Source organism: Triturus cristatus, chromosome 6 (assembly GCF_964204655.1).
Source record: "Triturus cristatus chromosome 6, aTriCri1.1, whole genome shotgun sequence".
In the NCBI taxonomy this organism is placed as follows: domain Eukaryota; kingdom Metazoa; phylum Chordata; class Amphibia; order Caudata; family Salamandridae; genus Triturus; species Triturus cristatus.
In genome coordinates this window covers 84,147,523-84,219,611 of record NC_140589.1, presented here as the reverse complement: position 1 = coordinate 84,219,611, position 72,089 = coordinate 84,147,523, and positions in this window count along the sequence as shown.

The window sequence follows — 72,089 nt, the reverse complement described above, 5'->3', positions numbered from 1 at the left end:
ACCAAATCTCCAGTCTGTATTAAACTTATAAGATATCTGTTGTCTAATAACAAAAAAAAGGTATCCCATCAAAGTGTCTGAAATATGGATGGGACATGGAGCTCCTCAAGTAGCGAGTGAATGGAACTACACAGAATAACAGGTGAGGTTGATAAAAAGTCTTGGGGCACATGTTGATAAGATGTATACTTTACTTTTGTTATATAAATATGGCTCAGTGAAGCCTCCTTTTACACATGCCATGTGGCCATCCCACTCAAACTTCCCTTCATCAACAAAAAATGTATCTGCAAAATTTGAGGAGGCAGTCATTTATGGAAAATCAATAAAAAATAATACACAACGACAACTTCACTATGGAGGACTGCACATCCTTACTAAGATGTCAACCCTCTCTTTCACTAACTCAGTCCTTCCTCTTAAAATATAGTGCACCACCCATCAAAGGAAAATGCAATGATGCCTTACTAAATGCAGTGACCAAGACTCATCTGAACCTCCCTGACCTATGCGTTCTAGGAGTCCTCAATATATGGTTTGCACACAAGAAGCTACCTGCAACCACTTTTATCACAACCAACCTTGAGTCTTTCCACATCCAACAATGTGTTTTCTGGCCCAACACACTCCTCTGGCCACACTCTTAATATCATATTTGCCTCCCTGGGACAGACTACAGTGACTGACAACTCCCCAGTAAACTGGAGCCACCACAACATCATTCCCTCCAATATCAACCCACCTAACAACAACACTACTAAGACAGAGACAGTTACCAACAACAGTCGCACATACAGACAATAGAAAAAACTAGACAGCAAAAAACCCAACTACCATTTTGCAATAAATCCAATAAATATGCATCCTCAAGACAGACACACCTTTTACAACTGGATCTCCGCTGCATTGGACAACCAGATATCGGTAAAGACCACACCCAGTATTAACCACAAAAAGAAAAACAGATTGATTAATGACAACTTAAAAAGAATGAAAATTCAACATGCTACAACACAAGTGGAGAAAATCAAAAGATGAAAAAGTAAACATCATACTGCTTCAGTATAGCAGAGCCTACGGAAGGGGTATAACTACCATAAAAAGCCACTATTCCACACATGCAATTGAAAATGACTTCCCTACTTAGAATTCCACAAGATTCTAGCTGTATTTTACAATCCAGAGTGCCAAAACACAAAACACCATGATTGCAAGCATTCTGTGACAAAATCTCCATGGAACTGGTCTAAAAAATTAAAAAGATATTAAAATTACCTTAAGGGGAACACAGATAACATCACCCGAACACATGACACAAGCACCACAGAATGAGAACAAAGAAATCTTCCACACATAATTACTTTCAATACTCGGTCAGAAGAAGATTTCCTCAACATCTTCACGAGCAAACCATCAGGATGACTTTCAGACCCAGCACATAAAAACATCTTCACACCACCTATGCAGGGGAAATAGCTAGAAGATTATTCAACAAGTCCTTGCAACCTGGTTCATTTCCACCTGAGCTGAAAACCTACATTATATATATGTAGGTTATAATTATATATAACCCAGGGGTGATCATCACTGGGTGTTATAGCTAGGTTTGCCTTTCTACAGGAAATGCCTTTTTTGATTTGCTAATAACTTGATGCTGCTTGACCAAACCTCACAAAAATTTACAAACAATTGTGCTTATTTTTACTCTGAAAGTTTCAGAGTGATCCATCATCAAAGGCTGAGAAACAGGGGGTCCCTAAACGCAAAATCCCCTTGCATTTCCATAAACTTTTTTGAACGTCGCTAACGCAGAAATTGCAGAAAGAAATGACACCAAATTTGTCAGGAAGCTAGACCTTGGTCCAGAAAGTGTACTTTTTGTGATTTGGTGCAAATCCATTCAGTAGTTTTTGATAAATTAAGGTACAAATATATTTGTAAATCCGGAAGGTTGGGTTTGAGGGACTTAAACACAGGCTTAACTTAAAAAAATAGAGCAAAGGCCCTCCCTGGCATGGGACTGGTGTTACATATGGTAACAAAAATATGTCTTTGCTTAAAAAAACAACTGTAATTTAAGTGGAAAAAAAACAAAAGTTAAAGTGACTTTATAGGTAGGTATGGAAGTAATATTTTACTTTGCATTACAAATAAGCCTCAGAAATTCACTGAAAAAGCACAAAGGTTATAGGAATGTTATACTTAGGTGAAAATGTCAGTTGAAACATACCACTTTAAAACAAACAAAACTGAAACAAAACTGAAATTCACCAGATATAGCTATCTCAATTAATTATAACTTGTGCCCTAAATTAACTTTTACTCGTAGCTCGCCATGTACTGCTAATTACCTCCATCACTTGTTACATGTTCTATTAAACCACTGATAACATCACTGCACCATCTGAAATGAGATCACTGATGACAACACTGTGCAACTCCAAAAGCAGTGCACAAATCCTTGGAGTGGTCTCCACCATATTAGACTCAGTAATTATTAACCTATCCAAAGCAACAACAGTATGCCACACGCATCAACACATTACATTCCTGAACAATGTGGGATTATCCTCACTTCTCTAAACTTGCTTCAGCATGTCTGGTATCTCATGCTGCTTGAGGTTTCTAAGAGACACTCTTTGCATGTACTTGGCATCAGTTCGGACAGTACGGCTACTGGCCCTGGGAGACGTGGCATACCTGTGCATTGATTATAAGTGATTAAAACTTAGGCTTATGCAAAACAGCAGAGGAGAAGAGAGAGTTGATTTTCCTATCACAACAGCTTGGGGGAAAAAGATCACTCTTATGTCCATAATTTGCTCAATGGATTTGTATCCCACTGCCAGTCAAACTTTGTATTTTTACTACTATTTGGCGGTTTGTGTGTGTTGACCGGAACTGCTTACTTGCTGGCAGGGTGCTTAGTATTTGTATCTTTAGTTGGTAATCTTTGATGCTTGTTTCCTGTTTGTTGTAGTGAACTTGAGCACTACTTCAATGGTCAACTCTTCTATTTATTGACGATCCAATTATGCAATATTGGTTTCTCGCTTTAATAATCTAGCATCAATTCATTAAACTCATGCAGGTAGCATCTTCTGGTCCACCAATCAATGACATAACAGGAAGTGACAACAAATGACCTTAGATCCTAATGACCACACAGGAGGTAACATTGCATAGTCAACTACCCTGATGAAGTTATGGAAAGTAGAAAATGCTATACAAAATGTAAAACTTGTGAAGTTCCTTCAATATCTCTATGAAGCAGTTAAACCGCGGACAAAGCCTGGCCTCCACCTTGGGGGTGCCCAGGAGTGGACGCCTCACAGGGAAAGCCAGGATGGGTTCCACAGCGGTATTCGTACAAGCACCTTGAGACCCTTGCGGGTGAGTAGTGCGCTATACAAGTATCAATTTACAAAGGTGTTTCAGAGAAAGTATCGTAGCTGCATCTACTGGCTCCCTGGCCATTAGTTACTGTGGCACAGTATCATTGGCTTATCGCTGTTTCCTGCAGGGTGAGGTGGTACATGAAGACACCTGGATCTTCAGTCATGTGGATGCTAGAGACTCCTTGGAAATCCCATTGGACCCAAAGTGGATGAAGGTATAAACTCTGGTGGTTTTACTGGTGTAATCTTGAATAAGCTTCAATATACTTAAAGAGTTGACATACCTACTAATTTCAGTGGGAAAATGTTAGACAAATTCTGCACTTGAAATTTTGTTTTTATATTGGATATTGATTTCTAATTTAGGGCGATTGGGCAGTCTATCAGTTCACTTTGCTGTACTTCGGAAAGATGTTAAGAGTCAATATATGATGCAATTAGTCTGAAACATGATTGGTGGCAATGTTGGGTCTTGAAACCTTTCTCTATGTATTTGTTTGCGCGCCAACTTACAATACATTTACAGCCTTGAGATATGTAAGACAGATAAAAGAGAGGAAATACAACAAAAACAAAAACAAAACAAAATAAAACACAGACTGTGAAAGTCCATCAGTAAGGGGAAGACCCCATGTCCAACATTCGTTGATCATAGGCCCTGAGGAAAGATATCTGTCAAATGATACCATGCCAAGCTAAGCTCCGAGAAGATTGCTTAACAAGATCTAGTTTGGTTCTACTCTTAAGTAAGGATTCATGGAGGTCCAAAGTTTGCGATGCTGCGCTCCGAGGAAAGGCTGTCATGTTTTCTAATAATATAAAACGGGTGGGGGAACAAGGAGAAAGCAGTGAAAACCATGGAAAAGGAAGGAGAAGGCACTCAAAGAAACAGGGGGAAAAGCAAGGAGAATGGAGTGAAAATGATGGAAAAGGAAGGAGAAGGCACTAAAACAACAGGGGGAAAAGCAAGGAGAAAGCAGTGAAAATTATGAAAAGGCAAGGAGGAGACTCTCAAAAACAGGGGAAAAAAGGAAGGAGAAAACAGTGAATAAGAGGGAAAAGCAAGGAGAGGCACTCAAAAATTAAGGAAAAAGCAAGAAGACAGGAGTGAGAGCGATGCAGCAGCACAAGGAGAGCTGGGCTTGGGCCTACAATGGTACAATGAATACAATATGTAGTAAATTAAAGTTTTGAAAAGTGAGCATCAGTCCCATTAATATTGACTATTATTTGAAAACATTTGGAAGCCTTAAACGAGAACTTCAAGTCATCAAGAATTGTGTATGAGTTAGCTAAGCCGCTCTTTTGTTCTATAAGAACAGTTGCATTCCGTAGAGCTTTTGATCTGCTTATGAACTTCTGGGTTGGGATTTTCTGCATATCTGTCTATTCAGACATACCAAAGGTTACCTACACACTTAAAATCCAAATAATCTATTATACTTCTCTATCTCCTTTAATTTGGTTCTACAGTTTAATATTGGGTATTTTTGACTTAATTTAACCGGCAAAGGAACTCAAACTGTAATGCAGTCTTGTGGTCTACCTTAAGGAAGAATAAATCCTACACCACCAGTGTCAAATTGCATCTGAAAACTTTGATCGCTGTACCCCTTCCACTTCAAATATCACCTTTCCTCCTAATATTTTAAATCTAGCAAATACCATCATGACTGAAACACTGTGCACTCTCTTTCCATGGCTTAGTCTGTAGATTGAACAAGCAATCCAGCTCCAAGACAATTTCTATAGTGACTGAAATAACATGTTGAAGTCATGAATGATGCAAAAACAACAATTGATGGACAGAATGCAGAACAGTGTGATACATTCACCCCAGTACAGAGATCTGGGCCTGAATCCATAGTTTTTTTGCTCACCATCCCAATCCAGTTTCGACACAGCCATATGCAAATCAGTCCTGACCCTGCACCCAATGGGAACAGTCCAGCATGAACTGCCAGGCCAGGTCCTCCCTGGACTGGAAACAAGGGATCCTAGGACCGGTTTCGGGCTTTCAGCCCTAATCAGCCAGGATAGCTTGACTCCAGTGGCATGGTGAGCACGGGACCCCAGCTGTACTGCACCTCTATTTAGACACGTGCTCTAACTTGAATCCCGACTGGGTGAACCACTGGATGGCACTGTGCTGACACTGCACCCTTGTACCCAGTCATGTGGAACCGACCCTACTCCTATTCCACAGATGGCAGTTTTTATATTGTAAGTTTCAGTTTTGTTTAAATGTTATAGAAAATATGTCTTATTGGTGTTTTCCAATGGTCTCCTTTTTAATTTTTGTCATTATTTGACCATTTACTTGCAGAAAAGTGATGATTATGCCCAGTTGATAATATTTAGATGCTTAGACCACACACATATTGGATACTGTTATATTAGATTTGACTGGACGCTCTATAAACGTGTTATAGATAAATATGGACACATTATATGCAACATGATGAGGCAGCACATGTGAGTAATGGCACACAGGAACCCTAACAACGCATATTTACATTTGATGTGAATATTTGTAATTGAGAATGCATACTAGTTCTGCTATTGCGCTGTTGACAAATGTACTGCTATTATTTATATATGCTCCATGATTCTGTTGTAAACATCTGAATATTCTGTATAAACATGAGATGACAGTCATGATAAAATAAGAAAATACCAATAAAGATGTTTAAAAAATAAATAAATGGAGAGCACGGGACCCACGTCTGGGCATACCCATCCAACTCGGGGTGACAAATGCAAAAACAACAATTGATGGACAGAATGCAGAAAAATGTCATACATTTACCCCAGTACAGAGATCTGGTCCTAAATCCATTGTTTTTTTGCTCACCATGCCATTCCAGTTTAGACCCAGCCATATGCAAATCAGTCTTGACCCTGCACCCAATGGGAACCGTCCAGCCCGAACTGCCAGGTCAGGTCCACCCTGGACTGGAAACAAGCATCCTAGGACCGGTTTCGGTCTTTCAGTCCTCATCAGTCAGGATAGCTTGACTCCAGTGACATGGAGAGCACGGGACCCACTTCTAGGCATACCCGTCCAACTCGGGGTGACAAATGCAAAAACAACAATTGATGGACAGAATACAAAACAATGTCATACATTCACCCCAGTACAGAGATCTGGGCCTAAATCCATCTTTGTTTTGCTCACCAAGCCATTAGAGTTTGGACCCAGTCATATGAAAATCAGTCTTGACCCTGCGTCCAATGGGAACAGTCCAGCCCGAACTGCCAGGTGCTAGGATGCTTATTTCGGTCCAGGGAGGACCTGGCTTAGCAGTTCGGGCTGGACTGTTCCCATGAGGCTTAGGGTCAAGACTGATTTGCATATGGCCAGGTTTAAACTGGGGTGGCATGGTGAGCAAAAGAATGATGGATTTACCCCAGATCTCTTGACTGGGGGTGAATGTTTTGATTTGTTCTGCATTCCGTCCATCAATTGTGTGTTTTTTGCTTCTTCGCCTGAAGTCATGAATGAGGCTCTTTCTAAACTCACTTCTCAGAAACCAAAGTGTCTGAAGTATGCATGGAACATGGAATACCTCATGTAAAGAGCGGATGGAACTACTCAGAACAAGTAAAACATGTGAGGTTGATAGAAAGTCTTGCAGTAAATATTGAGAAGATCTATATTTCATTGAAAAATTGTAGAAGAGAAGAAAATGGGGTCAGACCTACAGAGACTTTGCAAACCATAGAGACAATGTTGTGTAGCACTGAATCTGACAAGGAAAGTGTGGTACAATAGCTGACCAATAAGATGGCAAAAGGTGACAGACTATCTAACTACGTACAAGCAACTGAGACTTTACTACAATTAACATTTAGTAAAAGTAAAATAGATATTAGATCAACTGAGATTTGTTGCACTTGGATATAAAGATTACTTGATGGGTCAAAGGACAGACAATTCATGCCTAATTTAAAGGAGAGGCTAGCCAATGCCCAACTTTCTCAGAGGTGTTCAAAGAAATTCGTCATTGGGCTGGCGGCAAGTGTTTCTGTTGGTTCTTTGCCTTGAGGCTTGAGTTTCTATTGGTTCTAAGGCTTAGGGTTCCCATTGGTTGAGGTCACCTGATCACTAGGCTCCTCCTCTTATTGAAAGAAAGCCTATAGTGTGTCCAGCTCTGGTGTCCAGGTAAAAGGTACAAGGTTTAGGGAGTTGCCTGTTTACGCCGGTTAGGGCCTGGAAAAGAACTGGGGTCAGAAATTCTGCACCGTCACCTTCAAAACTAGAGCTAAGCAACCACTTATCTCCAAAGACAATGCCTCCTAAAATTGTCTCCTAAAGCTTATTTATTTAGCCACCCTCAAATGTATTCACAGAGTCAATACAAATACTATTAAAGGTACAGGTAATTAACACATCTACCCACTAAACAATTACTAGCCAATTGGCTAACATTACACATACCAAAACCAAAGGGAATGATGGACGGAGTGTTAAATATTGCAAGCACTCACCCCCAGTTAACTGATCTGGGTTTAATCCATCATCATTTTTTAGCTCACTCCGCCACCCCAGTTCAGACATGGCCATATGCAAATCAGTCTGACCCTGTACCTCATGGGAACAGTCCAGCCCGAACTGCCAAGCCATGTCTTCCCTGGACCGGAAACAAGCATCCTGGGAGCGGTTTCTGGCTTACAGCCATCATCAGCCAGGCTATCTTGAATCAAGTGGCAAAGTGAGCAAGGGACTCACATCTGAGCATACCCTGCCAACTTATGGCGAACAAAGCAAAAACCAAAGGGAATGATGGACATTGCAAGCACTCACCCCCAGTCAACTGATCTAGGTTTAATCCATCATCATTCTTTAGCTCACTCCGCCACCCCAGTTCAGACATTACACACACATCAGCTATCCATAAAGTAATTCCAGGAACAACGCACCTCCAATTCTACAGGGAATACCTCACCCACAGACAGTATGTCACCATTCTGTCAACACCAGCAATCATATCAAGTCACTGCCATCTCCACAGCACACATTTACCAACTCCAGATCTAAAAATGACATCCCACAAGGACTTATAGAACTTAAACCAACACTCACTTCAACCATAGCTTCACCCACAAGTCCAATTACACGTTAACTGAAAGACCACAACCTAAACAGCTGACACACAAAATGTACCTTGCTAGGAGAAAATAAAAATTAAAGACACACAAAAGGCGCAAACACATGATCACTCCTTTCCCCCAGAGCCCTCCTCACCCCATTCAACACAGCAGCTACAACAACCCTACCGGCCAAAAAAACATACATCCGCTCCCGATACCGAAACCTACTCTTCATCTCCACCTCAAAATACTACCAGACTACCCCTCCAACCCACCCATATCAACATCCCATATGCCATACAAAGCCACGCCCCATACAAAGCCACACCTCCAGATCAAAAGGAAAGAGATACAACAACTAAAATGCTTACATTTCAGTAGAAGGTCCATGAAAAAAACACATCAACATATTTCATCTACTCTCAGAAACCAGACCTCACCTTAATTACATAAACAAGGCTCAGTGAAGACTCCAATCATCCCATTAGGCCATTCCACCTAAATTTGGCTTCATCAATGAAAAGTGCATTGGCAAAATTGAGGAGGCCTAGCAATCACCAAGAGAAAATCAATAAAAATAATACACATCGTAATCTTCACTATGGACAGCAGTGAATCCTTGCTGGTAATATGTCACCCCACTCGTACTCTTGTGAGTTCCTTCCTCTTAATAGATAGTGCACCACCAAGTAATGCAACATTGAAAGCTGTCTTACTAGATACAGTGACTGAGACTCATCTGGACCACCCCAACACATGCATTCTAGGAGACCTCAACATATGGTTTGACTAAAAGAAACTAGCTCCAACCACATATATCACAACCAAACTTGAGGCATTCCACCTTCAACAATTATTTTCTTGCCCAACTCATTCCTGTGGACACACTGTGGATATTATTTTTTTTGTGTGGAGTTTATATAGCGCGGACTAGACCCGAAGGTATCAGAGCGCTTTACACGAGCACCAGTTACGTTACAGACGGACACATTTATTTTTGTGAGGCACGGGGAGATGAAGTGATTTGCTCAGAATTTTGAGCGTCCCTGCTGAGACTCGATATCGGTTCCTCAGCTCCAAGGTCGACCGCCCTAGCCGTTAGGCCACATTCTCTCCCCGTCAACTGTGCTTCCCTGGGACAGGCCACAGTGACAGATAACTACTCCGTAACCTGGCGCGACCACAACATAATTACCTTCAAAATCAACACACCTGGCAACAACACCTCAAAGGCAGAAACAACCACCAACAACAAACTCAAATACAGATCTAAAAAAACTCAACTACCATCTTGAAATTGCCCTAATATATATACAATCTCAAGACAGACACACCTGCTACAATTGTATCTCAGCTACATTGAACAGCTCGATACTGATAAAGACCACACCCAGTGTTAACCACAAAAATAAAACCACATGGATTAATGACAACATCAAAATGATGAATACACAACTCAACATTTAAAAACACAAGTAGCAAAAAATAAAAAAATGAAAAAGACAAAATAATACCACGTAATTAACTTCAGGAGAACACATATAAAACCACTGCAACATATGACCCAACCACCACATAAACAGACAATTTATTTATTTATTTATTTTAGTGTTTTATAGAGCGCGAACATGACCCATGAGGGTATCAGAGCGCTTTACATGGTTAACAGGAGAAAAAAACATCATAGAGAAACAGTGCAAACAGCAGACAAAAGCAATCTTCCACACTGCAATACTTTCATTACCCTCTCAGAACAAAATTTCCTCAACATCAGCACAAGCTGACTATCGGGATCACTTTCAGACCCAGCACATCCAAAGAATAAATCTTCACACAATTTTTGTAGAGTAGATAGCGACAAGGATACTTAGGAAGTCCTTGGACCTAAGATCATTCCCACTTGAACTGAAAACCTACCAGCTCAAAAACCACTGACCACTGCTCAAAAAGAAAAACCTTGACACATCTGACACAGCAAATTAGAGAACTATGTCGAGTGGCACATTACTAGGGACATATTTCAAAGAGCATTGCTTATTCAACTTTCAAAGTTTATGGAGAAAAATGTACTTATTGTCAGGCAAACAACCTGGTTTCAGAGTCAGACCAGGCAGGGGCAGAAAGTCAGCCTTCATATTCATTTCGGGTGACCTCAGACTGGCAGTGGAAAGGGATACCACCTTATTCCTTCTTGATCTATCAACAGCTTTTGTTGAAACTGCTCTTATTTATTTTGTGTACAAACATTAAACATCTGATTTATGCCATGCATTTGCCCGGTGTTACCAGTTGCATCATAATTTCACACATAGATTCTCCTAGAGCCTCTATGACCCTTTCCGTCCCGTGACTTCCACCACTCCCTCCCTCAGCATGTGGGGGGGCTTCCATTTCCATCAATACTACCCCTTCCTGAGCTGGTCAGCTCTGCAGCATGCCGTACCATTCGGTCAATGGCCCTCTCTTCCAGCTTCTTCCACTTCAAGCCATGATACTCCCTCCATCTCTCCCAACCCTCCTCAAACTTACTCTAACCAGCCCCGGCTGGTGTGGACCACTCTTTCTACTTCCATGCACATGTCCATGCCCGTAGCCCATTGTGCCCCTGTTGGGCAGAACGATGATTGCCAATCTTTGCCTATGTCCCTTTTGGCAACTATGAAACCCAAACTACTGAACAATAAGACAGCCCTGGCGAGATCCACTTCAGAGGGGATGCCCAGTAGGATTCATTGTGGTGTCATTGGGATGGTAGCGCCCATCACCATCTCCAGTTCTTTTACAATTGTGACCCAGTAAGTTGCTATGGGAGAACATTCCCAGACTGTGTGTGTAAAAAGGTGCGCTTACCCATCTTTAAACTAAGACACAAGGGGCTCTGGGCTCAGCCTATCCGAAATAATTGACAACTATTATCATATATTCTATGAAGGATTTGAGTTGCACGAGCCTCACCCTAGATGTAGTGGCCTCCTCACGAGGGTGCATCAGTGCAGCCTCCCAGTCAATATTTTCCATTGAGCCTACATACTATTTCCCTGTTGTCCGGAGCTTCTGCAGCCTCTTTGGCTTATTGTTAATGATCATGCAACATGTTTGTGAAACCACTTTAGCATGAAGTCATTTGTCTAGAATTTTGCCTTCTATGAGATTATGGTCTGGGATCTTGGTCCAGACTACGTCTTCTGCCCTAAGGGCATGCAGTAGCTGTATATATTTAAATTCTTGTGAAGGTTGTTGGTTGTATTCTCCTTGCAAGGTTTAAAATCATTTAATTCCCTCTGCATCCACTCAGTCTCCAATAGTCAATATGCCTTGGAAGCCTGTTAGCACATCCCTCCTCCACAGTGGAGTGTGTTTGGTCACCCTGTCACCCCAGGCCAGATACCGGATAACTATATCCCAGGCATCTAGGTCAGTCCTAGTCGGTCCCAGAAGGGACCCTCTTTGGCAGGTGCTGTATAGGTAATGTATGTAAGTACTGCTCTCCATGTGTATTCTCTCCATTCTGGTCAACGGGCCATCTCTCAGGCGAATACCCATTCATTGATGGTCTGTAGCTGGGCTGCCCACCGGTCGCCCTAATGTCCGGCAATGCCACCCCCGTCATAAGTGAATCTATGTAGGGATTGTAGTGCAATGAGGGGTGTCCTATACCAGAGCTCTTGTGGCTCTGTCGACCTTGTCAAAGTAGGAGGCAGGCGATATGAATGGGATGTTTTTCAAATTTATAAATCAATTTGATCAGTGTGGCCTTTTTAAAATACTGATGCTCTTTCCAAGAGGGACGAAGGGAGCCGTCTGCATCACCTCACATCTGCTTGGTATTCCCTAAGAACTACTTCTGAGTTGCGGTCCACAAAAAAGAGATCTGTCAAGGGTTATCTTGATACTCAAGTACTTAAACGCATCTCTAGTCACTTGCAAATTACAGTAGGTGTCGGCTAGTCTGGCCCACGTGCCAAATGGGTACAGTAGTGCTTTCTCCCAGTTTATTCCTTATCCTGAGTACCTTTCAAGGCCCGTAAAGTTGACAGGACTGTGGGAATGGACATCACATGATCCATGAGATACAACAAGACATAATCTGCGTGTAGGGTGATTTTTTCCAGGTGTCCTTCAACCTCTGGGTACCCTGCCACATAAGCCCGTATCCCTACGCAGCTCTAGACACAGTGCAAACAATAGGGGGAAATGAATATATGACGTTGCATTGCAGTCTTCACACCGCGATACGTTTACAACGCAGGCATTACAACGCAAGTCGTTACAATGACTTGCGCTGGAGGGTGCTGGACTTAGGGATAGTATGATTTACTATTCCAACTCCAGCCTACGTAACAGTAGGAAAGGTGTTGGAATAGTAAATCATACTATTCCTCAGTGTATAGCGCCATCCAGCGCCAGTCTGGTCTTTGTGTATGAGTGTATTAATTTCCCTCGCAGGGTTTGTCACCAACGTCTTGGCTAGTAGTTTACAGTGTATTAATTACCCTTTTCGTACCGCTGCCAAAATCTTGGCTAGTAGTTCTACTATCAACACTATCAACAGCTTTTGACGCTGTCTACTAACACAGGCTCCTGTAAAGACTCCGTTATTCCAGAATAAATGAAAATGCTCTAAAATGGATTGCCTCTTACCGCAGAGGCGGACCAAGCATAGTATATCTACCAGGTTTCATATCAGCTCCTCACAACCAACAGCGTGGAATCCCTTCAGGGGTCCATTGTAGCTCCTCTATTATTCAGCATACAACTCGTCTTATTACCATACCCGTGACATCATTCAACCTTACCTGTTACAGCAATTAAAATGATATGCAAATAATTCCAAACATGGATGTCCCCTAAGGCTTTTACAAATCAAATACTGCCGACGTGATATAAATGCATGGATGATGAGTAATCATCTAAAGCTCAAAACCGCAAGGACAGAGACCAGGATCTGTGGGAAACTGGCAAAAATACCAGCCTACCTCTATATGACTCAAAGAATTTGAGGACTCTCTAACAATACTAAGAAAATTCCGAAACTAAAGGGTCACAATAAATACACTATGCCACATCTTCCCATACACGGATACCAGGAAAAGCTACAAACTATCCTCACACTAGTAATCTCAAAGCTTGATTATCCCAACAGCCTATACCTTGGTGCCCACAGTTTCATAATAAGCCGAATGTAACACATCCAAAACGTTGCTCAACGACTCCTTCTCCGCCTGCACCCAAGAGAACACATGACTTCTGTTCTGCAATCAAGAGCAATGTTCTGGGCACTCTGCATTGTCTGCAGAGCATCCGAATGTAAAGGACAGCTATACGTATAGGTACAGACGGCCAAGCTCTGGAACTAACTAAAAACCCAGATTCAATGCATTCAGCTGCATATATACTACAGAAAAGAGTTGAAAACATGGCTATTTCCAAGATACCATATTCAAGGGATAGAACCCAGATTAATAATCACAATGTAAGCACAGTCTAAAGTCAATGACTGGGGTTGCTGTGAACCTGATCCTCTGCTAGCCCTATTGGTATAGGTCAAACTCCTTCAACTCAGGGCCAATCGCTTCACTGGCATTGCTCTGCTGTTGGCTATACGTCGGATAGCTCTTTGTTGGGGTTTTAGTCGATGGCCCTCTAATGACGAGTGGGTGAAAGACATAATATACTATGACACCACCAGTGAAACATACGCTACATTCCAACCTCTCATGTCCACCCCAAGGACATTTGGCAACCACTGTCCAATTATTTGTTAACACTGGCCACAGATACCTAAGCTGTCAACGCCTGATAAGGTCCACATCTACGCTTTATGCCTCGACCCCTAAAGTACTGAATTTGGCCAGCCGCGACTAGACGCCACGCGCACGCAACCTCATTACATTCACCCTATGATATACCCACATGTCACCCCACGTACCTAGTATGTTACTGCTCTGTTTTCCTACTGCACGTCTCATAAGCGCTATGTGTAGTCTCAATTGATAGGTAAGTGACTAACGTATTTATTCTGAAAAGCAAAAAATAAAGTATTAAAAAAAGTACAGTCTAAAGACCACAGATATGGAACTACCGACCAGCAAACTGCCTTCTACGGCCAGGTAAGTTATGATGAGCTGACCTGTGTCTAGCTTGAGTACTGTATAGGAATGCCAAATCATATATAACCATGTGGCCCTAATCCTAAAACCATTACATCTGGCGGGCGTCTGATTGTATTTCATACAGGCTGAATAATCATTCCCTTCTATTGCTCGTAGTCCCTCACTAACATAAGACAAAACTGCTACAGGTCTTGTCCACCACCCCAGAACTGTACCAGTCCACAGCAATAAACCACCCATCACCAACTGAACAGACATGGAATAACTAAAGAGATCTGCCACATGCTACTGGCCAACGGAGGACTTTTCAACCCAGCAGATCCCAGCCACCAGCAAATGATGACCTCTTCTTGACATCTCAAAATAACAGCAAGAGATGGAATGATAGTAACAAAGTCCATCCCTGCAGATCTCGCCTCCATTGCTCCCTCTAACCTATGCCTGCTCAGGACATAATCTTTAAACAAAATATCTCAGAATGGACAGCATAGTGCAGTGAACAGTTGAGTGGGCTATGAACACAGGAAATGCCATAGAGGGACCGGCAGAGCTGCTAATAGCTACCGGCTAACTGGAAACCATGAACTGTGTGGCTGTCTCTACCACTTTTCCATTCGTATCACTGTTAAGTGCTGAGCTCATAACACAATAAGCGCTCCAGTGCTTAGTTTGTGAAAAAAAAAATAAGTGCCAGGGCCCTCGTCAGGAGGCCACTGCACCCTGCACCACCCATTGCTCCTGCCAGCGCTGCCAATGATAGTACCAGCACAATTACTAACCATCACACTCCTACAAGTGCGACAATTCGGACTATTACAGGCCTTCAAACCTTTAAGAATGACTTGGAAAGCATATATTGGTAATTTTTAATGTAAATTGAATTAATAAACAACTGTTGTTGTGCTCATTTCTAAATTAGATAGACAGCGCCACCAGGTGGCAGACTGTCACAAGTGGCGGTGTTGACAATTAAGTGCTGAGCACCGGAAACCACCAGCTCAAATTATGTACTGTGGTCATCACCCACAACATGGAATCACTTACCGCATAGGATTTATACAAAGACAACACCTAACCAACCATACACCCTACAGGGTGGACAAGCGCTTTAGGGCCTCACATAGGGTGAGTAAGCACTATACAAATGTTGCAGTAGAATACAATTGATATTCAGGGTACTCGGTGTGAGAGGGCCCGGGTATTGTCACATGCAGATGATATTGATTTATTGGTTTTTAAACCCCGATTCGATCGGCAACCTATATTCAACATGGGGTTACTATTCACAGATTATGACATTGACTGGTGTTAGCCTTGTAAACGTCTGAGTTAAAGCCGTGAAATTCACATTGCATGCGCCCCTTGCTGGACGAATTTGGGTTAAGTTCATAGTTAACACAATGCAGCAGTTAATAACAAAATACATGTCTACTTTACATGTGTAGCTGTATTCCAAAAAAGCTACAGAAATGATATGCCAGGGAAATATGACAGTTTCTTTGGGACAGATTTACAAGCCCCTTCCGACACTTTTACGCAGCCATTGCGTCACTTTTGCGACACAGCGGCGTCGTAAACAATGTGCCACGTTGCGACACATTTACTATGTGACGCATCAGGGGAGATGCGTCACGTTGTAAAGCCCTGCGTGACATTATACCTGCGTCAGGTATCATGTATGCAGGGTGGGCGTTCCGACGCAAGAAAGCCTCGTGAAAGTGACACTCTCACGGAGTCACTTTTACAATGCCACTGCACCAAAACCGAGTGACGCAGCATTATAGAAACAGGCAGTCCAAAGCACTGCCGGAGTTGCGTCGTGCTTGCGACACGGCTCCAGCAATGCGTTGCCTTTACGCCAATAGATGCGTCACACATCTGTCCATCCTTGCGCCACGGTGCACTGCATTGTAAATGCGCCGCATCCATGGTGGCGCAAGGGATTTTTTATGGGACGCAAATTAACTGACGCATCTCTGCTAATATGCAGAGATGCGTCAGTTCTTGTAAATCTGCCACTTCTTTTTAACTGGATAATGTAATGCTACAAAACACATTTGTTCTATTGGTTTACAGTATTCCTACGACTGGAAAAACGTTTTTATTCCTAAACCCTTGACCGCTCTTACTAAGCACAAAGATAAAGCTATGGTTCTAGTATCATTTTTTATCTTTTCACAACAAAGAAACATGATAGTGTTTTGACTTCACTTTTGTGTTTATTCAGACGAGTGGCATTCCTCTGCGGAATGTCCTTATTTTGCGAAATTGGATCTCAGTTGAAGTCGGACCAAATACACAGCGCTCTTCAGGATATTGTTTACTTTCTTTCTTGGACTGCTCCCTCTGAGGCCAGGGGTAGCAAAGAAAGTGCCAGGGGTCGCAGTGAGCAAACCAGGGGTCTGACAACCCCTAAGTGACGTCCATGGTGATTGATATGGAAAACTAGAAGCACTTGTACCTATGTGTGCCAGTGTGCTTACTTGCATCCGAGAACTTCCGCTAATCTCTAATTAAAACTACTGAACCTCTGCTGAGCAGAGCAGGTACTCAGTACCTGACAGCACCGGCCCATGTAAAGCACTGCTTCTGGCAAATTAATAGTCATGTAGAGCAAACATGGAGCAGAACCTGAGGGGTGACCAGAGTCGGGGGTGCAAATGAACCAGGGCGTAGATAAGAGACTTCAGTGGAGCTCAGAACGGCTACTCGTGGTACTGGGAGTTTGGGGGTACCTCGCCCTCGGGCGCAGATCTGTGTGAGGTGGAACAAAGCGGCATATGGACGCGCCAGAAGAGCGGAATAAAGGAGGCTGGTAGGGATACTGGCGATGGGGCTCAATGCCGTAAAACATAAGCCGTGAACTGTAACCTGCTTTATTTACAAATCTTGGAATGGGTAATGCAACTAGATAATCATAACGGGGCCATTTAATCTGAGTCCTACCTCTGTGTCCACTGCTCTCCAAAGGGCTACATCATGAGACAAGCCTCTGGCTGTGCAGCTGGACCACGGGGTGCAGAGGATGGAAAAATCCCTAGAAATGAGCAGCGTTGTAGGGCACCAGGACATTGCAATGATACAGGGTCACAACACAAAGGCTGCACAGTAAACCAAGCCTGGCCCACAACCTAAACCACAAGTTAAAGAAAAGGACAGCCTGGGAGGTGAGGGGCCTATGGCGGGGAGCTGTGGAGGATATGATGGAGAGCTGTGGAGGCTATGATTGGAAGCTGCGAAGCCTATGATGGGGAGCTGTGGAGGCTGTGATGGAGAGCTGTGGAGCCTATGATGGGAGTCTGTGATGGGGAGCTGTGAAGTCTATGCTAGGGAGTTGTGGAGGCTGTGGTGGAGGCTGTGGAGGCTGTGACCGGGAGCTGTGGAGCCTATGATGTGTATCTTTGGCTCTTGTGATGGGGAGCTGTGGAGCCTATGATAGAGAACTGTGGAGCCAGTGATTGGGGAGCTGTGGAGCCTGTAATGGAGAGTTTAAGGCTGTGATGGAGAGCTGTGGAGGCTGTGATCCGGAGCTTTGAAGCCTATGATGGGGAGCTGTGGAGGCTGTGATGAAGAGCTGTGGAGGCTGTGATCGGGAACTTTGAAGCCTATGATGGGGAGCTGTGGAGGATGTGATGAAGAGCTGAGGAGGCTGTGATCGGGAGCTTTGAAGCCTATGATGGGGAGCTGTGGAGGATGTGATGGAGAGCTGTGGAGGCTGTGATCGGGAGCTTTGAAGCCTATGATGGGGAGCTGTGGAGGCTGTGATGAAGAGCTGTGGAGGCTGTGATCGGGAGCTTTGAAACCTATGATGGGGAGCTGTGGAGGCTGTGATGAAGAGCTGTCGAGGCTGTGATCAGGGGCTTTGAAGCCTATGATGGGGAGCTGTGGAGGATGTGATGAAGAGCTGTGGAGGCTGTGTTCGGGAGCTTTGAAGCCTATGATGGGGAGCTGTGGAGGATGTGATGGAGAGCTGTGGAGGCTGTGATCGGGAGCTTTGAAGCCTATGATGGGGAGCTGTGGAGGCTGTGATGAAGAGCTGTGGAGGCTATGATCGGGAGCTTTGAAGCCTATGATGGGGAGCTGTGGGGGCTGTGATGAAGAGCTGTGGAGGCTGTGATGGGGAGCTTTGAAGCCTATGATGGGGAGCTGTGGAGGCTGTGATGAAGAGCTGTGGAGGCTATGATCGGGAGCTTTGAAGACTATGATGGGGAGCTGTGGGGGCTGTGATGAAGAGCTGTGGAGGCTGTGATGGGGAGCTTTGAAGCCTATGATGGGGAGCTGTGGAGGCTGTGATGAAGAGCTGTGGAGGCTGTGATTGGGAGCTTTGAAGCCTTTGATAGGGAGCTGTGGAGGCTGCGGAGCCAATGACGTGGAGCTGGGGAGCCAGTGATGGAGAAATGTGAAGGCTGTGATAGAGAACTGTGGAAGCTGTGACAGGGAGCTGTGGAGCTTGTTATGGGGAGCTGGGAAGCATCTGATATGAAGGACAAACAGGCTCCTATGGCTGATCAAGGGTAACAGGTGAGAATCATGCAACAAGTGGAAATCGAAGGGTGAAAGGAAGTACAGCAGCCTTAAAGCATGGCGGCCCTCCACACAATACTCTGGGGGACAGCAGCAGCGGCTTGGCAGGCTCTCGGTTGTGGTCGCTTTTGACAGAACCTTTGTGTCGAAGGTATGCCTGCGGTGCTATGAAGTGACAATGGAGTCAAGTTTACCTCTAAGGCTACGAAGAATTATTTGGAGAGGATTGGTGTGAAGCATATAACTCCATCGCTCTATAATCCCAGTGGTAATGGCCCTGTGGAAAGCTTTAACTGAGTCATGAAAGGAGTTATTCAAGGAGCAATAAACAAGCGGAGGGACTGGTGGTTGGAAGTGAAGAAGGCAATTTGGGCCGTTAGGGCGACCACTCATGAATCTACTGGTCTACATCTATTAATGAGAGGAAGAAGACCAAGGTGTAAGTTTACTCCAGTGCGGTTCAAGGATGGGGCATTCGAGCTTGGCCACTCAGGGCAGTTAAAGTCAAGCTGGATGAGGCACATGAGAGGAGTACGTCTTATTATGACAGAGTTCATTACGTAAAAGAAGTTCGAGTGGAGGTGGGCGACTGGGTGCGGGTGAAGAAACCGGGAAGACCCCTAAAGGAGAGAGTCCTTTTTTTGCACCTCAGGAGGTGGAGGAGGTGTTGAGAAATGCCGGGAAAGTGTGGAATCTGAAAAGTGTGGCTTTAGGAGCAAGTGAAAGTGTTGAGGAGGCAGTGAGGGAAGTACAGGAGAACAAGAATAGGGGTTCAGAGCGGACGGAGGATATTTTTTAACGGAGTGGGGTGCAATCAGCTGTTGCATTAGATTGGTTGGTCCGTAAAGGAGAGGAAGGGGCTGTTGTAGAAAGGACTGTGAATGTGGAGGATGCGATAAGGAATGATGGTGTGCAAGTGGAGGGTGTTAATGAGGTTGTATCTCAGGCATCTAAGGTTGGAAATCAGGCAGCTAGGGGTGAGGAGATGATACCTGTGGAGATGGACAATACTTAGAAGAGTGTTACCAGGATGGTTAAAATAATGTGCTATGCAATACGAGTTCATGTATTTGGGCTTATTTGGCATTAGAGTGGGTTAAGTTTCCTTTTTGATTCTCTTGCATAGAGTGAGTAAGTTTATTTTCTTGTTTTGGGATTTTTGTAGTGCAGCAATGTATTTTGATAATAGATGTGTTGTGGTTGTAGATGTATTATGTTAGTGGTTTGGCGGGTTACATGGAATGTGTGGGAGGTTCCATGGGCAGGGTTCCACTCTACGGCATTCCTGTTGCGGCGGCTGTGGCGGCGGAAGCTGTACCGCCCGGCTCTCACATCTTTCTTATTATCTCACTCATACAAAAAAGGACCTGAGGAATATTTTGTGTTGAGTGATTTGTGCGGAACTTCGACACAACACGCTCTCCCGTGAATGAGATTAGCAGGGTTCCCTCTGGGCTCCATAGCCCCAGCAGTTAATGAAGCCTCCCCTCTGTAGGGGCAGCAGTGCCAGTCATCCCACCGCTGTCACAGGGTGGTCCAGCCTCTGCAGCACTCTGCAGACTGCTGCACTGGCAGCCTGAGGGGTGCCTGGAAGAGGGCTCCAGGGGAGCCCTGATGCACAGAAGCAGAGTAAGGGATCCTGGCTACAGGGCTCTGAGTGACTTCTTCCCCCCACAGTGAAAAGTCCCAGGCAGAATCTTCCCTGTTTTATGGCGCTGGTGGGGTGTCACCGGACAGCAGCAACAGTCATGGCAGTCTGCCTGTAACATGTTATGACATAAGTGTTGTTTTTCATTCCACGTCCTGGAATTGAATGGGAGCATTGGAAGGCTTCACAGCGGCATTAGGTCATTTGATGTTGGCTTCTGAATGCTGCCAGATCCTCCCGTCGTGGGTGTATTTCTGATGAATAAATGTCTGGTCTACCCACATATCTTGGCTCCTTCACTTCATATACCATAAGTAGGCGACGATCGCGAGAAGAAAAGATACACCCACTGACTACCGCCATGGTGGGTAGAAACGTGTTGTTGGCCTCTCCTAGACTGTCTCCTGTTTAAGATTCTCTTTTGGTGGCTCTGTGCCATGTGTCAGGAGCACATGTGGCTCTTGTTGAGAGGTGGGGGTAAAGGAGTGTAAAACAGTGAAACAAGACTCAGCAGGTAATGTGGGGCGTGTGTGAGAAGTGCACACGTCTCGACTGCAGTGCAAGACGTGCGTGCGTTAGTCGTGCAATCTCCTCGCGGCCGCGATATCAGCGCGTGAGCCATGGCGTTTGCAGACTCGCGCTGGGACATTGTTCATGGATTGTTCTCTGTATCAGGACGTACTCTGACCTTGTAGTGCTCCCAGATGCAGAGTTAAGATTTTGGGTTACTTGAAGGGGCCTTAGAAATGCGCAACATTTATTTCTGCACGCTTCACTGCACCGACCATTCTGCAAGTTAGATTCTATTTTACTATTTGTTTAAAAAAGAATAGGATATCATGGAGTACGTCAAGTGTCACGACAACATTTGTCCAGCAAATTTAGTTTTGAAAGTACTCTTATACTGACTGTACACCAATTTATTTCTGTTTAATCATCTTAGCAACATCACAGCACATAGCCCAGCCACCTCCTTTCTTACAACAACCTGGCAACCAACCATTAAGTGGTATAATTGGTTGAGAATTTTTGAAAATTATTTGGTTGCCATAGATGGAGTGAAATTTAGTCCAGAACGCAAACTGGCAATTCTATTTAGCTGCATTGCTTTTGCTGACGACCGGGTATTCGATAATAGCCTACCGGCCATTGCTTCACAGTTTGGAGGCTCAGGCGATGATGGTGAATGGGATCAATGCAAAGAGTCTGTAGTATGTCTTGGCTAGCAGTACTCTAGAGAACCGAGCTTAATGCTCCAGAGGCATCATTTTTTCAAACGAAAAGAAAACATGTAGGAGAGTGTAGAAGAATATGTATCAGCTCTGAGGGTCTCTGCAGCGAGTTGCAATTTTGGAGCCAATAGTGACCCTTATGTAAGAGACCAGTTTGTATTTAGTTGACACTCAAAGAAAATCCAAGAGAGAACACTCAGCTGCAGAAACCCTACTTTATTGGAAACCATTGATTTAGCCAAGGGGATTGAACGTTCCATGATTTCATCAAAAGCAACACACGAGGAGCACTCTATCACCACATGGACCATGAATTCTGATGAAAGAGAAGCTGCTGTGAATATTGTGCACACTGGTGGTAAAACAAGGAAACAACCTTCAAAACAATTGGGTTGTTGCTGTTTCAGATGTGGGTCTAAAGCTCACATCGGAAACAACACCAATTGTACAACGATAGGAAAACGGTGCATGTTATGCAAAGAAATAGGACATTTTCAAGCAGTTTGCAAAAGCGGTAACAGAAAACCAGAGAAGATAAATAATATAGACATTTTCAGAAAATGTTGATGTGTGCTGAGAGATTAAATGATGTCCTTATAGTTGAATGCAAAACCATACTCAATTCGAAGTGAGTGAAGGGTCCAGTAAATGACGCTACCATTGGGGATGTTAATTTGAAAGTTATGGCTGATTCTGCATTGACAATAACAATTCTATCAGATGTAACATATCACAAGAATTGGGGTGATACCTGTACATAAACAATAAAATGCTGTTTGCTTTTTCCATGTGTGATGCACAAGGCAATTCTTCTTGTTTACGCTACCCTTGTAAATAGGGGGCAGCGTCAAAATTAATGGGTGTTGCGGTAGAAAGCCCACCGCAACACCCACTGCCCACCCCTTTTATAGCGTGGAAGGGGGCCTTATTTACAAGGCAGCGTTAAGTTAGGTTAAGTGGCTTAAAGCTGCCTTGTAAATAAGGCAAGCTCCTATCGCCACAGAAATGTCACAAAAAGTAACGTTCCTGTGGCAATAGGGGCTTGTACATAAGCCCAATAATTGGTATCAAGCCACAATTTCCGCTTACTAAGGCCATTCGTGATGCAGCTCCACCAAAAGATAAAGATGCTCTCTGATCCTTCTTAGGGCAGGCAGAGTACCATCCTCGCTTTGTACATGGGTATCTCTAGACAGTTGAACCTTTAAGAGCCCAGCTAAGGAAAGGAGTGAAGTACATATGGACAGAGTATCGGAACAATACATTTGAGAATGTAAAAAAATTAATTGAAGAGGGTCCGACCCTAAGTCCATTTCAGGATAACTGTAAATGTTTTATTACAGTTGATGCCAGTTCATTAGGGCTTGGGGCTAATCTTGGTCAGTGGGTGTCTGGAAGAAAGTGTACTATTGCTTTTGTCTCCAGGACATTAAGACATGCAGAAACACATTACAGCACCATGGAACAGGAGGCGCTAGCATGTGTGTGGCTCTACAAAAATTCAAACACTATATTTGGGTGCGTGAATTTCAGATCTATGTAGACCACAAGCCTATATTGCACATTCGCAGTGATGGTGATTCTCACAAAGCATTGGCGAGATTAATATACGTATTTTCTAAAATGCAAAAGTATTGTTTTGTGGTCAAACATTTGCCTGGGGGAAATAAATTCAGGGCCGACTGTCTATTACAAATGGCATTTGAGAACGAAGTACATGATGATGTATTGGATGACACTGAGTATGTGGTTGCTGCTGTGGATGCTATTGAAGAGTGCGCTCAGGAAATAACAGAACAGATGTGGCAAAGTGCTTCCTCTAATGATGAGAAACTCAGTCAAGTCAAACATTTTATAATCAATGATTGGCCAGAGTGTAGAAATCTGTCAGGTGAACTAAATGATTTTGCAGATGTAGCCACTGAGTTATCCTTTGCTAATGACATGATCATGCAACATGATTTGTTTGTTTCTCCTGAAGGTTTAAGGAAAGACATCACTCAAGTAGCTCACCAGGGACATCTTGGCATTACCAAAACATGTAAACGTATAAAGCAGTATTACTGGTGGCCTTCAAGGGATATACAAGTAAAATTCATGATTGATGCTAGTGCTGAATGTCTCCTTTCAGATAAACATTGGAGAACGGTGGAGGCACAAATTCACCCAGTACCTTTTCTTGACAATCCCTGGGAAACAGTTGGATTGGACTTTTCAGGACCATATGATGTATCGTCCATTGACAGCAGATATTTGATCTTGCTTATTGACTATCAATCCATATTTTTTGTGATTCTCCTAGTCCAGAAAATGCTATTAGATTTGTATATGGTCTATTTGTATTAGAAGGTTTGCCCAAAACAAGTGTCACAGGCAGTGGCACACATTTCGCATCGCACTGCATGCGTTTGTTTTCAAAATCCTGTGATGTGCACATTTTAAAGTGGCTCTCTATTCTCCTTCATCTAATGGATTGGTATAGGGAGCCAAAAGATTGATCAAAAAAATAATTCAAATAGCTTTCTCTTCAGTATTGAATATATAGGACTTGTGAAGACCAAAGTTTTGAGCTATAACACAACACCTCATTCCACCACTGGGGTTGCTCCTATCACACTTATATGGGGAAGTAAAGTACACACAAATCTGTTTCTAAACTGGTAGTGGAGCAAATGTAGCGACAAATAAGTCATAGCAGATAATAGGCTGAGTTCCCATGTGTCATAGAGGCAAAATGTGATGAGGCAAAATGTGGATGCAGGGACATTTTTGCTTGAATACCGAATTGCATGTTGGTGATTGGATCTTGATAAAATATCCTATGAGGGTATAGAAGGGTACGTCAAGCTTTTCCTCACCAGTTCAAGTAACAAACGTAAAGAAAAGTTCTGTTCTTCTTGACGGTGAAGGTTGGTGGGACAAAAGGAACGTTGTTCTCTTTACTAGGCAACAGGGTGGTAGTGATGATGAGTTGGAAAACTGTGATTGGCCTAGTTGGTTGCAGGCACAGAAGTTGGAAATGACATTGAATTCAGAGGCTGCACAAACTAATGCCCCAAGTAAAGAATCTGTTTCATTCCAACCCTTGGTCACACTAGTGTATCAGATTAAGCTCATCTCCACTCAGGTTATACCAACTAGCACAGTAGGGGATTCAGAGAAAAGCAAGCAGAACAGTCGTCAAACGAAAACACCAAGTAAACTCAATCACTATGTGCTTTTTTATGATCTTTGTTTTGTTAGTTTGAACATTATAAGCTCATTATTTATTTTTGTTTTTTTGGAAAGGAGGAAGGTGTTGTAGTATGCAATTTATAAGTCATGTTATGGGTTACGTGAGTTTTTCATTCCACGTTCTGGAATGGAATGGGAGCAATGGAAGTCTTCACAGCGATGTTAGGTCAGTTGCTGTTTGGTTCTGAATGCTGCCAGACCTCCTTCAGTCGTGGGTGTATTTCGGATGAATAAATATTTATTCTACCCACATATCTTGGCTCCTTAGTGACATATATCACTAACCCCGTCTCTTTTCCTTGTTTATTCTTTCTCTGTGGTGATGCCCCTCCCCCCCTGAACTGAGCCTCTCTTGAATGAAGGGCCTAACTATCAATAGCACAGCAGGTGCGGGGCACCGGTGACCACTTAATGGCACAGTGAACACCAATTGTTGCAGTGTTTTGATATACAACCAGGAGACAAAGGCCCATGTTCATGGCACCCTGGCTAAGTCACTGCCTGGAGGAGAAGCCTGGGTAGTTCTTTCAGCCACCCAGGGGACCAATGTGGTGTGTGATAAATCCATCCTCTCTTTATGGCAGCCAGAGCTATCCTGGGAGCAAAGGTTGTCCCAATACATGATGTACAGGCTGGTGTTCCGCCCCTTCCTCTAGCACATGCCAATAAGTAGTGGTAATGTGATGGTGGCATTAGAAAGAGGTGTTGCAGAGGAGCAGGCAGAGGAAGCCGCAGGAGGGGTAAAGGAGAGGTAAAGACCTTTATTATGAGAGGAATGGTAAACATGCTAGATTTGCCCCAGAGGGTCCATCCCTAGGGCTACTGGTATTTCCAAGGATGAGGAACATTTGACCCAATAAGAGGAATTAACAGGGGGATCAGTAATTTTTGGTCCAATTCACCCAGGAATTCATTTTATGCCTGACTTTACCCCTTTGCTTTTCACCGCTTTTAACTGCTGAACTCCCTGGGTGAAAGTTAAGAGTTCTGCGGTGTAAGAGATTCCGCAGATCTCATAATTCTGATAGTGCCACTAACTGCTGTTACTGGCCCTTTCAGGATTAGGAGACTTCTTGTAATGGGGGCTCACAGGTAAATACCCATATAGTGGCCCTGTGGTCATTTGGTTCAGAAACGGATGAAGTTGATCATTTAATGTTTATTCTCTGACAGCTCATGAAAAAGTGGTACTGCTCCCAACAGCCAGCGGCAACTGACAAACCTGCGGAGCTGTGAGGATAGCACCATGACAACAGAACACTCATATGTGAAAGTTCTACATGTCAATATACACAGAACCGTTCAAGCAAGATCACAACATATCTCCCTTTCCTCAACACAGGAGCAGAATAATAAACATGGAAAGGCTGCAAGATAAAAGAAGAAATTAACACAGAAAATACATTTAAAGCAGGAGAAATCTTCTGCAAGGGAAAGAGAACAGCAAACATGAAAATAACAATAAAATGTAATAACTGAAAAATATGAATCATATAGCACGGCATATTCAGAAAAAAAGTTACAGCATCTTTATATAAATGTTGTGAAAACAAGATGCCAATCAAACAATTTTAAAACATTAAGAGACTTTCACCTTTAGTACATGAAAGAAATAAGGCTAACAGTGAATGAACTACTCCACCACAAAATCTTGCAAGTAACTAGAAGGCCTCCTGACTCGCAGGGGTCTCTAACAACATGGCGTATTCTGATGACAAGGTATCTCCTGGTCACTACCACTGACAATGTGATTATGTCCCAAATTATCACCATCAGGACTCACAACTCTCAAACTCACCTCCATCTTCTCTCCCCCTAAGTGATTTGTCACTTGAACAATATTCAGCTACCCTATGAAGGTTCCATCTTTCCCCATCGATCAACACCACATGCCACATCCAAATCATTGGCTAAAGCCAACTCAATTGCACCCTTAACCATGCGGTTGGCCCTCTCCACGATTCCATTGGCTTGTGGATAGTAAAGCGCTGTGCTTGAATGCTTGATTCCACAAAAACACAAGAACTCTCTCCTCTCTCCAGAAGTCAACTGTGTTCAATTGTCTGTTATGAGCTCAGGCAGGTACCCTTCCTTTTTAAATATCTCACACAAAACATATATAGTAAGTCAGGTAGTGATTTCAGGTAATAAACGTACAATCAACCACCTGGAATGAACATCCATTAGAACAGTGCCAAATCTCTTGTTATGTTCAACCTGAGCCATGAGACCAATGAAGTCAAGACACAATCTATGCCACACCTGTCCAGGATCATAAACAGAACTTAGTACAACCTGTGCTCCAACTTTCTACCTCTTCTCACACTCACTGTATTCAAGACATCTTTCATCCCATTCAACCACCTCACTGTCTATTCCCGACCACCAAAACTTGCATCTCAACCTCTTCTTTGTTACAGTCTGCCCCAAGTGTCCTTCATGGGCTAAGTCAAACACTCTCTTGCGAATGCCAAATGGAGTGACAGTGTTATACCTCCGGATAACAATTTGGTCAGCAACTGCTGACAATTCATACACTAGCGCATTATTTGGTCTCACTGTGGTACGTAGAGTGCTCTCCCTTCTTCCACCTTCAAAAATGAGATTCAACACTGCTTTCAATACCTCATTCTTCTCCATGGCAACCACCCACTCAGCTTTGTCAACTGCACCATGATTCCACCAGGCCACATCTTCCACACTAGCAACTGTCCGTTCCCTTGCACACCTAGTCACCCCTACCTCATCCTTTCTCTTCCAATCCAAGGACAGAAGTAAAAAGCAATCTGCTTCCACATTACGCCAGCCAGGTATGAATTCCACCAGAAAGTTGTATACTTGCAACTGGGATGCCGATCGGGCCAAACCTGGCAGACCCTTTGCCCACCCCACCTGGTGACAACATTTTTACCAGAGGCTTGTAATCAGTGTGAAGAATAATCTTTCGTCCCCACACATATGTTCTAAAATATTCCACACTCCAAACCTGCTGCTCAGGTCTCTTCCTCTATAACAGAGTAATGATGCTCAACAGCAGTCAAAGTGCGTGATGCAAAAGCCACCGTTTTCTCTGAGGGACCCAGCTTTGGGACAATACTGCTCCAATGCCTTTGTCACTAGCATCCACCATCACTATAGTGTCACTATTAACATTGAAAGGTACAAAAATGCCTGTACCACCAATCCCTTCTTTTATCACCTCAAAAAACATCTGACTTCATAAGCATCTTCAACAATTCAGTTTTACTTGCAATTCTTTTTACAAATTTTTGAGAAGCACTTCATTATACCTAGAAATGAACGCAACTGGTCTTTATTACAAGCAACTGGAGCCAACCATATTTAGGCAAGTAAGTCTTTTTTGGGTTTCACGTCTTCAAATGAAATCGTGTGATCTAAATATTCCAACTCAGTGACCAAAAACGCACATTTCTCACTGAGCATTGTTAGTTCAGACTCTGACAGTCTTGCAAGAGTCTCCTTTAGAGCCAAGTTGTGAGTGCTAACACTATCACCAAATACCAAGATATCCTCCTGGAAATAGATGACATTCTTTAAACACTTGAAGACTTCCGTCACCATTCTTTGAAAAACACTTGCAGCCGAGGATAGCCCAAACGTCATCCTCGTAAACTGAAAAGTGCCCTTCATCGTAAGGGATGCCATCTAGTGCCTAGAAGAATCATGCAAAAGAATTTGGTGATATGCATGACACAGATCTAATTCGGAAAAATACTTTCCACCTTGCAACTGTAAGACCAGCTCATTTATATTAGGTAACAGAAATGTATTGGAAACTTATGTTCTGATTAAGGCTTCTTAAGTCAATACAAAAGCGCAACTTCTTAGTGATGACTACTGAAGAAATCCAAGTTGATGTTTCTACTGGTTCTATAACACCATTACCCAACATTTCATCCAACTTTTTCCTTACCTCATCACTTACCATTATTGGGACTCTCCTAACCTTATGCTGAACTGGTATCGCCCTTGGTCTGACTTCTATCTTATGTACATACCACTCCAAGTGCCCTAACTCTTCCCTGAACACCTCTTTGGCACCCTTCAAAATATCTTCCATAGTCAACTCGTCTACTACCATTAACTGTACCGCAGCATGGGTATCAATCCAAATGTGGTGATCATACTGATGATACCAACCTAAAATAGGTGGCCCTGACTCAGCTATGTAAACTTTGCCTTTAACTAATCTATTTTTTAAATGAATGTTCGTATGCATTTAGCCAACAATAGCTATCTGTTCTCCTTGATACCCACTGGGGTTTATATCTTTTTGCAGCAATCTTACATTAGGCCACTCCTTCTGAAACACATTTTTGGGTAATATGGTATATAATGACCCTGAATCTACCATCAAGTCAACTCAACGTTCCTGTTCCTGATGAGGAACTTTGCCTTGGGTCCATTCCTTTGCCGGTCCTCTACTTGACCCTCCTGCAAACAAAATCTCTTCTTTGACTACTTCATCCTCCTGAGATGACCCAACCCGTAGAACTCCATCAGTCCTGAAAGTACAATCACCATTATATGCCTCCTCTCACAACATGGTTACTTTGCCTTTATTAATTTCCTTAAACATCCTAGCGTAATGACCTTTACTGCCACACTTCTTGCACTCCTTCCCAATGGCCCAACAATTTTCTGAATCAGCTGTTCAATAGCTACTCCCACATTTGCTACACATCCGGTTTCCTGTTTTGTTTGCAAAGTTCTTATTTCCTAAATTTTAGCTTGGTGAACACCGCTACTTCTCCGTCCAACCTGTCCACCACCGATGTTTCCCACTTATTCATGGTATTCATCTTAGAGTCTCTGCAGTCCATCTCCTTCATGCAGTACTCAGATTCTTCTACTATTTTTGCAATTTCAATTTCATCCTTCAGTGTCAGATCTTTAGCAGCCCATAAACGCTCCTGTGTTTTTCTGTTTCTACACTGTACTAGCAACTGATCACATATCATCTCTTTGGCCATCATTCCAAACCTACACTTGAGTGATACTTCTCGTAGTCTAGTGATGAATTTTTCTGTAGAGTCTCCCAGTCTCTGAGGTTGAGTGTAAGACCTAAACCTTCTACTCACTACATTTGACTCCTTTGCAAATCTCCTCTCAAATCTATTCCGTGCCTCCTAAAATACATCCTCAATTGGTTGCCCACGATTATCCACTGCCGTTGGGAGGTACTTAAATATATGTTGTCCCTCTTTTCCCAGGCTTGTAATCATAATCACCCTTTTCCTACTAGATCTGAAATCTTGTGCATCCAAGGCTTCCAAATACTTATCAAAGATTTCCACCCATTCATCCCATTCAATGGATGGCGTACCAGGTTGTGCTAAAAAATGTGGTGGGGCAGAAACTGCAGGGACGTCCAGTGCTGTGACATTCATGTTAATTAATATATTTAACAGAGACTCAGATGTAACAACTCTCTGTAAATTAGCATGAATATATAACAATACACTTAGTGCCCAATGTAAACTTCCATAGATGTCTATTTATTTTAACATCATTTCGAGCAGACAACAGTGCTCACCAAGCGTTTCTCCCACTACAGGGTCCAAACACAGAAATAGTAATTTCCCTCTAAGTTCCACGCACATAAGCACGTATCTGCGATCTCCTATGATGTGAAGGTCCTCTCCCACGTTCTGTGAGTGTAACACCCGGTTGACTGTAGATTGTTGCCAAAATATGTAGTAATTAGGTTCAGAACGGATGAAGTTGACCATTTAATGTTTATTCTCTGACAGCTCATGAAAATGTGGTGCTTCTCTCAACAGCCAGTGGCAACTGACAAAGCTGCTGAGCTGCGAGGACAGCACCATGACAACAGAACACTGAAATGTGAAAGTTCTGCATGTCAATATATACAGAACCATTCAAGCAAGATCACAACAGACCCCATTAACAAGTTATCGGGTACACCTCTGCACTAATGAGGTTTAAAACAATGGGTCTAATTCACAAAGAAAATAGTACATCTACACTAGCTGATTTAGCTGATGCAAATGTAAATTTACTACTTTTTGCGATTCACAGACATTATATTTACAATCTAATTTATCTTTGCTAATAGGTCCTCATGTGTTCAGAAAGTTGGTCATAATACTATTCCTGAGACCCATCAACGAGGCTTAATGGACTCATATCAGTGGGTTTTTACCCTGGACTCTATATTGATTGCGCTATACTGACTTACTGCTATCGCTATGTATGTTAACTGCTTGGGTAAGTCTGGTTAATAGTGACACATCTTACACAGTCACTCGAAGCTATAAAGTGTACATTCACGTATGCATTGGTATTTATATAGCATTAACCTAGCTAGAGGGCCATAGAGCACTGTGCATTATTTAAGCTGTTGGGTGGTGTTAGAGACGGGATTCCCTAGTTGGCTGAGGTAGGTACCTTAGGCCAAGTAGGGACCCTCGCTTCCACGTCAGGGAAAGGAAGGACACCTTCTCAGATAGCCCCTGCTCACCCCCTTGGTTGCTTGGCACGAGCAGCCACGCTTATCTTCAAGGCAAATGAGTAAAGTATTTGCAATCACGCTCGCAGTGACCCAATGATGACACCACAAAAGGACTCCACACTAGTTTCAATGAAAAGTATAAGTTTATATAAAAAGAAATACGATGAGACCACATGCTGAAAATCCAACATATGCGTATTTGTAATATTTCACCTGGCTGGTTATTAGGCCAGCCAGCACTTGTAGGTTCTGGCGGTATTAATGAGCAATTCCAGATGATCCAATGCAGTCCTAATGCAAGGCAATGCAGTTCGTAATGCAAGAATCAGGCACTTTGCAATGTAAAAATAATGCAGTTCGTTATGCAACAATCCAGCAGTTCGTAATGCCACAATAATGCAATGCGTAACGCAACAATCAGGCAGTTCGTTATGCAGAAATAATGCAATGCGTAATGCAACAATCAGGTAGTTCATTCTGTAAACTAATGCACGGCGTAATGCAACAATCAGGCAGTTTGTTATGCAAAAATAATGCAATGCGTAATGCAATAATCCGGTAGTTCGTAATGCAGATATAATGCAATGCGTAATGCAACAATCAGGTAGTTCGTAATGCAGAAATAATGCAATGTGTAATACACTCCAGCACCGATCACGGTGCTTTAGACAGTCTCTCTGCTACTCGTACTGACTCGCGGTCATATTCCGCCAACATATTCCCCCAACACGGGTATGGTGTGAACCAACGTGCAGCTCCGCACTCCGGCCCGGTACTGCCACTCCTTGGCAAGTACGGGCCGCGATACGAGCTGAAGCAGAGGTTCGTGCTGCAAGAATGGGAGAGGCCGAGAGCGTCTCCCTCCGAGCCCGCACCCCACCCCAGGCAGCGACAGACATTACCTGGGGGGTGCGACCTCGCTCTCCTCTCCTGTTCTCGTGACTTGGGCCTCCGATGCGATTCTGTGGATTCTGGGCAGTGGCATTAACGAAGATCTCAGGCTGCCACAGGGCACACGCACACTGCGTCGCTGAGACTCCGTCGAGCTTCGGGTGTGCACATTCACAGGGAAATCCTCATGAAGGTCTCCAGCTGCAAGAAGCACACGCACACAGTGTCGCTGAGACTCACTTGCGTTCCGGGTGCACACGATCACAGGCAATCCTCACGAAGGTCTCAGGCTGCAAGAAGCACACGCACACAACGTTGCTGAGACTCACTTGAGTTCCGGTTGTGCACGATAACAGGGCAATCCTCACAAAGGTCTCAGGCTGCAAGAAGCACACGCACACAGCGTCGCTGAGACTCACTAGAACTCCTGGTGCCCACAATCACATGGCAATTCTTACGAGGGTCTCAGGCTGCACAAAGCAAACGCACACAGCGTCGCTGAGACTCACTTGGATTCCAGGTGCACACGATCACATGACAATCCTCACGAAGGCCTGAGGCTGCAAAAAGCACACGCGCACAGCGTCGCTGAGACTCACTTGGACTCAAGGTGCCCACGATCACAGGGCACTTCCTACGAAGGTCTCAGGCTGCACAAAGCACACGCACACAGCGTCGCTGGGACACTTCTGGAAACTTTTGTGTTCCTGAGTTTCCACAACAGGGAGCCAGCTCTCCTCGGGCACTTGGGGTTAAGTTACTTCAGGACACTGCACAGCATAGTGCTTTCAAGCAGGGGGTCACAGCACACAGCAAAGTCTCTTTAGCCTCTCCTTGGTTAAAGCAGCAAATTGCAGGCCAGCCCCAGAACACACTGCAAGGGTCTGTCCTTTCCTTCAGTCTATTCAACTGTTTCTTCCTTGGCAGAGGTTCCGCTTGACCACGAATTAGGTTCAATCCTTTACAGTCTTGAACAGTTCCATTTCCATTCCGAAGTCCAGGAGTTTCAGCTCTCATAGTTGTACCCCCAAGTGTCTTTGAAGTCTTTGTATTCAGGGGGGCACTGACCCCTGTCTAAACCAGTTCTGGGTGTCTCCCTACCAGTGACACCTTCTTCCTTTGATAGTGGGGGTCTTGATCCTCAATCACTCAGCAGGAGATGGAGCCATTGTTTTATGGCAGCAGCCCAGGCCTCTTCACCTCCAGGGGCTACTCCTCCCCCCTACACTCCATATGCAGGTCAGCCTGTTGCTGTCTCACCTCCTCCCCTGGGTCAAGACATTCCCCAGAGCCTATCACATTCAAATCCAGACAGTCAATCCACAACCAGGCAGAGACACACAGAAATGTTAGAGCACAAAAACCCAGCCACTTCTAAAAGAGTGGTTCCTAAACACACAATTCAAAAACCACCTTCCCAAAAAGATGTGCTATCAAGTTGTGAGTTCAGGCACACTAAACTTCACCTCTCCATCTTAAGCCTTTGGGAAGATAGGCCAGAAACATATTACACAGCCTTCCCCATTCTGTCCTGTGTGCAAGATAGCCTTTCAACAGTGAAAAACGAAATGGAGAGTATTTCACTGTCAGGACATGGTACACACCTCAGTACATGTCCTACCTTTCACATACACTGCACCCTGCTCAGGGGGGTACCCTGGACCTACCATAGGGGTGTCTGATGTGCATGGAAAGGGAAGGGTAAGGCATGGCAAGTGGGTGCTCTTGTCAGGACAACTTGGCAGTTTAACAAACTGCATGCAGGTACTGCAGTGACAGGCCTGAGTTCCCTCTTTAAAGCTACTTGTGTGGGTGGCACAATTAGTGCTGCAGGCCAACTAGTAGCATTTGCATTACTAGCCCTGGCACACATAGTGATCTTTACTAGGGATTTTACTAGTAAGGCCAACATACCAATCATGGACAACCATTTACCATTACACTTTACACTGGGAGCACTTGCACTTTGACACTGATCAGCAGTGGCAAAGTGCCCAAAGCATCTAGGTTGGCAACACCATGTCATAAAAAAGGTCTAGGGGGAAAGCAAGAAATTTAAGGAACTTAAGCCAAAAAGCTTTAGCCAAGTCAACCAGGTGGCATTCAAGGTCACGAACATCAAGTGGTAATTATGTTACACTTCTTTACTTTTCTTTTTTTTCTTTTAAGGCACAGGGAAATTAAGTGATTTGCCCAAGATTACACAATGTTATGTCATAATTCAACTTTAGGTCACCATATTTAACCAGTAGGCCACATATGCATGCATGTGTGGGTGTGTGCACGTGCATGTGTGTTTGCGTGCACCCTGCCTATGGCAGAGAGGGGTGGAACCCTTCTATTCATTCCCTCACCCTCTCTTCTTCCGGGGTAATCCCTGTGATGTAGGCTTCTGTGATCCAAAGTGATACCCTATGGACTGCTGCCTGGTCCTTGGTTGTGGTCACTGGAGTGGATTGGGGCAGTTTGTTTTCTCTCTAATTCTAAGGCCCTGTTGTCGCTTTTAGCGATTGATCCCTATTTATGTGGGGGGTGAACTGTAATTTTCACCTCTGCACAATTTACACTAGTCGATTTGGCTAATGTGCAAATAAATAACCTTTACTTTCACCATGTTATGCTACTGTTCGAGTTTGAGGTTGTATTACCCGCAGCTGCTATTGCAATGTTTTGGTGAGTCCTCTATTTTCGACAAGTTCCTGCTCCCTTCAAACCTCTGCCTCACCCCATACCCCTCTCCTGAACATCCTTGGTGCTTAGAGCTTCATGAAGTCCACCCTTCTAGCAACATTATGGCTAGAGCACTGAACACACCCATTCAGTCAGACACACTGGCAAGGGCTGATCCGGCATTGTGTACCTCGACGTTTGGAGGTGACTGGTTGTGTGCCACAGTTAACACGCATTGGCAAAGTCAATCAGTCTGCTTTGCCTTTGGTGTGTTAGTGACGCCCATAGCTTTGTCTTTGCTCTTAAACTGATTCGGCATTTGCAAAGCCACCTGCAGCGACCCAGCGTCTTGAAAGAACAGAAAACATTGTTTTACCTAATTTCAAAATGGCTGCTGCAATGCAATGATGCAATGTGAACAACATGTGTTGGGTTGACTTATCAGCCATCTTGAAAGTATATAAAACATTATATTCTATATTTTAACATGGATGAAAACCGTTAGTGGCTTTGTCTGGGACCCTATGAAGGATTTTTAGGAAAGAGGAGGATAGCAAACAGGAGTGGGGGGCCACAGAAGCCCAGTTGGGGAGAAGGTGGGAGAAGAGAGACATGTAAGTGAGGGAGGGTAAGGAAGCATGCAAGAGCATCTAAACAAAAGAAAAAGGTTAAATGAAGATAAAAAAATACAACACACTCCCTTTGAGTACTAAGTAACTGGAAGTTTTAAAAAAAGGCTATGCAACTAAAAGTTAGGGTACGTGTAATCCCCCACGCAAAATTCTAAGACTTGCTGGACTATTTCTTCTCTATCTTCTACATCTAAACACAAGATGGAGAACAAGTGATCTGTCACTGTATCATATCATGTACCAGTTCATTATCAGATCCCTCACTGCCGTCAATGGAATGGGCATCTAATGTATGAAAGGACCTGATGAGCCTGCTCGAAAGGGAGTGGATCAGTTGCAGGCTACACCGAAACTCTTAACTACTTAGGACTAACCAGACATGCTTACTGAGATCACAAACTGCTAGCCAACGGAGGGCTCTAACACAGCCCATCCTGCAGGTGTCAAATAGGAACTTATCTCAGCATTGTCATCGTAGAATGACAAATAGGGTGGCAATAACATGGTCCATCTTGGCAAGTCTCTTTAATTGACATTTATGTCACAGTGGGAATCATATAAAGGAAGGCTGTAATGACTGCTGTCTGAGCAGGTGCCTGGTTCCCACTGACTCTATATCCATGCTTGTTACCTCTGGTGGGTCCGTAAGATCACAGAGAGGACAAACTCCTGCCACAGACCGGTGGCGTTTCGAAAAATAAGGGGGCCTGCCTGCAAAGGACATGGAGGGGGTCCCCCAGGCTCCAGACCAATTCAGGAGCTCCCAGTCCAGGGCCCGCCGCCTGTGCACAGCGCCGGAGGGACCCCCCACACCGCGCGGGCAGTGGGGGCTATTGTTACGCCAGTGCAATAGCCAGGCGTGCAATGCCCATTGGGCTGAAAGGAATTTAGCCTCTCCCCCGTCAGGGTCTGTGGACTCGGCTGGAGCTGAGGCCTCTACGTCGGACACCCTCAACAGAATTCCTCTAATCCTCGCAATGACGTTCACAAACTTCATAAATGTCTGTTTGTGTCTTTGTATTCTGCTTAACTCTTTTTAGCTCGAAGTCAAGGAGCAGTGAAGTGCAGTGTATAAACTAAATGTGAAACAGGTGTGAATTCACAGCGGAGGTAAACCTGCTGTCATCACATGACAAACAAACAACAGGGGTACCCAGCAACACTCCCACAATGCGGTTGTCCGCGGCCCATGCAATGGGCCACCCTAAAAGGGCAGCCCCATTAGTGCCAATTAGGCACAACCATCACCCCCTCTAGTCGGGGGACTCAGGGAGGAGTCCCTCAGCACGGCGTGCAGGACGCTTCACTTAGGGCACACAGAGGGTTGGGGAAAGGTACTTATACCTCCCCTGCCTTTCTGGCACCCTCTTTGCGCCGGACACGCCGTCTCCCACCCTACTGCTTACCCGGTGTATGCTGGGGAGCTGTGTAGGTGGAACTTTGTAATGTTTTCTTTTGTGTTCCAGGCGGAGTTACAGGGTGATCTGGAGGCAGAAGGGTACATAAGACTACCTCTGCAGGAGCACAATAGGGTTGCCAGTGCCAAATCCCAGTAGTCCTCATGAAGGTCCATGGAAGTAATTTGTCGGCGCCCCGCTAGTCCTTAGGGCGGTTGTGGGCCTGAACAACCGGGGGCTTGCCTTGCAACGCTCCGCCCTGAAAGGGGCGTGAGTAAGATGGTCCAATGGGTCATGTGATTCTAGGGAATGGGAATTGGTTTCGCCACAGTACATTTTGGCTCATCAGGCAGGCAGGGCAGCATAGGTGAGTCACCGCTGCCTGCCCTTGGATCGCCCGTAAGATAACCCACCATATTGCATACTTTGTATGGAATAAACCTGCAGCAATATTTTCCCAAACAAAAGTTGTGTTGTGTATTTATTTATTCCATCATGCATGCTTTGGTTTGGGTGGGGAATGTTGCCTATATAGCTACTAACACAACAGACAAAATAAGGCCCCATCAAATGGCAATTAAAATACAGAGGGGGATTTGACAGAAAGATGCTGCCTTCCAATGGATAAATATATACTTTGTTAGTGGGGGCCCTTGAACATACATTTGAATAGTGGTTTTATTTTCTTTGACCTGTGAGAGCAATCATAAGCGCTATTTAAAAAAATAACTGAACAAAAGAAAGATTGAGGTCCTACATTTGGTAAAAGCGTAACCTACTAATCATCGATTTCATATGCGTGAAATGCTGCTTTAGGCAGGAGGGCATATGTGCAAGTACTGAGCTCCCTGAACCATCCAGGTGTAACTGCAGCAGTTTAGGCTTCAAGTAGGGTTGTATCATCCATTTCACTTGTCTTCCCGGCAAGCACTCTGCCAACAAATACACGCCTCAAGGTGTACTCTTTGATCTGTTTTTCTGTTATTCGCTGCCTTCTTTCTTTTCTCTTTTTTCCTTTGCTTCAATTTTGTTTCTCATGCTTTTGTTTTGATTCTGTCTTTCTCGCGCCTCCTTTCTGTCTCTTCCTCTCTTCTCCTTTCTTTGTTTGTTTCTTTCATTCGCTTCTTCAGTTTCTTTTCTTCTCTCCTTTGTTCTTTTTTAGCTTCCTTTGCTTCATTCTCACTTTCTCTTGTTATGGCTTCCTTCTTTTTTCTTTTCCTTTCTTTCATCCCTTCTTTCCTCTCCTTCACACCTTCTCACCTTCATACCTTCGTTCTGCTTCTTCACTTTGCATTCTTGCTGCTTTCATTGCTTCTTTAAATGATTTCATTACTTTCTACCCTTCCTTCGTTTCTTTCTTTCTTATTCCTTCCTCTTCTTTCACCCTTGCTATCCATCTATCCTTCCTTTACCTCATTGCTTATTTCCATCCTCATTATCAACCTTTCCTTCCTCTGCTTCCCTTCCTCCCTCCTTTCCTTCTGTCTTCTTTCTTCCTTCTTCTATACTTTCTTCCTGTTGTTTACTTTCTGTACTTTTCTCCTTTCTCACATTGTTTCTTTCTTTCCTCCTCTTCTCCTTTCCTTATCCTTTATTCCTTTCCTCTTCTGCTCATTTCTTTATCCTTTCTCCTTCACCCTCTACGTCCTCTACCTCTCTCCTCCTTTGTTGAAAAGTACTAAACTTCCTAAATGTATCATTCATTATTTTGTCCTATTTCTTTGGCTGATAGGTTTTCCCATGGGCATGAGGATGGAGTCAGTTGTATGTATACATGTTTTCTTGTAGAGCACTATGAAGTCTTTGTGCACCTTTCACAATCCCCTAAGGCCTATCAAACCCCAGTCTATGAAACCTACACCGTTCCTGCCACCAGTAATTGTTTATCTTGAGTCATTAATGTTGGGCCTGTTTCCAGTCAACCACCAAAGCACTCCAGACCAATTAGCTGGATGTGAGTTTTATTTTGGGTCCTAGCTTATATGACAAAAGAACTGTCATCCAATGTATTGCATGAAAGAAACCACAAACACCAGTGAAACACTCACCTCCCAGAGGCAGTTCACAAGTAAGACCAAAGGGACAAAACTGTTTTTTCCAAATACAGCTCTTGTAGCATTGGCGCTCTGTGCCAACTGCATCAGGACTGAGTACTCTAAAAGGGCAGAGGTCAGGTTACTTGTGCTTTATGTACCCGTATTTAATCCATAGCAGCTCAGAATACTTTTCATTGATCAGACTTAGCTTTGACTATAGAAAAGGTTGAAGAACTCTATGCTAGACTATCCCCCATTTGGTTGCAGAAACTTTGCTACAGCCATATTTTTGCTCCGAAACAGGGCTTTGTGGTGGCATCATCAGATGTACACGTGACGTCCTAACATATACCCGCCTTATGCGTCTAGATCTCAGGGGTATTGTGGTGCCATGCATCTTCAACACCTATGCCAGTGGCACCTGCTATTCCACCTGTGGCAATTAATTCTTCAGTAACTACTCAGGGATCCCAGGGCAGCACTGTAGCAGACTGTGTACCATCATTTGAGGGGTACCTGTGCCACCCTGAATGCTGATAAGACATTTCCATCATCTTGATGTCACTGTCTCACTGCTGTAGATTCTTTCTGGTGCTTCTGTAATTGTGATTGGGACACTGCTGAGTCTTTAAGTTCACCAGGGTGGAGTGGACCTGTGCGGTTGCTTAGTGCAGGATTGTGCTGGAGTTTGTCCCGTTGGTTGCTGTATAAATCAAGGACTGCAGTGACGTCCCAGTCTTTTGCATTTGCTGGCATGTAGTTCCTCTGCTTGTGCAGGTTGTAGAGCACTTATCATCTGCTATCACCAAGACGTTTCTTCTCCTGTCTTGTTGATCACTCTAATCCTTCTTACCTTTGGCCCTTGACTGTCTTAAGCACCTTGACTGTGTAACATCTGGTCTACTGATAGACCTTGTGTGATTTCATCTAGCAGGATTTGCCTCTCCTTCATTGCAAAAATGAGGGGATCAGCAGAGTTTTTGACATGCTGAAGCTGTTGTATATGAGACTCTCTGAAACCCCCATAAAGGGTATTGCCATAATGTATACTAGTTTCTATCACGACTACACCATGACTCGTGTGTGCTCTCATGCTGAAAGCGAAGAGCTTTGTGCAGTTGACACAAGTCCAAGTTCCAAAAAAAACTCATGTTTTTAACACTGTCCTTTAGTTTGGTGTGACTTCCAATATAGCTGGCATTTATGGACAGAATGCAAAGGAAATTACATGTCTAGAACCCAAACACTATTAATTCTATCACTTGATATAATGTCATTTCAGTTATACTTGGGTAATTGACTCAGATTAAGTATAATGTTATCAACATTAACAGAATCTCTTTGTGACTCATATGTCCTGTTAACGGCCTGTGATAAACATCATAGAAAAGGAGCAACAACACCGAACCTTGAGGGGCCGCACATGTGATGGGCAGAGATGCAAGGACAGAGGAGCACAATGTCTCACTTGTGCTCTCCCTGTGTTTCCTTTCTTACCAGGGTAATGTGTTTTGAACCTAGTACTAAATAATAATGTTAATTTAGTGATACATAATGCTAATCTAGGCGAATTCATTGGTTTAAATCTGTAATATATAGTGGTTTATGTAATACCCCAAATTAAGGAGAAAATGATGGTATGCCCCATATATTGACTCAATTTCCTTATTTATTTATTTATAAAGTTTTATATAGCGCGAGCTTGATCCCGAAGGATATCAGAGCGCTTTACAATTTGAGGGAAAGGAAGGTACCAGTTCAGTACATGAGTCAAGTGGGGAATCTAGATAGGCATTGAATCAAATAGTGCTCACATAACAGATCGTTTACAAACCTGGGGTAAGCGAAGAATGGGCTAGTCGATGAAACATAATGACATAAGGGGAGCAAATACAATAATAATATACAAGATTCTGTTCCGCTAACCATTTTAGCTTAGCATTTAGCCTCACTGTGGGGTTGTTGGTTTGAATTGTTTTCTCTTTTCAGGGCGACAGATGCTTCCTCTTCAGAAGTGTAGATTGGGGGGAGCAGGGGGGCGTGGGAGGGGGGAAGACCGTTGTCTCCCAACAGTTTTTTTTTTTTAGCCGCATACAGGCCGCTGTTTCCTGTTCTTATCGGTAGCCGCTCTCACATGCATGCCTTCACAGACGACACGGGAAGACCGTTGTCTCCCAACAATTTGTTGTTTTTAGCCGCCTACGGACCGCTGTTCTCAGTTTTAATCGGTAGCTACACACACCGATCCGCCTTTGATGCCTACACGAGATTCATCGTACCACACACCTTCCATCCACCACCCCAGGCCCTGCATCGTCGTTTCCCATGGGACCTGGGCCTCTTCGCGCTTGCATCCACACACCGCTCACCTCGATGGCACCCACCTTCAATAGGGCCCTTCACATCCTCTCCTGCAATGTCAACGGCCTACTTGACCGTATCAAACGTACTGCTGTCCTTCGTAGCGCCCACCGGCATGCACCAGACAGCCTGTTTCTGCAAGAAACACACCTCCTGGGCTCACAATGCAACTTCCTCGCCAGATACGGGTTTGACAGGGTCTGGCACTCTGGTTTTACACGAGGTTCCCGGGAGGTTGCTATACTACTTTGGCGAGGGCTTCCTTTTACCCTGACACGGGCCAAGACGGACACGCAAGGCTGCTATGTGGCTCTGACGGGTACGATTGAGGGACAACCCCTTAATCTCTTGTGTACATACATCCTCCCCGCCACCATGGCCTCTGCCCTCTGACGCCTCACGCCGGTACTTTCATCCTTCCCACCGGGCCTGACGGTTGTTGAGGGCGACTTCAACGCTGTCCTATAACCCACGTGCGACACAACAGGTATTCCATCGGCCTCTCGCCTTGCCTCTGCAAAACGCCTATCTGATTGGTCCTCTGCCTTGGGTCTCTGCGATGCCTGGAGGGTGTGGAATCCCTGTAAGGAACAGTACACCCACACTTTGGCGGCCCACCACACTCACTCCCATATCGACCTGTTCCTACTGCCTGCCACGGATTGTCAACTGCTGTCCGGGGTCACTGTATTGCCCAGGGGTATCTCTGACCACTCCCTGTCTTCCTCCGCCTCGGGACCTCCTCTACAGGCACCCGTACGGCATGGCGGATGAATACTTGGTTCCTGCAGGATGCCAAATTTGTCGCATCCGTCGGGCAGGAACTGAAACTTTATTTCTCAACCAATACGGGCTCTGTCTCCTCACCAGGAACATTGTGGGAGGTCAGCAAGGCCGTCCTACGAGGGGTGGCTAAAGGCCTGGTCCACGCGAAGCGTATGGAACAGACCGCACGACTCATGCAGCTGGAGGCCCAAGCGGCGCAGCTGGAGGAGGCCCAATCTATCAGCGACAGCGATGACTCCGTTCGGCAGCTTACGCTGCTCCACGAAGAGATTTGCCAGATCTCGCTAGAGTCTGCTAAAATGCTATGTCGCTCCTCGGTGGCGCGTGTGTATGGCTGGGGTGATAAAAATGGCAAACTACTTCATAATTTAGTGTCCTATCCCAAAGTCAACCGCATTATACCCGAGATTCGGGCTGAGACTGGAGCCCACCATGTCACCCGAACCTTCGCCGGATATTATGCGGCCCTCTATACGGCCCGACCTCCTCGGAGCTCCATGGCGGATTGGTTGGCTGAGACTGGTACTCACTTGCCATGCCTTTCCCAGCCGGCCTCAGAGGCTCTGGACCTCCCCTTCACCCCGGAAGAGATCCATGGGACCATCTCACTGCTGCACTCCGGCAAGACGCCCGGGCCCGATGGCTACCCCCAAGAATACTACGCGGCCTATCGTGACACATTGGTCCCACACTTACCAGCCTTATTCAAACACGTGGTAGACAAGGGGTCCTTCCCACCAGAGACGGATGTGGCCACTATCGTAGTCATCCCAAAGACACAGCCGCCCTCCCTTGACTGTGCGGCCTACCGCCCTATTTCCCTCATTAATATGGAAGTCAAAATCTTCGCAACTGCGGTAGCCCAACGGCTCCGTCCCCACCTGCAGGACCTGGTCCACTTGGACCAATGCGGTTTTATGCCTGCCCGGGGTACCCAGCATTGCATACGTCGCCTCCACCTCGCCCTTGCACACCACCATCATCTCACCCCATACCTGGCCTTGCTTTTTATAGATTTTGAAAAGGCGTTCGATACGGGACCTCCTCTACAGGCACCCGTGGATTGTAGTTACCTTCAATGGGTGTTGGAGAGGATGGGTTTCAGCCTCCCATTCTGGTACCTTATCTGGGTCCTCTACTCTAGACCCAGGGCACGGGTCCTCATTAATGGCGTGTTATCCGAGACATTCCCCATCCGGAGGGTCACTCGACAGGGCTGCCTCCTCTCACTGCTTCTATTCGCTTTGGCGATGGAACCTCTGGCCTCCCTCATCCGTCAAGACTCCCTCATCCGCGGCTGGGCCTTGGATCCGAGTCACACTGACAAGATAGCCCTGTACGCCGATGACGTCCTCCTGTTCTTGGCGGACCCAGAGAACTCTGGCCCACGCTGTTTGGACGCCCTCTCAGCCTTTGAACGGGTCTCCGGCCTCAGGCTCAACCTGGCGAAGTCCACGCTGGTCCCTGTTCATCCATCTCGGGGATGCTTCGACTGGCAAACGAATATCCCCTTACGCAGGCAATCATTCAAGTACTTGGGGGTGTGGGTCGCCCACCTCCCAGAGCTTGAGTGGGCCCTGAACATCACGCCCTTGGTCGCCAGAGCCAAGCCTGACCTTAGGAAGTGGCAGTCCCTCCCCCACAACCCCCTGGGCAGGAGTGTCCTTTTCAAAATGATGGTCCTCCCCCATTTCCTGTACATCCTCCAAAATATCAACACTCACCTCCCAGGCAGTTGGTTCTGGGAACTGGACGGTGTCTTCACTCGGTTTTTATGGGGAAGCGGGAGGCCGCGTCTGTCCCTGGCACATTGCCGCATTCCTCCCTATGACGGGGCATGGGGGTCACTAATCTACACCTCTACTACTTGGCCACTAGGCTCATCATGATCCACGACTGGTTCGCGGGCGGCTGGTCCGACCCGGCGTATCGAGTGGAACTCAGAACAATGGACCTGACGCAAGTTCAAGCATACCTGTAAGGAAGCCCAGTGCCACAGGCTCTTCCCCCCGTCACTAGGACGGTACTTATGGCCTGGCGCACCGCCTTACGCCGCGTAAAGTGGGACCGAGCACTCACCAGACAGACGCCCCTGTGGAGTGGAGCATGGTTGGAGGAGGTCCCATCTCTCCAGGATTTCCGTTGATGGGATCTTGTCGGAATCTCGCTATTGGGGGACGTCTGGGTGGGGAACCATATCAGATCCTTTGCTGACTTACAAGAACGCCTTTCCCTCCTTTCCTCACAATTTTACAAGTACCTACAACTCAGACATGTTTTCCACTCACACATTCCGTCTCCCACTGCCTTTCCAGAATTTAGCCCCTTGGAGGACCAGGTAATGATGGGGAACCTTGGCAGAGGGGGGGTGTCACGGATTTACTGGCTCCGTGCCCGCTGGGAGGGCTGGCTGGGTCCCCTGGAAGAGGCGGACTGGAGAGACGCCCTTATGGCCCCCAAGACCCTGACAACCTCTTCCAAACTGCATCTCGTTCAACTCTATTATCTCCATGCGGCATACCTCACCCCAGCACGCCTGTACAACGCCCACATGCGGCCCTCCCCAGCCTGCGCGCGCTGCAGCCACGCTCCAGCAGATTTTTACCACATGGTGTATAAGTATAAGTATAAAGAAGCTTATTAAGCGCTCGAATGCCAAAGGCGTCTTGGCGCTGAAGTGTGAAAAAGATGACAGAGTTGGAAATTGGTAGCTACTAGACATTGAACAGCCAGAACTTCAGGGCTTTCCTGAAAGAGGAGAAATCTGGCTGAAGAGGTAAGGCAATAGGAAGTTTGTTCCATAATTGAGCTGCACATCTGGAAAATAAACGGCCGCCCCATCTAGCACGTCTGTATCTAGAAGTGCAGATAAGGCCAAGATTGGCCGATCGTAAGTCTCGCGGGGGGACATAAAGCCTGAACATGTTTTGACAGTCTACGGAACCACCACCTTAGCAAGCCTTGTGCACCAGGCAGAGTGCCTTGAACTCAATTCTCTGTTGAACAGGAAGCCAATGTAGTGATCTTCTTTCATTGGAGGTGGGATGACCCTTCGGAAGCTGTGAAACAACACGAACAGCGGCGTTCTGCAAAGATTCGATTTTACTAATCTGATGCTTATCAATGCCCAGAAAAATCGAATTACAATAATCGAGTCTGTACATGAAAAGGGCAGCCATTAACGTCTTCTGGAGTGCCTTGGGGATGAAAGGAAAAGTTTTGCGGAGGGTTTTGAGAAGAAAAAAGCAGGCTGATGTTATACTATTTACCTGAGCTGACATGTTGAATTTATTGTCAAAGATCACTCCGAGATTTCTATCCTTTCCCACAGGCAGAGGACACACTCCCGCTTCTGACGGCCACCACTGGTTGGTCCAGATTGGTGGTCCATTCCCAAATTCCATAACTTCAGTTTTCTCTGTGTTAATTTTTAAAGAACTTTGCGTCATCCAGACCATAATGTCCTTAAGACAAGCATGAAACCTTGCCCCTGTTAACTCTGGTCTGTCATATAGCGAGATGACCAATTGCGAGTCATCCACACAAAGGTAAAACCATGCTTCCTCACAACACTAGCCAACGGCCTCACATAAAGATTAAACAGGGTGGGGGATAAGGCTGAGCCCTGTGGAACACCGCAGGGCAGATTAAAATTGCCTGATTTTAAACCCTCCCAGTTCAGTGTTTGCTGTCGGTCATCCAGAAAAGAGAAGAGGAGGGCTAAAGCCCGCTGACTAATGCCTGCCTCCTTTAGTCGTTGCACCAGCACCGTATGATTAACGGTATCGAAAGCAGCCGACAGGTCAAGGAGGACTAAGATAGCCCTCCCTCCCCCGTCGACTGCAGCCCGAATTCCCTCTGCAGCAGCGATAAGAGCAGACTCAGTGGAGTGTTTAGGACGAAAGCCGTGCTGTGATGAGTCAAGCAGGTTGTTACAGTCCAGATACTCAGTTAGTATAGTATTCATGTGTCTTTCCATGATCTTGGCCACAAGTGGCAGGCCCGAGATTGGTCGATAGTTTTTAAAATCAGTGACATCAAGCGTAACTTTCTTCAGAATTGGTCTGACACTAGCGGTCTTCCAGGCGGTAGAGTACGTCCCTGATGCCTGGGCTTGGTTGATCAAAAGCATAAGGGTCGGACTAATCTTATCTGCCGCCAGATGCATGACCGACGGGGGACAGGGATCGAAAGCTGATCCCGATTTGGTAGTTTTTAACATGTCAGTTACTGCCTCAGCCGATAGTGACCCAAAATTCGTAAGACTTTATTGCAAAGTGTCCAGAGGCCAGGGAGGTTGCTGTATGCCTTGAACAGAAAGTGGGGTTGATGGGTTGGCCAGGTCGTCATATATTGTCTGGACCTTGTCATAAAAGAAGGTCGCCAGCTGGTTACAGAAGTCCTGGTCAGGGCGGAACAGACTGCCCTGCTGAGGTTTGGCCAGGAGAGACACAGATTTCAAAAGTTATTTGGCCGAGTTACCGGCGGCCTGAATTTTCCCCGTAAAATATGCTCTCTTGGCTAAGAGAATGGCCTCTTTATATTTATTGAGGGCAACATTATAGACGTCTTTACTGACCCTGCTATAGTCCACTCTCCACAGACGCTCGTACCTTCTGCATTGAACTTTTAGTTGTTTAAGTTCAGGGCCATACCACGGGGCTCCGGCAGGGCGCCTGTTAAGTGTGGCAGTCTGCGCGGGAGAGACACGATTGACCGCTCCCGGTGTGGCAGTGTCCCGGTCTTGAGCCATTCTGGGGGGGGTGGAACTTGAGCTTACACGGACCCTGGGTTGGGAGGTTCCCCACGACCCACTGCGCCTGATCCTGGGTTTGTCTGATGGCCTTGATGGATCCCGGGCAGACAAGCGCTTCCTGGGAACGGCAGTAGTGGTGGCGAAGCAGGACATAGCAACACTCTGGTCCCAGGCTAAACCGCCTACTGTGAAGAGGTGGAGGAGAGGAGTAGACTGGTGTGGAGCCCAGGAGGAGCCCCTTTTCGAAGCCCGGGATGCCCCGAACTCTTTGGTAAAATATGGGGCAAGTGGTTCAACTTATTGCCCGCTTGAGGGGTCCGGGTGTGTCGGATACATGTTTATTGTTAAGCAAGTGTCTACCCCATTTCACCGGTGCATTATGAGTCTCTGTTGTCTCAACTCGAAGGTCCTTTATCCCAATAATGTGTTTGATTTGCTGCCGATGAACTTTTGTTTTTGTTATAAAACTGCAATAAACTTGATTATCAAAAAAAATAATATACAAGATTAACAACAAATTCTGGAGTATCTCCAATGCGATTAGAGCTGACAGTGGCACCTCCTATTAAGGTAAGAACTTATTCATGAGGAAACTTTCTACTTCCAGTTTGAAAGCAACCTTGGAAGAGATTCTACGAATTTCCGGTGGAAGAGAGTTCCAAATTTTTGGTGCAGAGCCAGAGAAGGCTCGTTGGCATGTTCTCTTTTTGTGGAAGATCTGATGTTTCAAGAGGAGGGAATTAGCACTCCTAGACAGTCTACCCCCTCTGGATAGTTCTAGCTTTTGCACTAGGTAGTTGGGGGTTTAGAAGTGGAGGGCTTTGTGCGATAGGCCGGCAATCTTTAGTTGAATTGTAGCTTCATAGGGCAGCCAGTTTAGAGATTTTAAGACCGGGGAGATGTGGGCATTTCGCTTGGTGCCCGTAACCAATCTGGCCGCCGCGTTCAATGAAGCCTTTAGAGGGGCCAAAGTGTATTTTCTGGAGGCCACAAAGCATAGCACTGCCATAGTCAAGCCTCAGAAAAACAAGCGCTTGGACTACTTGCTTGAAATCTGCTTGAAGTAGGAAAGGTTTGAGATTCCTGAGTGTCCTCAGAAGGTGGTTAGCTCCCGTGCACACATTGCATCTTCATATTCAGATGCTTGTCCAGGGTGATTCCTTGAGAGTCAATAATGCGGGGGGAGCAGTTGAAGGCGGTGTGTTGGTTCATACAGAGGTCGATTTTAGGAGTGTGTTTCAGGGGAGAAATGAGGAGGAATTCTGTTTTGGAGGTGTTTTGCAGGAGGTGGTTCTCAGTTAACCAGTTTTGAGTAATCAGTAGGGTGGAGTTGAGTGAAGTGATGTTATCCGGGGAGGAGATTTTCAGATAGAGTTGGGTGTCGTCTGCATACATATGGAAGCGAATGTACATGGATTTTAGTACATTAGCTAATGCTTCCAGGAACAAATTGAAGAGAATGGGAGATAAGGAGGACCCTTGGGGAACCCCCATGATGACTGGGGATGGCTGGGAGAATGAGTGGTTCGCCTTAACTCTTTGGGACCTGTGCTGGAGGAAGGAAGAGAATCAATGCAGCACCTGACCAGAGAGGCCCATCCGATGCTCCAGAATGACTAGGAGGTTGTCATGATTGACAGTGTCAAATGCGGAGGAAAGGTCAAGTAGGATAAGGAGGCAGGATTCGTTTTGATCAAGCATTATTAAAATGTCATCCATCATGTGAGTGAGAGCCGATTCAGTGCTGTGCCCACTGCGAAAGCCAGATTGGTGTTGGTCCAGAGATGGTAATTTTCGATGTGCGCACATAGGTGTGACTGGACGCATTTTTCAAGGAGTTTGGCTAGTGTGGGGATGCTGGAGATAGGGTGGAAGTTTTTAAGATCTGCACTGTCTGCGGTAGTTTTTTTTAATATAGGTGTTACCTGAGTCGCTTTTAGGCATTCTGGGATCGTGCCTTGTGACAAGGATGCATTGAGGATCTTTGTCCAGGTTGAGAGATGGCATCCTTAACTACTTTGAAGATGGTGGGTGGTAACAGGTCACTGAAGTGATTAGATGGGTTGATACTCCGAAGAACCTTTTTGATATCACTTTAATTGAGGGGGGTAAAGGTGTCCCAGGAAGCATTGTTCTTGATACCCCAGCTACATGGTTCAATCTTGTCTAGTAAGGCTAGGGGGGGTGCAGGTCCATTGGGTAGCAATAGAGCCTGCCTGGTTTCTAGATCAATGTTAATAAGTCTAGTTTTCTCAGTAAAAAAGCAGCCAGATCATCACATGAGGGAGGGCTGACTTCCGAAGCTGATCGGTTATGGGGATTCCGCCGATTGTTGTTTAACCAGTTCAAACAGTTTCTTGGGGCGATTAGCTGCTTGGTTAAGTTGGGATCTGAAGTATTCCGCCTTAGTCCCATAAAGTCTTAATTCATGATTTGTCTGTCTCATACAAGAACTTTACTACATTTGTAAATATTTTACAGTGTTTAAGTTGTGCCAGGTAATTTTCATGCACAAACGTCAAATATTGTAACAAAGGTTGGTGCTGTTTAATATTCTTCTGTTACTAGTGTTTAGGAATATCGTGCAAACGTGGGTATTGGTCTGTGCTGTACTACAGTAAAATGTCAACAGGAGCATAAGTGACATCACACCACTTGACAGAAACTGACTTCATACACCATTTAACCATCAATCTCATCATATGGTTGATCCCTTGATCCACCCTTAAGGATTCCAGGAGCTCCTATGTATCACCCAAAGCCTAGCTGGAGGCACAAAATGGTAAATAAAACAGAAACCTAAACTTTTAGAGCTGTGTTTACTTTCTTATCCTCATTCCGATATTTTTTAACATAGGACACTCCAACACGAGACATTATACTCGGGCAAGTGCCATGTTCACACGTTTTTAATTAGGGTAGGAGGCCCCCAGAATAAAATTAATTCCCACCAGGCAATCTTAACCCTGTTTTAAATCACTTAAACACATCTACACTATCCGGGCCCCACACCCGCACTTCACCATACGGCAGTTGGAAAGAAGATCTCCAACAAAGCGCCCCTTTTTAAGGGAGCCCGTTGGGTATTGCACCGCCGACCCGATGAGGAGCAAGCAGCCCATATGATGAAGCATGACACCCGCAAGGGTTTGTGAGGGCACCATAATCCAACATATGGATTCCCAACCATAGACACTTCATGGACTTAGTTGGACCCAGCCTTCTCTATAACTCTTCTAACTCTCCTACAGAGGAACAGCATAAACTCCTATTTTTGTAATCCCTAATTTCTTATCCTGCCAATGCCTTTGTGAACGATGAGACCAGTGGTAGCAATGGCAGTGCCAGGGGTATGGAATGGCAAGCCAGCTGTTGCAGCTTCTGCCAGTGGATACCTCTGATCGAGGTCAATGTGTGCCATGGATATTCACGCCTGGCCAGTTTCTGTGATCCTTCTCTCACTAGTACCGGAATCTTTTCAAATGTGTTGCATTTCAGGCTGTGTAGTGACCAAACAAGTAAAATGCTGGGAGAATTAAACTAAGGGTTATCACGTTGTACTATAGGGTACAGATGCAACAGTCTGTGTGCTACAGAGCATGGACGTGAAGCGTCGTACCTCCTGACCGCCAGAGAGGTGTCTCCTGTGCTAACATGCGACCCTGCAAACAGTGTATAGGGCAAAGTTAGTCTCTGCTGCGAAATGCAGTATGAGCTAAACAATAATTAATGGAATGTGCCTGTATGGTTGTCATTTGTTATTGATTTTCCAAAATATTCTTATATTCCTAAATATCTTATAAAAGTTGTTTTTTGAAGGGCAGGACCAACGGTACTTGCTCGGTGTATTTAAGAATGCGCTGTTGATTGTATCTGACGGAAGAACCTGAGATTTGAGATCCTGCTCGGTCCGCTGGCCCAAAGTGTATACAATGAAGCATTGTCCATCCACTCGTTTACAACTCCTCCAGGAAAACCCTCAACTCAAGTAAAGAGTGCATCGCTCACACCAATGTTAGTGGCCCCTGGAGCATCTGTGAGCAAATACTGCCCAGGAAATGCCCTCCCTGATTATGACGTGTGCCCCAAGAGTGAAGCAGCCCTCTGGATCTGAAGATGGCACGGCCACCACAGTTTGAAGTGTGAGCCCACCCCGAAGTAGGAGTCTGGTTGCGCCCCTGGCACTGCCCGCACGAGCAATCGGGTCGAGAAAATAAAAGATGAACTATCAACACAACAAAGGGGCCTGCAGAGCTAACTAGGGTGGTCAGCATAACATATATTCGTAAACTGTGCATCTATTTGCCACACCTTCTGATGTACCACATCACTAAGCCCTGCGTCCCATAACAGGATAACCACACCTCTTGGAGGACATCACGCACAACATGGAAACACCCCTCACCAAAGGCTCAAAGCAAAGGCAACACCCTCCCAACCAAACACCACACGATGCAGGGTGCTACCCAGGTGGACAAGCGCTTCAGCACCGCACATATGGGTAGTAAGCGCTACAAACAAGCTATCCGCCAGCCGTGAGACAACCACAATACAGGGAGGTAAGAAAGCCATTCAATAAGGAGCAAGAAACTGATGTTGACAGACAGACAGCCATCTAATCATGACCAAGAGGGGACGCAGAGGACACTCTGTGAAGTAGTGTCTACAAGGCAGTCTGTGAGTGACAGCTGGAGCTGTCTGTAGCGAGATACAAGGAGACATGATGACCGTGTGACACCGCAGAGGACACTCAGTGAAGGGGGATGGAAAACTGGAGGCTCGTGCTTCCAGAATAGGACACAGCAAGAACTCGGGGGGGGGGGGGGGGGGTGGGGGGGGGTGAGCCACCAGATGAGTCTGTGGACGTGCAAAACGCACAAGAGACCCGGGCACATGAAAAACACCATCAAAAAGAGCTGGATTCGAGCAATCGGAGCTTCTCGGGCCTATGGCACAAAAGGCACGAAGGAAAATAAAAGCTGTGCTTTAACCTATTCAAAAACAAAAAAGATTGACTTAAATATCAAATCCAATCCCTTCTGTTGCTTACCTGTGCCAACTGTCTTTGTTTATCTAAGCCAAAACCTGCAAACTAGCCTGGCCACCAGGGTGGAAAACTGAATATCGTAAAATGAAGCTTTCCTACCGAGAGAAAAGGGCGGCACTAGACAAGCTGGGACGATATTAATCATACCGTCAATTGAATGCGGCGAGAGCTCCGTTCCGCGTCTCCTCCCGCGCTACGCGTGACAATGCTGCGCGTGACAGCGCTCCGGGCCCTGCGGCCCCCTGCCTCCAGGTGCAACATGGCGGCACGGGGCTGGAATCACATTAGACTCCAGTGAATCAAAGTCACCATTGAGGAATGAATGTCATTTGATGTTCCCGCCTAATTATGCTGATAAAGGAAGAAGCGGGGCAGGCCTGATCTAATATCTGCCGGGGCCAATCGCTGTCTTTCTTCATTAGCCGCTTTCTGCCCCCGCCTCTGGCCGGCGTTCCTGACTCCTTTGGGCCCTCAAATGTGATTAGGCCATTGACGTTCCAAAAGCAAGGCGCAGAGCAGGCAATTTGGATCAAAGAGAGGAAATTGAGTTACCAATGAATGTGCGGAGGCTGCATTAATAGCTCCAGTAACCTGCATGTAATGTGTTTTAAAGCAGCCAGCTGGGCACAGCAGGGACTGTAACCAGCGCACCCCTTAAGGCTGTCGACAAAATGTACCCCCCAGAGAGAGTTGAAGCAGGGCGCCCTGTCACCAGTAGCTCAAACCTGCCTGCGATAAGGTACAGACTTGGCGATGTCGACAGGTGCTGTGTGATCCTGGCCACACAGACAGTGACTGGCAACACATCACGGCCTTTATTATGAACTGTGAGCTAAGCAGGAGGGTGGGGGCTGTTTACAGGAGGGGGCAGCAATTTCTTGGTCGACACACCAAACAACAATGACTTTTTCATCAATTGTATTACAGCACACTTGGAAGGTTTGGCAATTCAAACGGATGGTGAACTCGCACTTAGCAGCTCTGCCACTGGTGGAAGAGGCCAGGAGGCCAGGAGGCACATTGTCTTCTATGGAAACGGACTAGTGGTTATAGCCATCATTTTTGAGACCCTTAAGGAACAGCAGTGCCCCTCCACCCCATTCATTTTTGGGGATCTGTACTTATCAAACTTTCTTCCAGAGCAAGAGGGAGGAAAACAGAAATTGGGAGGGAAAAGAAGAAAGAAGGAAAAACAGTGACAGAAAAAATACAGATGAAAAACAGCCTTCAAACGTTCCAGGGGCTGGGAGTGTAGCGTGGTGGATGAAAGAGGCATGAGGTGGAATCAAGTCTACGCAACCTTGGCGTTCGTAGTGCCGGCCGCGGGCCTCTGAGCAAAACTTTGGGTCCCGGCACTTATCATTTTACAAATGAAGCACTGGGGAGCCGCAGTGGCAGTCTGCAGCTTTCAGGCCCTCTTTACAGACCAGGAAGTCACAGGACATCCTGCGAGGGGTGCCCAGAGCAGCACGCCACTGGGAGTCCTGCGGTCAACTATGTCCCGCTAAATGATTGACTCTCTCTTTGCTCTCTTCACGTTCTCAGAGGAGGATAAAGTCTCCAAAATGGCAGATCCGCCCGCGATGAGCGACCCCAATCTACATATAGACAAATGTGCCTTCGGACTACCCTGCTCCCTGGTAAATTTAGACTTTTGATGGATGAAATAAATCTCCTTGCACATGTGCTTAACTTGCGTTTATATAGCGCTTACTACCCCTGTCAAGGCGTTGAAGCACTTTCAGCGAGTGGCACGCTACCCGTGAGCCCAAAGTTAGGCATCAGACCATTCATTTTTGGGGTTCATTCTGCATGCGCATTCCATGCATTCATGCCAGTTTCTTTGTGGTACATTATTGACACCGGTGTGGTAATTAGAGAGGGCTCTGTGAGAAGCAACTGCTTGATGGAATCCATAAGATAGTTATGGTTTCCTAAAGAGCTTCAGACAGAGAGGCATGCGATTTAGAGAAAATTGTATATAAAAGAGGCAGGCAGAAGGAAGAAGGGAAAGAGTGGTGCACTTCAAAACAACAAAAAAAGGTATTGAAGTAAGTAGCAATAACAAAAGTTTGATAGAATGTGAATTTGTAATGCAGGATTTTAAGGACTATAGCAGGTGGAGAATCTTTGCATACAATTTGTGGCTGTAACCCTGTTGAAAATAAACACTTTTAAATTCTGCTCCTAAGAAATGTAGCTTCCACAATCTTTCTAGAGGCACTTAATAGGTGACATAGATAACAGCAAAAAGGAAGCCCTGTGCTTGTTGAGACCGCTTTACTGTCAGGCAGTGTGACAAGTAAGCACATTCTGTTACCTGTAATTACAATGAGAACACCCCGGAGAGACCAGTTTATGTACCTACCACAGCAGTATATTTGATACTGTAAAGAATTATTACAGTTTGTGCAGATCATAAGTACATACATAAACTATCACATAAAACATGTTATGTAAACACCCATCAACTTAAAAATATATCAAGGCAATAGATAAACACATTGCAGCAGTCATTAGTGTAATCAGGCTGTTAGTGACTCATTCAGTAGGTGGTTCAGAAGTTATTGCCCACTGCATCCAGGGGCCACATTCACCTTCATCGCATTCAACCTGCCTCGGGCAGGTGTGTACATTGGAGATTTTGAGGTTCAGAGAAACACTGCACTGATAAATGAAAGGGAGACCCCTTCAGATGAAAGCAGAATGGGCAACCTTTCAGAAGTCAAGGAAATAGAGGAAACTTGCTTCATTTCTGATTGGAATTAAATTGAATCAATAATCTGACACATTGTTCTGCATGTAAGACTGCATTGGTGACTGAGCGAATGTTAAACGCTGTAGTAACTATGGGGCATATCAGCAAGGCGAGGCGATAAAATTATCGCCGCTTTAGCGTCCGTTTTCGGACGAAAAGCAGCGATAATTTTATCGCCATATCAGCATGGACACGCTAACGCGTGAATCCATGCCTTAGCGCCTGTTTACGGAACGCCCAGCTTTACATCTCTAATGAGATGCAAAGTGGGAGTTCCTCCCCAAAATAACTGGAGAAATGTCGCTAACCGGCATTTCTCCAATTATCAAGGGAATCGCTAAGAAGCATAGCGATAAGAAAAGTAGCGCTAACACCAGTTATCGCTACTTTCCTTACGCCTGCTTGTAATCTGACTTAGCCATGTAATCAAAAGGGAGGTGGGTTACATGGCTAAGACCACCCTGCCCTATCATCAAGGTATCGCCGGTCACAGTGCGATTATCGCTGGATTTCCAGCAATAATCACACTGTTTTCCAGCTAACGCTTGCAATCCTATCGCTTTGGAGATAAGCATTGTGTTATAATCTACTGTTTGCCGTTCCCCTTTGCCTATGTATCTCTTCCCTACTGCTCAGCCAGAATGAGAGTTAGTGTGCTTGGAAATGTCTGGAATGTTGGATGATTTATGATGTCGTGGAATGCTTGGGTGCCTGGTGAGGCTGTGAGTGTCAGTTGGAGTGAGCAGGCTGAGCAGCAGGGAGGCTGCTCCTGGTGGGACATTTATGGATATTAATCAAAGCTTAATCTGAACTTGTTGTGGATCCTATCTAAAGAATAAAGCTAAGATCTTGGACCACATCCCTGGACTACCTAGCTTTCTTTTAATTGTAACACTGGCGACGAGGATGGGATGCCCCACCAGGAGCAGGCTGAGCAGCAGGGAGGCTGCTCCTGGTGGGGCATCACCTGGACTTCCAGTAATCTACCTAAGGCTGTACTTGAGAATAAACCTACAGCATACCTATACTTAACCTGGCTACCGGACTTTTATTTAATTACAACACTGGCGACGATTTTCAAAGAACCTGCGTGTTGCTGAAGGACTACTCTGCTACTGAAACTAAGGATTTGTCTAACCAAAGGTATGCTCTGGAACCACAAGAAAAAGGATTCCCAAGAAGAAGGATTACAACAGTTACGCTCTGGTCAGCCCCACCAGTGTCCTTTGTCAACAAGACAGCCTGCAGACCAGGGCATTTGACTTTTGTTTGACAGAAGTGCTAATTTTCATCTCTGTCTCCTTGCACGTTGCCTGCCTTACATGACTTTATCTTTTCTGTCTGTGCGCAACTCGCTGGACCCCATCAGCGATTCATTTGAGAATTTTACCAAGGCGGAGTGATTTTTATGACAAGCTGCGGTGTTCGATGCAACTTGCTGGACCGCATCAGCGATTCAATTGAGAATTTTATCGAGACTGGGTGATTTTCATGACAAGCTGGGGTGTTTGATGGCTAATGGCTATTTGATCCTATTTGTTTGAAGATTTGTGACTTTAGAACACCAGCTCTTTGGCGCACCAGAGGGGTTTTGGTTATTTATTCTGGCGGTTTCTGCAGCATCTGTTTGTTTGGGGACAAGCTACTGGATTGGATTTACTACACCATCTGTTTGTTTGGGGACAAGCTACTGGATTGGATTTACTGCTCATCGCAAGGTTATCATTTGGATTTTGTTCATTGACCTGGTGGACATGCGATGAATGGCCGTTGTTCACTTACTTGTTTTAAAGGCTTCGCGAGCTCCAACGCGCGCTGCTGGCTCCATGGCAACGATCTTCACGCGGCTTGGAAGAACGCTTGGATCGCGTTGAGTAGAAACTGACGCTCCCGTTACGCTGTACGCTGTGGCGGCCATCTTAGATTGGGCTATGTTGACGCATAGCGTCACTAAACGTGGCGGCCATTTTGGATTGGGTTACAAATTTTTCTTCGTGTTTTAACTGTGATGGCGATGGCGATTCTTATGGTGCTTTTCTGGGATCGGAATCTACCGGCTCGATGTGTTTCTCTTCTATTAGCCACAAGGGAGTCATTGCACTACATGGTCTTGGATCCCAACAACCACAAGAACTTGGTGATGATCTCGGAAGAAAGACTTTAATTGAGTTTTTTTTACTGTTTAACACTGTTTGGTGGGGGGGGTAAAGTGTGTACCCTATTATGATATTGTATGTGGTTGTGGGGCATTTGGTCTATAGTGTATCCTGGTTTGGGGATGTTGTATCTTTCCATGTGGAGATCAGTTTCTTTTAGGGGATGTGCGTGATGTCTTTGTTTGGTATTGTGGAATAGTGGGGGTGTGTAGTGTCCCTGGTCACTTTAGTGTGCGTTGTTGTGTTAATACACTTTAAGTTGTACGCTTCCTGATGAGTACTTGGAGTTTAGGGGATAGAGTATTCACCCCTAGTATTCTTTTAGCCTTTGGTTAACCATTTTTGTGGTTATTTGGTTGAGATTAGTGTGTCACCTGTGTGAGTGGAAGGTTTCTCTCACTGTTTGGACTGTGTTAAGAGAAGACACCTTCTTACGAAGCTTCTCTGTGTTACCTCTGTTATGTGGTAATTAGTGGACATGAGTTTGTCAGTTTCCCTCACTGTTTGGAATGTGTGGGTGAATGGTCTTTCTTTAGTTATGAGAAGACACCTTCTTACGAAGCTTCTCTGTGTTACCTCTTATTTGGTAATTAGTTGACATGAGTTTGTCAGTTTCCCTCACTGTTTGGAATGTGTGGGTGAATGGTTTTTCCTTGGTTATGAGAAGACGCCTTCTTATGAAGCTTCTCTGTGTTGCCACTGATTTGTGGTAAAAGGTTGACATGAGTTTGTCAATTTCCCTCACTGTTTGGAATGTGTGGGTGAGTGGTTTTTCCTTAGTTATGAGAAGACGCCTTCTTATGAAGCTTCTCTGTGTTGCCACTGATTTGTGGTAAATGGTTGACATGACTTTGTTAGTTCCCTCACTGTTTGGAATGTGTGGGTGAATGTTTTTCCTGGTTTGAGAAGACACCTTCTTATGAAGCTTCTTTATATTTATCTTGTTATGAGTCTTACGAGGTTTCTGCATTTACTTTGATATGAGTCTAACGTGGTTTCTCTGGTTTTACCTTTGAAATATTAATTTGACTTTTAGTGATGGTTGGTGCGTGAATTGTTGACTAAATGAATTGTCATGCATTTAATTTGTTTGATATGTCTTTGATTCATTGCTCATTGTCTTTTCATGCATTTTTGATATTCTAATGTATTTCCTATCTTGATTGCCTGATGTACTTCCATTTGCTTTTATTGTGTTTTGGTTTCCTTAGAAAGGGGGATGTGTTATAATCTACTGTTTGCCGTTCCCCTTTGCCTATGTATCTCTTCCCTACTGCTCAGCCAGAATGAGAGTTAGTGTGCTTGGAAATGTCTGGAATGTTGGATGATTTATGATGTCGTGGAATGCTTGGGTGCCTGGTGAGGCTGTGAGTGTCAGTTGGAGTGAGCAGGCTGAGCAGCAGGGAGGCTGCTCCTGGTGGGACATTTATGGATATTAATCAAAGCTTAATCTGAACTTGTTGTGGATCCTATCTAAAGAATAAAGCTAAGATCTTGGACCACATCCCTGGACTACCTAGCTTTCTTTTAATTGTAACACATTGCTGATAGCACGCTATCTCAGCGATAGAAAGCAGCGATAGCCGGCGATAATTATCCTAGCGCTAAGTGCGCTTAGCGATAATTATCGCCGGCCCTTGCTGATATGCCCCTAAGCCAGTATTAGGGAATTTGACTGCAAAAAGGGATCTTTTTTCTGATAGTGCTTTCCCCCACCATCCCCCACAGGATGCAGAGTAGCTCTACCCTGGGTTCCCTATTCCAGGTACAGTCATAGTCCAGGTCAGCGATGCCACAATTTACATTGAAACAACGATGTTCCCACCGCGCCCAGAAGGCACAACTCGGGGTGCTTTAGAGAGTTGAAAACCATCATTCCCAGTATACTTTAACAGTGAGTACTGCACCAGAGTGGGTACTACTAGACGGGCATAGCAGGGCCTTTCTAATGACAAATCCTGATTGAGAATAATGTCAGACACGCAGTTCCATGTATGATCCGCTGATACCATGAATTAGTAGGAAAATGGGATTGTAATTGTCTTCAGCCACAGCCATTAGCACCATGGGCTGCCTCCAACATGCAGGGTCATGGCCTTGTTTGACCATAATGGACGATGTAGTCGTGACCTGCAGAAATAAAAACACTACGATTAAGAACAATTTTCTGCAACAAAAATAACTGATAGAGTCAAAAAAGGGGGAAGGAGGACAAGGGCTTTGACAATGAGGTCCAGCATACGTACCCATTAAACTATGTGAAAACAATTAGTATGCAGTTCCTATCAAAAAAGAAAGACAATGACGGGTCGTAACTGTAAGGTTGATATCAGTAAAACACAGGAGAGGAATCTCCTTATTTGGAAAAAGACCCTCACATACCCAACAAGTAGGTGTCTTGCTTCATCATCGGGTCTGCTCCTACTCGGGCCGGCGCTGCAATGCCCGATCAGACACCTGTGATGGGGCCTACTTAACGGAGATCTTTATTCCAAGGCCGACAGGTGAAATGTGAGTAAGGGTCCTAGTGTAGGTGAATGTGGAGTGTAAAGTGAAGTTTAAAATAGGGAAAGATAGTCCGATCAAAATAGTTTTAATGAAGTTGGCTACTCCCCTAATTAAAATGAAAAAATCGCGTATAGTCACTCAATGATGTGCATTTATACGCTAATGAATTGAGGTCGACATGTTTCTTGCCTTACTATCAAATCGATGGCAATTCCTCAGGACCTAATCAAATACTACCTACACATTTTTTGGTGGTGGTCACCCAACACTAGCAGTGAAAAGCGGCCACCTGTACAGCACCCTAAAAAATGTGGGGGTACCTTTGGTTTCAACAAAGATTATAAAGTGTAAACCTGTAATAATAAAAACAGTTAGAACAGTCAAAACAAAGCAATACAATGTCATTTCCATAAGGACCTCCTTATCTCCTTATCAATCCTATGGAGGACTATCAAGGATTAAGCTTCGGTGATGAAGCAGCAGCTGAGATACTACGAGCACCGTCCTTGTTGGGATCTGATGGCAGTTCTGCCTCGGTCAGCCAATCAGAGGATTGGTCATCTCTATCCAATATTAAGCATGAGTGGCTTAAGGTTACTCTACACGGGGCAATGATGACCGAATATTTGAGAGCCAACATAGCCCCTAATGGCCTCATTGTGAACAATTTCCCCCTTCTCTTCTTAGAATACGCCATTTTTAAGAAAGAATGGTCCCTAGTTGCTTGGAAATGCACTAGGGACTGGCTAATTCTAATAATAAACACAGCAAAAAGAATTGCAGATGCTTTATTAATTAGAATTCAAGCAGCAGAGGGTGCTATAAAAGTCACAATTCAGACAGCAGCCTATAAGAGTAAGTTGTCAGAGATCAATGCGGAAATTCCTGAAAATAGAGAATATCTCATGAAACAAAACATTTCTAAATTGCAAAAAGACATCCAGAAATTTTCAACTGAGAAAGTCTACCCTTATCTTAAGGCGGACTATACCAGTTCCGTAACTGGATATTCCTCAGATGAAAGCTCCAACACTTCACGGAGAGGATCCACATCTAGTAACGATTCTAACACTGGGAGTTGGAACAATAGAAAGACACGACCCTTCCAACCACCCATGTTTCCTTCTTACAATGTTCCGCCCTACCAAGGACCACCCTTTTGGCAGTACTCATTATATCCACAACGCCCACCACCCTTCTACCAAACTGGACCTGCACCTCCTTTTTTAGACAGAGGTTGGGGCAGAGGAAGAGGGCGCAGAAGAGGCCAAAAAAGAGTGCAATGGCAGGATCAACCAACAGGATCAGTGTAAACCAGGAGTCAAACCAAGGGGAAAAGAAATTGATCATCAATCTTTCCTCCAGAGCCATTTCGCACACTGTGGAACAGGTTCTGCAGAAAGGATTAGGCTTTGTCCCTACTCCAAGAACCGATACATTCAGGGATCGCTGCGAAATACAAATTTTTTTTCGCAAGATTCGCTTGCAGGCCTTCTTCCATGACCAACCGGCATATACCACTGACGATTCAGGCCTTCATAAACCATCCACGTTCACTCCTACCAGTGCAATGGTTCCCAACGAGGTTTTGACTTTTGAACAAGCATTATTGAAAGATTTCAATACAAGGGCAACCTCAGTCCCCCTTCATAATTTATCCACCGAGGAGACCACTGCTTCAGGGCTTTGGCAAGCGATGAGGCTATTACGATTAAACAAGCCGACAAGGGTGGGGCGACTGTAATCATGAACACAGAAGACTACAATATTGAGTGCGAGAGACACTTGAGTGATAGAAGGTACTACACTCTGATAAGAGAAAACCCCACACAGAGATTACACAACATCATCACTGCCATGACTTTTTCAGCTGGATCAGTGGGGTGGATCTCGAAAAAAGAAGCTGATTTCTTAACAACCAAAGAACCTATTGTACCTTATTTCTATTGTCTCCTAAAAATCCATAAAGGGATGACACCTGTACCTGGACGACCAATCGTGTCCGGTATCGGTTCTGTACTTGAGCCTCTCTCTAAATTTGTCGATCATTTGATCCAACCTTTTGTCAAGGAGACCCCTTCCTTTGTTAGAGATACAACGGATGTATTACGTCTCCTAGAGGGGGTCCAACATCCTAATGAGGTGAACCTTTTGGTTACTTTGGATGTTGAGGCCCTCTACACCAATATTCCCCAAAGAGCGACCTTAGATGTCATCGAAGACACCTTAAACAATGCCGAGTGGGATTCCCCCACCCCAGTGTCATTCATTATGGAATGTGCCACCATTGCCCTTACAGAAAATTACTTCCAGTTTGGCACCCAACTTTACCACCAGACCCAAGGTACTTCAATGGGTAGTACCTTCGCTCCCAGCCTGGCATGTTTGTACATGTCGGCTTTTGAAGAGCGCAAGATTTTTCACACTGATAATCCATACTTTTCCAACATCTTACTGTGGAAACGGTTTATAGATGTCATACTTATCCTTTGGAAGGGAGACTTTATTAAATGCAACGAATTTTGCCCTTGGATCAACATTCTCAACCCGTTCTTGAAATTCACCAACACAATTTCAACGAGCGAGATTCCTTTTCTAGATCTCTTGATAAAGTTGGAGGCGGGGATAATTTCCACCACCCTATACCGAAAACTTACTGACAGAAACAGTCTTCTCATTTTCAGTAGTCATCACCCTAGGGCACTTAGACAAAATCTACCTGTTGGCCAGTTCCTCCGTATCAGAAGGAACTGTAGCACCCTTGGTGACTACAAAAGGGAAGCTAACACGTTAAAGCAAGATCTTCTTCATCGTGAATATCCTAAACAGGTTATTGACGAAGCTTATAAAAGGGCGAGAAACAACAATCGAGAGGGGTTGTTGGAGGACAGGATCAGAGAACCAGATAAGGTCCTCACATGTGTCACCACATAGACCTCTTATGCCAATCGATTAAGGTACATCATTCGTAACAATTGGGGTATCCTCAACACTGGTACACTGAACCTCTCTACACCAAGGTTCGCTTTTAAACGAACTAGCAACATAAAAGATATGTTGATACACACTAGACCCAAGAAACACCACAACATGGTACAGAAAACGCTTTGGGACTTGCCACCAGTCCAGGGACACTTCCCTTGCGGATCATTTTCTGTCTGTCCTCAAACTAAGGTCATAAAACTATTGAATTTCCCTAATGGTGTTAGCTGGCGGTTGACAAAACATACCAACTGTAACACAGCTGATTGCATTTATATGGTGAGGTGTGCTTGCAACCTTATTTACATAGGGATGACAACAAGGCAAGTGAAAGTACGAATGATGGAACACAGGAGCAATTTTAGATGTGCAAAGACAAACACTAAAATGACCACTCACTTTAAAGAAACACAACATCTTCCCCATTCCTTTGATTGGTGTGTTCTGGAAGCGCACCCGGGTATGTCAAGAGACACCTTGTTTCGTTTAGAACAACAGTGGGTCCTAAGACTGTTGTCTGATAAATCAGGACTTAACGAAGACATCCCTTGGAGTCTTCTAACCTCATAACTGAGCGATTTTTATAGTGACTTATCTTTTTCTGGATACTTGAACCTGTATCCACTACAACCTTATCTAGACACTGGGTCTTTCTCATGAGATCATTCTAAGACAATATACCACCTTTGTCCCTCCTTTTTCGGGCATCTCCATCATTAGGAGTTGACAACGTCTATGAAGCGCTAGCCCTCACCTCTGTGGCTATCAATATTTATCATTCAAGCCCTGATTGATATTTTTCACATTACATATTGTCATATCCTCTGCAGTACTACTATCCACGTGTGCTTAGGAACACCTCTTTCCCGAAATAACACTTTGTTCGGGTTATTCCATCACTCACCCGTTTGATGTAGATCGTGCTCAATTGTCTCCCTCTCACATCTAATGCATTGAGGTATATTGCGATCATAGCAACCAGATCGCTAGGTCCGGATTGGACCTCCCTTAGACCACATGACTCGGTTGGGGTCATGTGATCACCTTCTCAACATGGCGCCGTCTAATGGTCGGCTTTCTAGTAATCCACGCAACCACCCGGAAGTCCCTGTGGAAACGCCCACCCCGAGCTGCCTTTCCTTTATACCTTCCGTTGTCAGATTCTGCTTCACAGAACGGTGGACCGGTCGATCCGTATGGGTAGGATTAACTTCGTGATTCTGCTGAGGGAACCGTGAGTAAATATACTGTGTTCTTTTGACAAATAGACACGCATTAGCGTTGCCGCCCCTCGAAACTTCACGGCTACCCCTTTCAGGTTTGGTGAGAGTTCCCACGAGCAGCAAGTGTTCATTACATTGATGAGAACATCACTTGCTGTTTATACATGCCACATTGTATGGGTTACCTCATTGAAGGTTTACTTTCACTTTTTGCCTCCGCGCTAATCTAAGTGGGTGCCTTATCTTTCCAACCCGTTGTACTCGATTGGAGACTTATTTGACTAACTCTACTTTTTTACTTACCTCGTCATTCGTTACAAAGGTAATCCGTATACAGTGTTTTCTCCCGGATATCACCCGGAGTTTATCACTTATGCCGATCGTTTTCAGTATCTTTCTAAGAGCTAACTTTAATCTTACTATATATCAGGGCACTAGAATTCAGTGTCGACGGCGACCGGTACTACTATTATGGCCCGGAACAGACTCAATAAGGGTGAGGATTTTCTCGTGGATTGGTATTTATTCATTTCATAACTGTTATACCTTCGAAATTTATATCTAGTGCAAGAAATTCACTAATTTTAATCTTCATCACCTGAATGCTCATTTATTGATTGAATACAGTATGGATGCATCAAGCATGTCACCGCCCATGGGCCATTTGCATGCGTTTGACGCACTGTCACTAATTGAACCAATAGTATTGGTCCTTATGGAAATGACATTGTATTGCTTTGTTTTGACTGTTCTAACTGTTTTTATTATTACAAGTTAACACTTTATAATCTTTGTTGAAACCAAAGGTACCCCCACATTTTTTAGGGTGCTGTAGAGGTGGCCGCTTTTCACTGTTAGTGTTGGGTGACCACCACCAAAAAATGTGTAGGTAGTATTTGATTAGGTCCTGAGGAATTGCCATTGATTTGATAGTAAGGCAAGAAACATGTCGACCTCAATTCATTAGCGTATAAATGCACATCATTGAGTGACTATAAGCGATTTTTTCATTTTAATTAGGGGAGTAGCCAACTTCATTAAAACTATTTTGATCGGACTATCTTTCCCTATACACTTTACACTCCACATTCACCTACACTAGGACCCTTACTCACATTTCACCTGTCGGCCTTGGAATAAAGATCTCCGTTAAGTAGGCCCCATCACGGGCGCCTGATCGGGCATTGCAGCGCCGGCCCGAATAGGAGCAGACCCGATGATGAAGCAAGACACCTACTTGTTGGGTGTATGAGGGTCTTTTTCCAAATAAGGAGATTCCTCTCCTGCGTTTTACTGATTTCAACCTTACAGTTACGACCCGTCATTGTCTTTCTTTTTTGATAGGAACTGCATACTAATTGTTTTCACAAAAATAACTGAGACAACAGTTTGATGACTAGCCCACCTCTCACAAGCCTCGCTGCTATGATTCCGGGACGTCAAGCATTTCTATTGGCTCTCACCCACAGGACCCCTCCATATGCTATGGCACTTATAATATGGAGGACTGGATATTCCTCATGTTTGTAACATAGTAACCTGTCTGCCAAGCTCTAAATTAGGACATAAGTCTTCTTAAACCAGGAGTAAATGACTCACTGAATGATTCCCGGTCCAGATTCCGCCAATCAAGCTTAAAGCGTGCTTCTAAGCATTAGAATTCCAACCAAGCACGATCCCTCTACAACTGGGCCTCCCTGAATCATTTGACACCCTTGACCATCAAGTGTTCCTTAAATGCCTTATAGTGGCCTTAGGTATTAGAGGGACATGGCTATTCAAACTTTCACACATTGCAACTAGTGAGTTCAATTTGACACTTCCTCTCCAAAAAGTCCACCATCTCTTATGGATTTCCACAAGACTTGTTCTCGACAGAACCGCTTCAACATACAAATGGGCCCGCTAGAGGATCTCCTTGACTTGTATGACATTAGAAAATCACCTGCACTTTGACGACACTCAGACTTACCTCAAACTAGATAATTGCTCTCCAGACAGAAGCTCACTGGCAAGTTGCCAACAGGATGTTGAGTCTTGTCTGAAAAGGGTCTCCCTATGCAGACGAAATCTGAGATTCTACTTCTGTGTGCAAATTCCCATCATTCCTCCTCTTCTCATGGCCTCACGTGCCCATAGTAGACAAAGTATGCAACATCATTGTGCACTTTGACAGAGCTTTTGTCTTCTCTTCCTACATAACCCTAAATATCAAAAGTGCCTTCCATCCTCTACTTCAGAGTCCATTCTCTAGTGAAACGTCAATGCAAAACCACCATAATGCTCACAGCAGACAATAACCGCGTGGGCTTCTGTAATTCCCCACTCTTAGATCACCCAAGAAGATATTTCAAAACTTCAAAGAGACGTGAGTCCTGTTGCCCAGCTCACACTTAGCCTCAGATTCAGGGCCAGCTTCAGGGCAGCGCGACTGGTGCAGCCGCAGTGGACGCTGACCTGGGGAGGGGGCCCTGGCTTCAAGGGGGTCACTGTGTTTAGTGATATCTTGCAATTTAAACTACCTGCTGCAGAGTTCCATGTGGATCCAGCTTTCAGGCAGCAATAAAAATGTCAAAACAACTCTTGTGATTAATGTTCCTGCTAGCGAGAGAGATCAGAGTTTTGTCTAGTGGCAGTTTTCACTTGCCATAAAGTAGCGCAGAGGGTTAATATACCTGCTGCAAAGAACTCGTACCATATTGATCTGTGTTTTATGTCTATAGCTGAGCCGATTACTGCCTTTGGCACGAGATCCTTTTGTCGCTGCAGTTCATAAGATACAACCCTAATATAGAACAGGGCCTATTACAAACTGTCACCAAAGAGCTGCATGTAAACTACATAAAATAGGTTAGGAAGTTCTATTCCCCCCCGTCTTTCATTATCTATTTTCAATGTTGCTGCGAAGGGTTTGTTTGGTTAGAAATACAGTAAAGTCAGCCCTTACCTGTGCTTTCAAACAAATTAAATGTATGTGAGAAGGTGTCTATGAAAGAGTTGACAGGCATTTTTACCCTGTGGGCATGAGGGAATCCAATGAGGAGGTCATGAGTGGGGGGAGGGCCCAAAATGATTGTCACACCGGGTGCTGACAGCACGAAAGCCAGCCCTGCTCATATAATAAGACCACTTCACACCAATCTTGAAAGTTCTATAATGACTTTCAATAACACAATTGAAGACATCATGCAAGGTCGGCTCTAGAGCAGTGCGAATGGTGCCACAGCACTAGGTGCTTACTTCAGGGGTCGCCGAGTTTACACGTTTAATTTGGTTTTAAAAACACCTGCTGCCATGCTCCTTGCCTCCAGCAATTTCCAGGCGACAATAAAAAGGTCAAGATAACTCCAGTGATTAATGTTCTTCCTGGAGAGAGTTAGGAGTTTTGTCTCCTTGAGGTTTTGTCTGATCATAAAATACCACAGAGGGTTAATGTACCTACTGCAAAGAACGTGTACCATGCAGAACACAAAGTGCATATAATCTAAATAGGTCAGTGGGTTACTGCTTTTGTCAGAGAGATCCTTTTGTTACTTGCAGTTTATACATTAAAATCCTAATACAGAACAGTGAATTATTTACTGTCATCAAAGAACTGCATGTACACTGCAAAGTATAGATTAGAGCATAGATTAATGTTGCAAAAAGGGTTCATTTGGGTAGAAATCGGATCTTATTATTAAAGAGAGCCCCCAACTATGGTGTTCTGTTTTCAATTCTGAGTTTGTGCTTCTCCAGACCAAGCACTCTTAAACCTACTGCCTACCAGTATGGATTACATGCTGCTCCTACACCTTGCAGTCCTCTGGCTTATTGAACATTTCCTATACACAGATTTACATATGTATGATTGATTGTCTCTGTGTAATGTGTGTGTGGTGCAAAATGCTCTGACACCCGACACTGACATGAGCGGCTCAGTGGGCCCGATTCACAGAACTAACTTAAGACAAAATGCTAAACTTGCTACCATTTTGGTATTCACAGAAGGCACTTACTCATTTCGGTATTCACAGAAGTTAGGAGTCCTAACTTTAGGACTCCTAAATGCCTTCTGTGAATACCTCAAGAAAAATCCTAATTTTCAGACTTTCGGTATTCACATTTATCAGTCCTTGTCTTCTCCATGGATTAAAAAATCTACAATCTAAAGTGCCTGATGGTGGTGTACAGCAGTTCCCACCCAGATCTTCTCATGAAAGCTGCCAAGTCTTTCTGGACCACGTGTGATCAGTATATATTGAATCTCATAGCATATCCTTAGTAAGTACGTTTTATATGAGCAGGGAACAAGGGAACCTTGACTCCTCCCTCCCTCTGTATCAAATAAACATATGGCCAGGTACCTTTTGGAAAAGGGAGATGAGTTCTCTTCATGGACTCACTGTTGAGGCAAACATAAGTTCCGGTACAAATCCAAGAGCACTACAGACAAATAGATACAGATGTGCGCCTGTATGCATGTTTACACACACCCAGCAACCCCTTCCAATCTGCACTACCAATTAAGTGTATGCTAAAGATTGTGATGCTGGCGTCCTGGAAAGTTCCCACTCTACATGTTTTTAAATCAAGTTTTGGCTTTCTAGAGGTTGGTGGTTTATCACTGTAGACATTTCCTTGCAGACAAAATGTATCTGAACAGAAACTTTGCAGACAAGACATCTGAACAGGGGCTGGAGTATTATGTGCTATAAATATTTAACTTTTAAGAACAGCACTGCAAAACTGTCCCGCCTGCTCAGAGTTCGCGCAGTGGGGTCCCATTGGGACATCTTGGGCCTTTTTGTCTGGTTGGCACAGGCATTCAATGCTTCAGGTGCTTCCTGTCTGGTGGAGCTGGGGAGCGTTTCCTGTCTGCAGCTCGGCTGGGCCACAGCCCTCATCTCGCGAGCTTTGGGACGAGCAAGCACAAGCGGCATGATAGTGCTCCTCTTGGACGCTGGCAGTCCATGGAGAATGGTGCTAGACTGGCAGGATGGGCATTATCAATGTCTAAGTCAGAACTCAAAGAAGTCAAATGTTTCCAAGTGTTTACAAATTGTCCCCAAACTGGAATCCAGGCCAGGATTCATAACCTGTCTACTACCCCAATTCAAGATGGAATCCCAATCCAAGGTGATTCATGTGAACAGATACTTTCTGTTTGCTATATTTCTTTCTATAAAGGAGAATTCAAAATTCTCACTGTGCTGCAACAAAGTTGAGCATTTTCTGCAGTTTTCTTGCCCCTCTGTGTTCTACTTTTGTCCCTATTTTTTTCCTTAGAGGTTTCTCTGAGACCTGCTACTGTTGACTCTTCTCTTCAGATCTGCTGTTCTGGTTCTTCCTGAATTTTCTTATTCCTCCTCATCTCCTGGATTCCAGTACATCTTCTGCAAATCATTGGTGCACCCGTGACCATCATTAACACTGTTTTCTTTATGCCTTTAGCCTTTCCCTCCAGCCTGGAGCCACTTCTTGCAGACATCAGTCTTTTAGCACCTTACCTATAATTATGCCTGAGCACAGTTGCACCAGGAAGGGACTTAGAATGACTCTATCTAAGATAAAGAAGTCTTATCTCATCCAATCCTAGACAAAAACTCATCTCACAAGTTCGAACCAGAGCAAAATGTGGGCATAAGCAAGTCTTAGAAGGACAGTGCGGGTCATGCCAGAGATGCTGCAGTATGCTCGGGAGATCCCTCTGAGATCCTTCCGGGTGCAGTTAGGGAGAGAAGGTGTGAAGGTTTGGGAGATGGCAAGGGTGAGAACCCTGGGTGACCTATTTCATGAAGTAACCTTCATTCTCTTTAACAAACTTTTAGAACACACGTACTTCCCCGCAGGACTATTCCTGGGGTCTGGTCAACTATTGTGGGAACTGGAGCGTCACGGGGCATAGTTGACACAGATCCTGACTCGCATCCCTTCACTCACACTGCACACTATGGGTACTGGCCGTCCGCTCATAACTGGGCTTACTAAAACCTTTGCACATAAAGCACATGACCTGTTGTTAACACTCCGGCACACCTGGGTGACCGATACTGAATGCGAGCTGACCCAAAGGAAGTGGGATAGAACCTTGGAACACCCACGGAAGGTCTCCCGCAATGTCTGATTTCAATATATATTCCAATTTTCATCCTCTATCACTTTTCCCTGCACCTTCTAAAATGTTAAAACAATTAATTAACATTCAACTTTCAAGGTATCTCGAAGGATCCAGACTGTTACATCCTTCTCAGTTGGACTTTCACCCAGTATTGAATCGACCCTTCTCGAGGTGATCGGCTCCATCAAGCTGACTGTCTCCCACGCCATTCTCCACCAAAAATTGGGGGATATTGGGGTGGGAGCCAGGCGCTCAAATAAATTTCCTACTTTTTGGGAAACATAGGTCAGGCTGTACGGATGTCACCATTCTCATTTTTCCCCCGGCCGTAGTGGCTAGGAATTTGGGAGTTAAATTTGACTGGCAACAGTCATTTCAACCTCAGATCATTTCAGTGGTGGGATGATGCTTTGCCACACTTTGGTCCTTAAAGAAATTCCTGTTTCTCCTTCCACTACACTCAAGGAAAATGGTGGTCCATGCCCTGATCACTTCAAGATGGATTACGCACATGCGCTATATTTGGGTTTATCAGCTTTGCACAATATTCATCTGCAGTTGGTCAAAAACACAGCTGTGTGTCTGTTGCAAAACATTCCTCGACATGACTATGTTTCTCAACATCTCAATGCCCTGCACTGGTTGCCAATCAACAAAAGGATTTTGTTAAAGACCTTAGTGTTTGCGTACCTGGCATTTTAGGCTCTGGTCTGCTATACCTCACAGACAAATTTATACACTATTGTCCTCTTAGCGCCTTACACTCCTCGCACAGTTTACATGTTGTGATCCCTAACATCAAACAGATCAGAAAAGGGGGGTTCTTCCTTTTGGGTGGAACAAGCTGGGAATCGTCTCCCTACAAATATCTCAGGACTTGGATTTTTAGGTTGTGATGTGGTTTTCTAAGTCTGTAGTTGTGGTCAAGCAGCGTGAGTACTGCTGAAATAAGTAGTCTATCAAGGGAATAAGTAAATCACACCTAACACTTTTATTCCCCTCTTTATTGCAGGGCAAGCAACAACTGCTCTGCAGTCATTCTTCTCACCTTGTAGCATATGCTGCACGACCACACCAGCCAGTGATTTTAGAAGCCAATATCCTATGCAGTGGCATGAAGACAGCAGCTGTCATACTGCCAAGCACTGTTGGCATCCTCTTGATTACTAGGCAAACAACAATTGCTTTCCAGTCATTTATGTCACCTTGAAGCCTATGCTGGATGGCCACATCGGCCAGTGATTGCAGAAGCGTTACTCTATACATGGGCATGAAGACAGAAGCTACTGCGCTGCCAAGCACTATCGACAAAGCACAAGCTGTCTAGTTAGTAACTTGCCGTAACAATAGATGTGTTGCCTCAGCAGGTCAACTAATCATGTGAAGGGAGTTGAAAACATCATTGCTAAGCACTTTTAGCCTCCTCTTCATTAGCTGCCAGCCAGGCGATAACTTGCTGGCAATGCTAAATCGTATCTTCATCAACAGAAAAGCAGCATCTGTACCACAGCTATTCGTTGCAGCAGCCAACTTGTGAACACGGCATAGTATACTTTGCAGTGCTGTTCCCTATCTCTTGATTTTGTGCTAGCCAAGCACCAACTTGCCCTTCAGTCAGTCTCTTATCACAATGACCTATCTGCATTTTTAATACAGTTACTCACAGCAGAATTCAGTAATATGCTGTTCATGAACATATAAACAGGATTGACCACTCATCCACATACTGACATTCCTATTTGTTTCCTGAGAGCCATAAAATAAGTTGCTATCCAGTCAGTTCCTTCTTGTCAAGACGGCCACCGTGCCACCTTAGTTTGGACCCAGCCATAAGCAAATCAGCCTAGCGTCAGATCCACGAAAGGTGAAACCGGTCTTGAGTTGATTGTGTTCCAGTTCAGGGAGGACTTGGTCTGGCAGTTTGAGGTGGATTGTGGCAATTGGAGCAGGGTAAAACTGAGGTGGCATAGTGAGTTAAAGAACAATGGGTTACCTGAACATGGAAAGGGCTCACCTAGGACTCGCGCGAGCATGCAAAACAAGATGG